The sequence below is a fragment of the Ovis aries genome, chromosome 22, assembly GCF_016772045.2.
Source record: "Ovis aries strain OAR_USU_Benz2616 breed Rambouillet chromosome 22, ARS-UI_Ramb_v3.0, whole genome shotgun sequence".
NCBI classification, from domain to species: Eukaryota; Metazoa; Chordata; class Mammalia; order Artiodactyla; family Bovidae; genus Ovis; species Ovis aries.
The window spans coordinates 1,144,811-1,216,899 of NC_056075.1; positions in this window are offsets into that span (position 1 = coordinate 1,144,811).

Sequence of the window (72,089 nt, forward strand, 5' to 3'; positions counted from 1 at the left end):
CAGTAAAGAGTAGCGTTGATAGTATATAAAAAGTAGTAAAAGCTAATTGAAGTAATACTATTTTTACTGAAATACTACATTTTTATATGAGCAAATAAAGATATTACATATGAAATACTATTTTGGAAAATGTTATAAGTTCTGAAGCCTGGGAGAACTGTGAATTCTGGAACTGTGAAGCTTCCATTTTTCTTCTAGAGAAAACTTCAAATGTCTATTCCCACTAGATTTTGTTATATCATGTACCACAGAATTCACATTGTAGTAAACCTTTAGCTATAAGCTCATTTCCCCTTTTGGATCATTTTTAGAAATAAAAGAAACAAAGATTATAGGAACTCTCTATTTGACTCTCTATTTTACACTCAAAGACTAAATATCTTTGATATAATGTTTATAGCATATTATAAAAAGTTTTTTTTTTTAAAACTAAGTGATATCCTTAGTTTTACCAGTCAGAATAAAGGATGAAGTGTAGTAAGTGTAGTAATTTCCTTATAGAGATCTTCAGGCTTTGCCTTGTTCTCAGCTCTATTATGAGTAGTTATTTTCAATGAGCAAAGAGTCTATATGTACTATGTGACATGTACTATCCTTTCAAGTTATCTTGTGAGATAGAATTTATTACCATTTATTTTGTTGAGCTGTGATTTAGTGAATTTAAATAACTTGATAAAACTCACACAACAAGGACATGAAGAAGTTGACATAAAATTATGGGTCTTTTTCCAAAGACTACTTTCTAACTAACCATTTTTCCAAAATATAATATTCAAATGATTTGTGATGGTTCTTAAAAAATTATCTATAGGGTCAGTTTGGGTGATGGCCCATAACCTACATTATTACAAAACAACTGTGGGGTCCATAGCATGCTTAATTTGAGAATCTTTATGATGACCATTAAAAATGGCCTTGTTTGCTCTGTTGCTGGATGCTTTGGTCCCCACATTTGATAATCTGCCTTCTTCTACTGTCTAAACCCAGCCTCTAGCAAAGACACAAGAAATTAAGAAGTATGGCCCTACAGTGATCAGCACTAAATCAGCTGAGTCTACCCTGATGTGTCTCTTTAGGTTAGAGTTACCATCTACTGTGGGTTGCAAAAAGTCTCTATGTATTTATTACATGATTTTGTGGACTGGTACTTTTTTATGTAAATTTCAGCGGAGTGTGAAACATTCCACATGCTTCATTCCAGGGAGCAGACTTATTTTCAGGGTTGTGCCAGTGACTAGATGAGCCGCACCCTGAACTATGTTCTATATTATTAAAATAAAAACAGGTAAAAACAAAACAAAACAATATTTCCTTTCTGCAACTTAATTTAAGAGGGAAAAATGGCTTGGAAACTATAATATTTTAACCATGAAATACAATGGAAAACTTTTAGCCTTATAAACTCCAGAATAAGCTTCTTTTTGATATTTATTTATTACTATCCTTAAAATAACCAAACATTCCATTAGTATTAATTGTCACCATTTTCTTTGTAATCCTTTTGCCATGTATTTTTTAAAAAATGTTTATTTATTTATTTGGAGGTTAATTACTTTACAATATTGTATTGGTTTTGACATACATCAACATGAATTTGCCACAGGTATACACGTGTTCCCCATCCTGAACCCCCCTCCCTCCTCCCTCCCCATACCATCCCACAAAAACTGGAAATAGAACTGCGTTATGACCCAGCAATCCCACTGCTGGGCATAAACACCGAGGAAACCAGAACTGAGAGAGACATGTGTACCCCAATGTTCATCATAGCACTGTTTATAATTGCCGTCTATTTTTTTGTACCATATATTCTGTTCCCTCTCACAGCCTTCTCCTATTATGTATGTCTCTTTTTTTTGTCTTCATTAACATCACCTCTCAGACTTGTCAATAGAATGAATAAAATTGGAGGAACCTCATAAGCCAGTTCAAGATTTTATTTCAGATAATCACTCAGGTTGAATTAATTAGTGTGCCTTTTGTGAATAATTTATAAACTAAGAATGAATAGAATCATTAACTGGGATGAGTTCCTGTAAGTTTGTAAATCATTATCTATGACTGATAGTTATATATTTTAAAAAGGGCTTTATACTTCACTGGTACATTATTACATAATTCTGCAGCAATGATTGAGAAAGAGTAATTGAGTGAATGACACTTTGGTACAGCAGCCTGTAATGAAGGAACTTTGGAGAAATGCATAGAAAGAAATGAATTTAATTGTCAGAATTTCTGAGGAAGTTTGTACTCTTCCCACTATTTCCTCATTCATGATATATCAAAAGACAGAGAACAATATGGGAAATTTGGGCATCCTAGATTCTTGATTAAGGAGTTATTGCCTCTTTTCTTCCTTCATCTTTTCCCATTGCCCCATGTATGAAACATTTCCTGGAAATCTGGTTAAGGTGAACAAAAAAATTAAAGTAGCTAATCTGCCTATGTTTATATCATCATTCTTATGCAGTAAAAGTCTTTGATTTAAAAGTCTTGCTGCTAATTAAAATGGGGCAGATTATTTTTACTGTAATAAGTTAACTTTAAGTGGTTTATCTGGATAGATGAAACTGCCCTAAAACTAACAAAAAATTAAATAATAGAATAATAGGCTAAATAGTGGTCTCATCAACAATGTCCACACAAAATCCGTAGAACCTGTGAATAGATTACATTGCATGGAAAAATGAACTTTCCAGAGATAATTATGGTTCAGTTCAGATAAGTTCAGTCACTCAGTCGTGTCCAACTCTTTGCGACCGCATGAATCGCAGCACGCCAGGCCTCCCAGTCCATCACCAACGCCTGGAGTTCACTCAGACTCATGTCCATCAAGTCAGTGATGCCATCCAGTCATTTCATCCTCTGTCGTCCCCTTCTCCTCTTCCCCCTAATTCCTCCCAGCATCAGAGTCTTTTCCAATGAGTCAACTCTTTCATGAGGTGGCCAAAGTACTGGAGCTTCAGCTTTAGCATCATTCCTTCCAATAAACACCCAGGACTGATCTCCTTTAGAATGGACTGGTTGGATGTCCTTGCAGTCCAAGGGACTCTCAAAAGTCTTCTCCAACACCACAGTTCAAAAGCATCAATTCATCAGTGCTCAGCTTTCTTCACAGTCCAACTCTCACATCCATACATGACTACTGGAAAAACCATAGCCATTAGTAGACGGACCTTTGTTGGCAAAGTAATGTCTATGCTTTTGAATATGCTCTCTAGGTTGGTCATAACTTTTCTTCCAGGGAGTAAGCGTCTTTTAATTTCATAGCTGCAGTCACCATCTGCAGTGATTTTGGAGCCCCCAAAAATAAAGTCTGACACTGTTTTCCCATCTATTTCCCATGAAGTGATGGGACCGGAAGCCATGATCTTTGTTTTCTGAATGTTGAGATTTAAGCCAACATTTTCACTCTCCACTTTCACTTTCATCAAGAGGCTCTCTAGCTCCTCATCACTTTCTGCCATAAGGATGGTGTCATCTGCATATCTGAGGTTATTGATATTTCTCCAGGCAATTTTGATTCCAGCTTGTGCTCCTTCCAGCCCAGCATTTCTCATGATGTACTCCGCTATAAGTTAAATAAGCAGGGTGACAATATACAGCCTTGACGTACTCCTTTTCCTATTTGGAACCAGTCTGTTGTTCTATGTCCAGTTCTAACTGTTGCTTCCTGACCAGCATGCAGATTTCTCAAGAGGCAGATCAGGTGGTCTGGTATTCCCATCTCTTTCTGAATTTTCCACAGTTTGTTGTTATCCACACAGTCAAAGTCTTTGGCATATTCAATAAAGCAGAAATAGACGTTTTTCTTTAACTCTCTTGGTTTTTTGACGATCCAGCAGATGTTGGCTATTTGATCTCTTGTTCCTCTGCCTTTTCTAAAATTATCTTGGACATCAGAAAGTTCACGGTTCACGTATTGCTGAAGCCTGGCTTGGAGAATTTTGCGCATTACTTTACTAGCGTATGAAATGAGCACAATTGTGTGGTAGTTTGGGCATTCTTTGTCACTGCCTTTTTTTGTGATTGGAAAGAAAACTGACCATTTCCAGTTGTGGCCACTGCTGAGTTTTCCAAATTTTCTGGCATATTGAGTGCAGCACTTTCACAGCACTTTCAGGATTTGAAATAGCTCAACTGAAATTCCATCTCTTCCACTAGCTTTGTACGTAGTGATGCTTTCTAAGGCCCACTTCAATTTCACATTCCAGGATGTCTGGCTCTAGGTGAGTGATCACACCATCGTGATTATCTTCATCATGAAGCTCTTTTATACACAGTTCTGTGTATTCTTGCCACCTCTTCTTAAAATCTTCTGCTTCTGTTAGGTCCATACCATTTCTGTTCGTTCTCAAGCTCATCTTTGCATGAAATGTTCCCTTGGTATCTCTAATTTTCTTGAAGAAATCTCTAGTCTTTCCCATTCTCTTGTTTTCCTCTATTTCTTTGCATTGATCGCTGAGGAAGGCTTTCTTATCTCTCCTAGCTATTCTTTGAAACACTGCATTCAGATGCTTATATCTTTCCTTTTCTCCTTTGCTTTTCAGTTCTCTTCTTTTCACAGCTATTTGTGAGGCCTCCCCAGAGAGCCATTTTGTTTTTTTGCATTTCCTTTCCATGGGGATGGTCTTGATCCCTGTCTCCTGTACAATGTTTTGAACCTCCGTCCATAGTTCATCAGGCACTCTGTCTATCAGATCTAGTCCCTTAAATCTATTTCTCACTTCCACTGTATACTCATAAGGGATTTAAGTCATACCTGAATGGTCTAGTGGTTTTCCCTACTTTCTTCAATTTAAGTCTGAACTTGGGAGTAAGGGGTTCATGACCTGAGCCACAGTCAGCTCCCAGTCTTGTTTTTACTGACTGTATAGTGCTTCTCCATCTTTTGCTGCAAAGAATATAATCAATCTGATTTTGGTGTTGACCATCTGGTGATGTCCATGTGTAGAGTCTTCTCTTGTGTTGTTGGAAGAAGGTGTTTGCTATGACTAGTGCGTTCTCCTGGCAACACTTTATTAGCCTTTGTCCTGCTTCATTCCACATTCCAAGGCCACATTTGCCTTTTACCCCAGGTGTTCTTGACTTCCTACTATGCATTCCAGGCCCCTATAATGAAAATGACATCTTTTGGGGGTGTTAATTCTTAAAGGGCTTGTAGGTCTTCATAGAATTGTCCAACTTCAGCTTCCTCAGCGTTACTGGTTAGGGCATAGACTTGGATTACTGTGATATTGAATGTTTTGCCTTGGAAACGAACTGAAATCATTCTGTCACTTTTGAGACTGTATCCAAGTACTGCATTTCAGACTCTTTTGTTGACCATGATGGCTACTCCTTTTCTTTTAAGGGATTCCTGCCCACAGTTGTAGATATATTGTTCCTTAAATAGGTGAGTTATTGTGCATTATCTAGGTGGACTCAATCTAATCTTGAGTATAGCACTTACTCAGGCTGGAATTGAGGAGTATGAAACTCCAAGCTTTCAAATAATTTGATTGTGTGTGTGCTTATTTGCTCAGTTCCACTCTTTGTAATCCCATAGCCTTCAGCTGTCCAAGGGATTCTCCAGGCAAGAATACTGGAGTAGGTTGCCATTTTCTCCTCCAGGGGAATCTTTCTGACTAAGAGACTGAACCCATGTCTCTTGCATCTCCTGCAGGTGGATTCATTAACTCTGAGCCACCTGGGAAGCCCTATGAAAGATTTGCAGAACATTTAATAGTTTGAAAGATAGGGGCCATATCTTTAGAAGTCTGGAGAGAGGCCTTTATGAACTCGTGGAAAGCGTGTAAAGGAGTGAAGACAGCCTTAAGAATAAAGACTAACTCCTAGCTGATATCTTTCATGAGCAAGGACCTCATTCCTGAAGTTGTAATGAACTGAATTAGGCTAACAGTTGGAATGGGCTTGGAATTTGATTCTTTCCCAGAGCTCCCAGTGAGGAATACAGTCCTGCCAACACTTAAATTTTAGCCCAGTGAGACCAGTATCAGATTTCTAACCTGCAGAACTATGAGATAATAAGCAAGTGTTGTTTTAAGCTGCAGTAATTTGTTATGGCAAAAATAAGAAACTAATCCAATCAGTAACTTAATGTAAATTTGTGGCTTGAGCAAGTTATTTACCTTCCCTGTGCCTCCAATTCTCCATTGGCAAAATAGGCTTAATAAGAGTATCTAACTCATTGGATTGTTTCCTATAGGACTGTTTGGTACATACACATCAGTACCATTTGTTATATAGAAATAGACATAATGCAAAAGTGGTTTCCAGCATACAATAAAATAAAATAAAGTAGGTAAAAAATACATGCTATGTAAAATATTCATATTTTCTTAAATTGAATTCAGATAAAAGAGGAAGCATGGATTTACAGATAGACAATAGTCACAGATTATATGAGATATGCATTCCTGACGGTCTCTTGATATTTGAAACTAAGTTTAAAAATGGACAGTTTAACCTAGCTGGGGTTGTGCCACAAGCTTGTGATTCAGTCATTCAGGATTCTTCCAAGGTATGCAATTACCCACTTTTTGGAGGTATTTAAAATATATAAAAATAATAGATAACGTAAATGTTAGTAATATTATTTCAGATTAATATAATTTGATTGACATTGAATGCAGCCACACTGCTCATGTTGTTTTCCCCAAATGCATTTGTACAGAGTCAGCTTAAGCATAGGCAGCATTTACTGACTGAAAGTAATATATGTCAAAGTAGTCCTAAGACTTTGTATATGGCCATTAAATCCAAGTAAATAATGGGATTTTTTATACTTAACGTAATTCTGGTTAATTAATGATATATGATTTATTGATTAGTTCTTCAACTCACATGAATTTGTTATGTAGAAGGCTTGATTAATAAAACCATGTAAAGAAGACCTAAGATGTTATCTTTAGGTAAAAGGGCTTAGTAGCTTTAAAAATCTCTAAATTCTATTAGTGTGTCATTTCCTACTTATATCTGCTGATAAGAATGGTAACTCAGAGTGTTGAATATATATCGATGTATACACAGACACAGATATACACGTACAGATATATATATATATATATATGTAACCTTAGGAATAGAAATCTGTTCTTAGGAATTGATTTACAAATTCTGTGATGTAACAAAATCATGAAGAAAGGAAAGCATCTAACACTAAATTACTAATGCTCTTTGATAGGCACTCACATAGTATTCTTTTTTTTAAATCAAGGATGTTCTCCTTTGCCCCCAAATCCATTTCTGATATTAATTATAAAAGGAGTGAGATTTTCACCATGATCCTAGTCAAAAAGTAACATGTGATGATGAACATGTCTTTTCTCCTGAAATTTCTCAGGATGATCCTTCTCTTGGGATTCAGTTCAATAAATACAGAAAAATAGCAAACTACGTATAAGGGAGAAAATGTTACTAATTTGTGGATGGAATATCTCAATTTGTGTTTACTTTAATCTTAGATGTAGGTTGGTTAGGATACCAGGAAGAGTAGAACAACTTGAAGAAATACTGCATTTGGGTGAGGTTAGGGTACAGTCTCACTGTAGAGGAACCAGGTAGTATGTTCAACTATTCCATCTAAACTCCAGAAAAACTTATGATAGTGCAAGTTACACTGCTTTAATGAATTCAGGTGAACTTGAGTGCAAGTTATGATGAAAGTTAATAAAATGTACTGAGGAGGAAGAAGAAGTTGAACAAATGGAATAACAAGTAGATAGGGAATATTAATGGGCTTCCCTGGTGACTCAGATGGCAAAGAATTTGCATGCAATGCAGGAGACCCAAGTTTGATCCCTCGGTCAGGAAGATCCCCTGAAGAAGGGAATGGCTACCCATTCCAGTAGTCTTGCCTGGAGAGTAACATGGACAGAGGAGCCTGGTAGGCTGCAGTACATGGGGTCACAAAGAGTCAGACATGACTAACACACAGGGAGTAGTAAACCATAGAATTGTCCTTTATGGTGAGATCTAAGTCAGCCAAAAATCAGTGACTAAACAGATGAGGAACATGGCTTTGATTTAGAAAGACAGTTCCACTCGTGTATTAGAAGTACAATGTATGTTGTTGTCAATAATGATAAAATAGCAACTGTCATTTACTGAGTGCCCAATATATATCAAACATTATCTCCAATCCAAATCAATCTTATGGAATAGCTGCTATTGTTTCCAGTGAGGGATAAGAAAAATTACACTTATAATGGACAGGCAACACACCTAATGCCGGATAACTAGAAAAATTCATTTTAATAATTGAAGCATGCTGAAAATATGAGATAAATATATTTATGTTTAGGATAATGGCTTGATGTTTTCAGATAGTTTATCTGACAGTAAACATAACCAAAGTCTGCCATAGTTCCTGATGATAAGTCCTGATACAATGAGGAAATTTAAAATAATATATTCTTTGTTATGTCTGCAGCTGAGTTTGAGGTGGCCTTAGTGATTAGGTTGATCAAAAGAATTAGGCAGAATTCTTGCTTTGTATACTTTCCATGGTTAAGTCACTAGAAGCCTCCCTGTTTCTTTCTGGCCACTTGGAATGCCTACTCTTGGGCAAGTCAACCTTCATGTTAGAAATCTCATTATCCTACAATATCAGGCTCTGAGGTACCCCAAGCTACCTATGTGGTGAGGCCATGGAGAGAGCAGAATGTCTGATCCAATGCAGCTGGTCTCAACATTCCAGGCCAGATATCAAGCATGTGAATGAAAAAAACATTATGGATAGACTAGACTGCAACAGACATAACCAAAGATGTGGAGAAGAACTGAGGGAACTAAACAACAGACAAACGCGCAGGTCTGAGACACAAAACATAAATTAAGCTGTCTCAGCAGTGTTCAGCCATTTTAGCCGCCCTAACTGAAACACCAGTCTTCATGGAACAGGAATGGACCATGTTTGCTGTGCTTAGCCTAAATTCTTGATCGATAAATTTGAGAGCATGTTGTTGGTTTTTAGTCACTAAGTTGTCCGGCTCTTGCGATCCATGAACTGTAGCCTGCCAGACTCCTCTGTCCATGGGATTCTCCAAGAAAGGATACTGGAGTTGGTTGCCATTTCCTTTTCCAGGGGATCTTCCTGACCCAGGAATCAAACCCAGTGTCCTGCATTGCAGGCAGATGTTTTACCAACTGAGCAATGAGGGAAACCCAAGAGCAGACTAAGGGGTTATTTTATGCTATGTAATCTCAATGTGCTCTGCTTCACAGCCATAGACAAGCAGAAAAGAAGGTATACATATAAATATACAGAGCCAATGAGGACCAGATGCCACAGTAGTAGACTTAAAAGGAAAATGAATACATCATCACATTCATCAAGTGGGCTGTAATTCATGGAAGAAGTTCTTCACCACTTGGGGAATCTGATTTCTTGATGCAAAAACTGAGGACATATCCAATTAGTAACTAAATAATAAAAAAATTAGACATAGTTTGTGAAACTATCATGTGTTTAGTAGTATGGCAAAACTTCTCACATTTGTAATCTCGGTTCTTCACAAATAACGTCTAGGTCACACAGCTGGTAATCATGTGAGCAAGGATTCAAATTTAGTTTACCTAGCTTTAAATACACTTTGTTTCCTTATGTCATATAATTTCAAGTGTAGCAAGTGATGTCATAGTAGATGAGAAACATTAGTTCTTGACCCGGTAGACACATTGAGATTCAGGTTTCTTCCTGAGTAGCTAAGAGACCATGCTGTGTGGCAGCTTCCTCACTTCTTAATAGGTTAAGTCCATAAAAATAATTGCTTTGCTACTCTAAATTGACTCAGGATCTGGTTTAAGAAAAAAATGTTTAAATGGAGAGTCTCAGTAACACCAGCCAGCTAGGGCTGTGGAGGGTAAATACTACTCAGAAGATGATGTATTACTTTAGGATGGTTGAATTCTTTATTTACAATGCAAATAGCTAAAACCTGGATTTGAACATAAATCTAAAAATGCTTCAGTCTCACATCTTTCACTTTCATTGTGTCACACACACACTGATTCTTCCTCAGCCAAGACTATAGGTGGTGAAACTGATCTAATGGGCAAGATTAATGGACTTAATTAAAGAGTAGTTTCTGGTTTGGTCACATCCATAATATGCTTTTTAAAAAAGATATTAATTTATTAACCTTATCTTTCAAGCGGATATAAGCATATATATCATAAATTAACACAGCCAACTAAGGTAAAACCCTGATATCATCATCATCATTTTATTTTCTTTCTTCTTTTTATTCCTGCTTACAGGATCATATTCCTTCCAAAGAAGAGAGCTCTATATCAGATTCCATTGATTGCTGTAATTATCCCTTGAATGTTAAAGTCCTTCTTAAAATATATTTTTATAGATCAAAAAAAGTCTCAGTTTTGAAGACAATACTTTACTGATCAGATGGTTTTAATTTTTGTTTTATTGATTTATTGAAAGAAACAATTAAAATAGCAACCACCTGTCACATAAGCAAAACTTTATTGATTAATTTTAACTAGTTACAACAAAATGTCATATAAGTCACGTAAAGAATAACATAAGCTTTGATGACCTCAAAAGAATATTATGATTTTTCTTAAATTCCGTATGTTCTCCCCAACATTGTCTAATCATTGATGATCTGTTACAGTAAGCATGGAAATAAACCAGTGCTCCAAAGATAAGGATCATAAAAATCTATAGTGTTTATATAAGTTTTGTGATTTCTGCACTCCTGGAAGGCTGCTATTCAAAATTACATCATATCACTTATTAGCTGGTCATTAAGAACATAGGATACAGTTTTACCTGTAATTGTTGGCAAATGAAGTCAGATCTTAAAGCTAGTTCTTAGAAGATGTCAGGTAGCAAGAAATGTTTGATATTAACACCAACATTATACTTTGTATTTATCATTAACAGGAACAATTTGTGTTAAAAATTAGGATTAAATTGTCATTTATGAACAGAGGGATCTAAAAGAATGATACATCCCTATTCTTAGTCACTTTTTAGTTTCTCATTATGTTGTTTTGGCCTGAGAAATAGGACTACATCTTGGTGAAATATACCAAATACTTACTCAGCAGACAGGGTAGATGTGCTATCCTAAGCGTTCACAATGACAAATGCCAAGGTCTTATTCATAAATTCCAATCTATGGAGTAAGCCTTTCCTACATGCCTGCAGATTGAAACAAAGAACCTTTGCTTTCCCTCTACTCTAGGTAGTCTCACATATGATTATGCCACACAGTTAATACATTGATTACACATTTTACAATACTAAACTACATATATTGAAAATAGCATAAGGTAGAACACATTATATGAGCAAATGTCAGCATGTTGATTTTGGTCCAGACTCTGTTCTAAGCACTTTACACACATTGTCTCTTTAATTTTGCATTCAACCTTAGTGTTTATGTGTAACTATATCTCCATTTTAGATAATGAAGCTGAGATTTAGATAATTAATTAATAAGTTCAAAATCATATAGCCAGTTAGTGTGTATGTCCTTCCATCCTTGTCTGTTTGGTTCCAAAATTTGTATTATTAACCACAATGCTATGTGGCTTTTAATCACTATGCTTAATAAGGAAGTAATAAAGTATTGCCAATTACTGTTGTTGTTCAGTAGCTCAATCATGTCTGACTCCTTGTGACCCCATGGGCTGCAGCATACCAAGCTTCTCCGTCCTTCACCATCTCCCAGAGCTTGCTCAAACTCATATGCATTGAGCTGGTGATGTCATCCAACCATCTTGTCCTCTGTCAACATCTTCTCCTCCTGCATTAAATCTTTCTAGCATCAGGGTCTTTTCCAATGAGTTGGCTCTTTGCTAGGCCATGAAACAAGTGTAATTTAAGAGGATAGAGAAGATATGAAGCATTTTATCCTACCACAATGGTGTGAAAGTAGAAAACAGTTACAGAATGAAGAAAGGGAAAAACACTCCACAGTGTGGAGGCTAAACAATATGCAATTAAAAAACCAATGAGTCAATGAAGATATTTTACACCACCACCACAAAGCTATGTTTGTGTTTGTGTATGCTCAGTCATGTCCAACTCTTTGTACATCCATTAAATAAAATTGTTAAATAAGACACATCTGAGGACAATCTTGCTATGAAAAGGAGATGAATTATTCAAATAAATGGCACTTGAAAACTGAGGGTAAGGACTGCATCGTGTGTTTAATTTGTTTCCTTATTCAGTGAATACATGTTCTGTAGAGTCCTATTTCGTGTCTAACGCCTTGAGAGCCTAATATACACCTGTCAATCTGGTTGTGTGACTTCAGACAGTGAGGATAAATAGGCTCGAAGGCATAAAGATCATTATTTTTTTTCTCTTTTTCTTTTTTCTTTTCCTTTAAAAAAAATGAGTCATACTTCATAAAACTGAGATTAACTCTCAATTCTCTCAATTTTCCATGCTCTAACATAATTTTTTTTTAAGGGTGAAACGATAACCAAGACTCAGCGCAGGTAAACAAATTTCCTTTTTTTCCTTCTTTTTTGCTATATGGTGACCATGGTTATTTATTTGAAAAGAATTATGAACTCTTATTAGGGCTTAACTTTTTAACACTTCTCAAAATCCACCCTACTTTTTTGCTAGTAAAGTTCTTTGCATTATAAAAGCTACTCTGTTGTCTTGTTGATCTGATATTTTATTAGACTGGTTAATAATTGCAATCATGCAAATGAATCTATATAATAAGATAATGCAGGCAAGAGCACAGTATCTTCCAGCATAAGGCTATGTTAAAATATTGAAACAGATTTTTAACGATGCATTTGTGAATCAAATTTGGCTTTTTCATTTGTTTTCTCTTTTTTTCTTTGTATAGCATCATGCAGTGTGCACTACAGCCAATTATGCAGAATATTTGAACACACTATATAGACTATGATAACCATAAAACAGAAGTATGGAATTTTCTTGCATAGCTTTGAAGCAACAGTTTTTCATCTTTACAACCTGATAACAGCACTAACAATTAAGTGGAATAAGTACAATGATTGCCTACAGGGATAAGAGGATGTTAGGATATAGGAATAATTTTTCAAACAAAATATAAACCACTACTTTCGGCACAAAACTCAAGGAGTAGTTTAATACCAATGGCAGACAATTTTCTCAACTTCATTAGATATCATTTATCCAGAATATGAAACGAGAAGGCATTTTACACAAGCGATATATATATTTGTTATATTCTAGCAGTGGCTATTACTCTTTATATCGATTGACCATAAGTCTGAAAATCTTTAAAGTGCTTTAAGAAACTTAAAAAGGACAGGAAAGAAAGTATGAAATAGATTTAGTTTCATTTCTGAGTTAAGTGCATTTATTGAATGCCAACTTCATGGTAAGTAGCGATTTCAGTATAGTGCTTAAACAGGAAACACATTGATTATCTTCTCTGAACAAAGAAGATTGCTAGGAGTTTTGGAGTCACAGAGTTAAACCAGATAATTTTACCTTCCAATTTGCCTTTATTATTTTAGAGAGATTAAATGAATATACAATTATTTCATATATTTTGCTTTATTAATTATTTGAAACAGTTTGAACTGTTTCAAAAGAAAATAAACTAAATAGTGATAAATTATTTTTTCTGATGATGAAAATGTCTTTAAGTGGTTTTCTTAAAGCAAACTTTAATCATGTCTCATAGTAATCAAAACATAAATGACTCTTTATCATTTTCAGAATTAAAGACTTAAAAATACATACTGAAGACATTTTATACCATGGTCACAAACTACTTATTTTCCACTAATATCTCTGGAGATGTCTTCTCTTCTATATTTCAGATAAAATAGAGTTTTACTAATACTTTTCTGTTCTCTGAGTATTTCCTTGTGTTGATGCCTTCACTTATTTTGTTTCCAGTTCCTGAGATGACCCTACCCACCAGTAAAATCCAGTCAATTTCAAGAGTAACTTTATGAAAGTTTTATGACCTCACTATATTTCCCTTATCAAAAGTCTTAATGCTTTTCTTGAAATCTGTCCTGGAGCACTTGTTTTGTAAAGTTAAAAAATAAGTGCTTTGTACTTATTTTTAAGTATACTTTATACTTTTTACTTGTTTGTTATTAATTACAGTCATTCTAGCAGGTGCAAAGTACATCTCATTGTGGTTTTGATTTATATTTCCCCAAAGATGATAAGTATGAGAGGGGGTCCCCTTTCCCTTCTTTTTAAAGTGTACAGCTTCTGGCTAAAGAGCTATGTGTGGTTTTTCAGGTCTGACCATAGACAATTACAAGGCATTGGCTGGATGATCTTATGGGGGAAAACTACCCCAGGCCTTGTACACAGCCATTCCATTACAATTTTGGAGAGAGTTACAGTAAAAAACTCAGACCCTTCGAGCCAGCCACGTTCTTACAAATATCTGTGTTTCTTGTCTAGGTACTTCCACTTGGAAGTCTCTTTAACTGGGACTTTCAGCAGATGCCTTTCATAAGTGCTTTTGCCAAGACTTCTTTTTGGTGTGAAAGAGGGGAGTGGTTAGAGGGATCCAGAAAATACTTTTCTTCCACTGAAACTCAATACTAAAAATTTTCCCACCGTTAGGCGCTCCATATCACCACATCCCAACTCCATCCTCTGGACGTCTGGTACATAGAATCACAGGCTTTTTTTCAGAGCTCCTTCACAGTCCTTTAGCGGTACTCTGTTCCAGGAGGAAATCCTTCCTACTTTCTCTGACTTCAGTCAGTTTAGTTCAGTCACTCAGTCGTGTCTGACTCTCTGGGACCCCATGGACTGCAGCATACCAGGCCTTCCCGTCCATCACCAACTCCTGGTGTTTGTTTAAACTCATGTTCATTGGGTTGGTGATGCCATCCAACCATCTCATCCTCTGTTGTCCCCTTCTCCTCCCGCCTTCAATCTTTCCCAGCATCAGGATCTTTTGCAATGAGTCATGCGTCTTGCTTATACAATTGTAATAAATAATTAAAGACTTGACTGTTTCTCATTTTGGCCTGTTATCTTAATAGGTTACTCCAGTATCTGGTATCTCAATACTCTCTAGCTCACTTTTTACCTTTCTTGAGACTTCAAATATTCAGTAAGTGGCCACTATGCATCAAGCATTTTGTTTAATTCTAAATGTCTTCAAGGAATTAAGGATTTAATACTATCAGAAACACTCTAAGTAATCAAATTTTGCAGCTGAGACGAATAAGACCTATGACTGACAACCCAATAGGAACAGGAGAAGAATCAAGTGAGTCAAATGAATGAACAAAAACAACATCCTGGCTACTAAAATTGAGATGTGAAGATTAAATAGGTCTTAGAAGACTTCTAGGAACAGTGAGTTTCAGACACAATAAATAACATAAACAAAGGTATAGAATCATGAAACAGCATCATGACTATCAAAAACATCAAATAGTTAGTTGCAATAGATTAAAATTGAGTGTTTTCAAGATGTGTGAAAATGAAGCTAGAGAGAATAGTAGAGAAGGTTATCATTATCCATTTTCAATAATCTATGAAAGTACTTTTTAGAAAATTTTTGATTAAAATTGAAATATAATTCACATAACATAAAATTAATCACTTTAACCATTTAAATAATTAAAACTCATTGAATTTCAGTGTATTCACCATGTTGTACAGCCATAAGACTATCTAATTTCATAATACCTCCATAATCTAAAGAGAATCTGCATATCTCCCAAATATTTCCTACTACATTCCCTAGAAACCATTAATCCGCTTTCTATAGGTATGGATTTTTTCATTCTGGACATTTGATATAAATATAATCATACAATTTGATGTCTCTCATGATTGGCTTCTTTCACTTAACACAGTGCTTTCAAGATTCATCTATATTGTGTATGCATTTGCATTAGACTGCATAATATTCCATTATATAGTTATCATGCATTTTGTTTATCCATTCATCAGCTGGCGAATACTTAAATTGTTTCCACTTTTTGATTATAGTTGATAATGCTACTATGAACATTTGGATACAGGTATTTGTGCAAATAGATATTTCAGTTCTCTTGGGAGTGGAAGTGCTGGGTAATATGGTAACTCTATGTTTAACTTATTTTAGAAACTGTTTAAATGTTTCCACAACATTTGTGGTGTCTACAAACAGGAAACCAGTGGTAACCTGAGAACTGAGGAGCTAGCTGATGATGTTAATCTTAGTTCCAGATCCAAGAAGTCCAGTATCCCAGTTCAGCAGTTCAGCAAGAAGGGAAGAGATGACCTTTCCTCTGCTTTTTGTTTGATTCAAACCATCAACAAAGTGAAAGTACCTAGTTATGTTGGGGAATGCAAGCTACTTTACTGAATCGATCAGTTCAAATGCTTATCTCATGTTGAAACATCTTCACAGACATATCCAGAATTAATGTTTAAATCTGGGCCTTCAGTGCTTGGTCAAGTTGGCACATAAAAATAACCATCACAAGGCCATCCCTTGTCAACTTGATACCCATATTGTTCTCTTTAAATCATACTTAATCTCCAAATGAAAGTAATAGCGAGATCTTAGTTCCATCAATATGATAAACCTATCCCCTATACAGCCAACAGCTATCCCAACAGAAGAAGTAAATCCTTGAGTGATGTTTATTCTTCCCCTTGATATCCTATAAGTGGCTCAAATCTGGGAATCGACTGAAGGATTAGGACTCTTTATTTTTATGATTTGAGTGAGACTTTTGTTCACTCATTCTAGAACTTTTCTGCTTCTACATATCAAGTAAGAATTTAGTGAACTTACTTGATTCACTTCTACTACGCCATGATTAACTATCCAAATTCTTATGACTGCTTGAGTCCGATTTTGATTACTGCTTTGGCTCTGCTGTCCAATAAGGTAACTGTGTCCACATTGCCTTTGGTGGTTGAGTACATCTACCTGGCCTCTGCCAACCTGGGATCATCTATTCCAATTGCATTTAGAGTTTTCAACTGAGTGGCTGTGGGTCCCACTGTAAGGTCAGCCTATAGAGAAGAATTACCACAGAGCTCTTCAAGGATGCTGGAGTTCCTGTCACAAACTTTCTTCTCAAAGTAAAGTGAAAGATATGTCTTCTGGATCCTTCTGTTGTGTATGATCAGGTCTTAAATAATAATTTCTCTCTAACATTCCAATATTCTTAAGTCTTTGAGTTTCTTTCTCTACCTTAAATCAAGGAAGATTGGGCATTTCTACTCACCATGGTGCCATCTTTTGATCCATATTTCCACCTACCAAACAAAATGTGTTAGAGCCCATTCTAACTGCCATAGTTGCATCGCAATACAAGCTCCAGGATTTCCCCTTGATGATCCCATATCAGTAGATATGGCCTGATCCATTTTTATGTTTCGTTCATCAGTATCCTGCATCATTAATATTCCTTTCCACACATGTTTCCCAGATTCCTGCTTGAGTAAATTAGAAAACTCAAGTACAGTACATGTTTTTCAGTGTAGATCACCTCCTTATGGGTCACACTCTGTACTTCACCTTAGGGAACTTGCTTGTTAAGTCTAGTTATAAGACTATAAGCAAAGAGGAATGGTGGGGATGGTTCGTGAGGAGAATCAGAATTGTATTGCAATACTATTGCCTCAAAGGAGGCCATTTCCTAATTGATGCAAGACAAAGATGAGCCCAGCATTGCAAATCTATCTGTTCTTATGCCAATAACACATTCTTTTAAACTAATGTAGCATTGTGGCAAGTTCAAAATCTGTAAGTGTGATTCCTCTAGTTGTTCTTTCTCAAGGTTACTTTGGATAGTTCAGAATCCCTTGCATTTTCATGTACAAATTAAATTTAGCTTACTCATTTCAGCAAAATAAGCAATTGGAATTTTGATAGGTATTCTTTAGGATCTATAGATCAATTTAGGGAGGATTATCTGCCTTCCAGTGCAGATGATGCAGGAGATGCAGATTTAATTCTTGGGCCAGGAAGATTCCCTGGAGAAGGAAATGGCAACCCACTCCAGTATTATTGTCTGGAAAATCCCATGGACAGAGGAATGTGGTGGGCTACAGTCATAGGGTCACAAGGAGTTGGATGCAACTGATCACACACAGCACACACCATTTTAATAATGTTAAATCTTCTAATCCATGAACACTGATGCGTTCCCATTTATTTAGGTCTTTAATTTATTTTAACAATGTTTGGTAGTTTTCAGTGTATAAGGCTTGCAAGTCCCTTATTAAACATTTTCTTTTCTAAATATTTTATAGTTAATTATTGAAAGTTTGCATTGAAAACATCTGTTATATAGAAAGTTTATTCTGGCAAAAGGATGGTATCTAATTTATGGGGCTAAAATTGGAAATAGGGTAATCACCTAGATGGTTACTGGAGAAACCTAAGCAAGAAATGGTGAAGACATGATTAGGTAGTGTGAATAGAGAGAATGCTAATGATACCATCTTCATTAAAGAAGTATAATCTCTATATTTGTTACTGGCTTGATGTAAAGGTGATTAGAATTAGAGAAAAAAAAATTATAAAAAGGATAATGGCTTGATTTGGAAATCTAGTCTCCTTACTCATGAACAAATGTGAAGAAGAAAAGTATGATTTTTAGCATGAGACATAGTTCCTTTAGAGTGCCTATAAATAGGAGTGTTTAGGAATAAGATAAATATACAAATCTAATTCTAGATTGCACCCTGAATAATATATTTTTATAAAGAGAGCAGTGAGAATGATAATTGAACCTGTGCTTATAGTGCTGAGCCATTCACTTTGGAAATGGGCTGTCTATACAACAGGAGGGAGAGGTATTTTCCTAATTTATCAATCTGCAGCTGGTATTGTTTGAAAGCTTATTTAATGTTCCTGTTATGTGGGAGTGGTAAGCAATGCTCAGTAGGAGGCCTATGGCCAGAGATAAATGTGGAAGAAGTATACCAGCAGCTGTCATTTTCATGGCAGAATCTTGGAACTGTGCTTACAGTCACATGCTTTAGAGCTGCACATTTCTGTGTTCACGCTGAAGCAGAACAACTTAATCCTTTTTAAACTTAGGCTGATAGTTTATAGCATAGAGATAATGAGCATTGAACACATATTGAACATAGTGGTGTTGTGAGAATGAAGAACACAGTGTATATAATATTCTTATCAAAGATCTTGGAGAATAATTGAAGTTCAATGAATAAAAATGTCATGATTAAATAATCTAGTTATTTAATCAAATATTAATTTAGGTGTTGCTGGGATGGTAATTTGTAGTTGTGATTACATGTACAGTCAGTTGACTTTTAGTAAAGAAGATTACTGATAATGTGTGTGTGTGTGCATGCGTGAGAGAGATCTAATTCGTGGAAAGCCTTGAAAAGCAAAAATTGAGGCCCCTCCCCCACCAGAAAAGGAAGAAATTCTGCTTCAAGACTGTAACATCAGCTATTACATGAACCTATTGAGGCTGAAATTCCAATACTTTGGCCACCTTATGCGAAGAATTGACTCACTGGAAAAGACCCTGATGTTGGGAAGGACTGGGGGCAGGAGGAGAAGGGGACGACAGAGGATGAGATGGTTGAATGGCATCACTGGCTCAATGGATATGAGTTTGGGTGAACTCCTGGAGATGGTGACGGATAGGGAGGCCTGGAGTGCTGCAGTTCAGGGAGAGTCAGACATGACTGAGCGACTGAACTAAGTTGAACTGAGCATTAGATCCCTCAGATTTGAGACTTGCCAGTTCTCACAACCTCATGAAGTGATTCTTTGAAATACATCTCTTTGTACACAGATTCAGTTCAGTTCAGTTGCTCAGTTGAGTCCAGCTCTTTGCGACTACAGGAATCACAGCATGCCAGGCCTCCCTGTCCATCACCAAATCCTGGAGTTCACTCAGACTCACGTCCATCGAGTCAGTGATGCCATCCAGCCATCTCATCCTCTGTCGCCCCCTTCTCCTCCTGCTCCCAATCCCTCCCAGCATCAGAGTCTTTTCCAATGAGTCAGCACTTCGCATGAGGTGGCCGAAGTACTGGAGTTTCAGCTTTAGTGTCATTCCTTCCAAAGAAATCCCAGGGCTGATCTCCTTCAGAATGCACTGGTTGGATCTCCTTGCAGTACAAGGGACCCTCAAGAGTCTTCTCCAACATCACAGTTCTAAAGCATCAATTCTTCAGCGCTCAGCCTTCTTCACAGTCCAACTCTCACATCCATACAGGACCACAGGAAAAACCATAGCCTTGACTAGACGGACCTTAGTTGGCAAAGTAATATCTCTGCTTTTGAATATGCTATCTAGGTTGGTCATAAGTTTTCTTCCAAGGAGCAAGCGTCTTTTAATTTCATGGCTGCAGTCACCATCTGCAGTGATTTTGAAGCCCCCAAAAATAAAGTCTGACACTGTTTCCACTGTTTCCCCATCTGTTTCCCCATCTATTTCCCATGAAGTGATGGGACCAGATTCAAGCCAACTTTTTCACTCTCTACTTTCACTTTCATCAAAAGGCTTTTTAGTTCCTCTTCACTTTCTGCCATAAGGGTGGTGTCATCTGCATATCTGAGGTTATTGATATGTGTATGTTATATATATATATATATCCCCTGCTGGTTTGTTTCTATGCAGAACTCTCACTAAAACAGTTGGGTCTCTTATTTTCTTGGATTTTGCGTGTGTGTGTGTGTGCACGTGCACACATGCACCTCACAATGGACATCTATTTCTATTGGTAATCTTTCCCTTATTTTTGTTCCCAGTTATAAATAATTGAGCATACCACATCAACTATATCCCATTCCCTAAAAATTATACAAGTTCTCCATATTATTTTTATTCTTTATGTGGTTATGAACTTATAATATTTTCCTTGGTGTATATTACTCAAATGATAACTTTAAGGCACTGGTAAAGAATTCTCCTGCCAATGCAATATATTCTAGAGATTCCAGCTCGATTCCCGAGTTAGGATGATCCCCTGGAGTTCTGTTGTTGTTGTGCAGTCATCCAGTTGTATCCAACTCTTTGCGACCCCATGGACAGAAGCACACCATGCCTCCCTGTCCTTCACTATCTTCCGATGATTGCCCAAATTCATGTCCATTCCTACTCCAGAGAAGTAGGAAACTCACTCCAATATTCTTGCTTGAAAAATTGTATGGACTGAGGAGCACTGGAGGGCTATATTCCATGGAGTTGCAAAGTGTCAGACTTAACTGTGTGACTGAGCACACATGCAAAGGCCCGTTTTTACCTCCTTCCTAGATTACAATTAAGAATTCCAAGAGATCTGGCAAAAATATTTCACATTCATCCGCATGTGTGTTTCTTCTTACTTCATTTCACAAATGATTTTTATTCTCAGTGATTGTTGTTGTTTAGCTGCTAAGTCATGTCCGGATTTTTCTGACCCATGGACTATAGCCCACCAGGCTCCTCTGTCCATGGGATTTCCCTGGTAAGAATACTGGAGTAGGTTGCCATTTCCTTCTCCAGGGGATCTTTCTGACCCAGAGATGAAACCCGTTTCTCTTGCATTCCCAAGCAGATTCTTTGCCAGAGTTCTTACCAATAAGCAACTGAACTGAACGGAAGATACCTAGATACCTCCTTACCTTTCTCCATTAATTTCATATTTAATCCTGAATTCTAAAGCCATGTCTTTGAGTTACTCATTTTTCTTGGGTGTCTCTGATGTATACATGAAATATAAATATTAATAATCTTGTTTGCTTTTCTTTTGTTAACCTGTCTTTTATTATAGGAGGTCTCAAGGAAATGACAATCCACTCCAGTATTCTTGCCTGGGGAACCCCATGGATGGAGAAGCCTAGTAGGTTACAGTCCACGGGGTCCAAAGAGTCGGTCACAATTGAGCGACTTCACCTCACCTCAGCAAAGAAGTCAGAAAGGAAAATTTTCCTTCTCTATAATATGTATATAATTATACATTAAATTTTATATTTATTTTGAAAAAAATCCTTCCAAACTGTGGATAGAATCATGTTCTATGAATGTCTGAAAATGTTTTAAGTTTTATGCCAAGTTGCCCTGATTAGAAAGATAAAGAGGAAAATTTACAAAGTTGACTTTCTGAATCAAGATTATAAGACCACATTACATTTATGTTTCTGGCCATAATTATGAGGTGGATTAAGGTCATAGTAGGACCCCAGCCAAGTTGAAAACTGTTCTGGTCAAAGACCAGACTGCATAAGCATCAGTTCTCAATGTTAGGTATACAGGGCTCTACCCACATGCTAATGATATTATCATGTGATAATTAACAGGTGGATCCATTTAGAAAATAGTAATTAGTAATTCATCTTCTTGTGACAGTTAACTCCACATGGACTGAAGATCTAGACCTGAATTTGAGGGGAATTTGTGAGGTAGACCAAGGAAGAGATCATAGTAAATGGACCTGAAAGTGAAAGTCGCTGTTATGTCAGACTCTTTGTGACCCCAAGCATTATAAAGTCCGTGGAATTCTCCAGGCCAGAATACTGGAGCAGATAAGCCAATCCCTTCTCCAGGGGGTCTTTCCAACCCAGGGATCAAACCTAGGTCTCCCATATTGCAGGTGGATTCTTTACCAGCTGAGCCATCAGGGAAGCCACTAGGTGAATGGACCTAGTGGTTAGCAAAAGAAATTATATTGAGCATCTGTGCATGATGAGAACTTCTTGGCTGAGATACAAATGTATTACTTCTTCTACTTATTTGAATAGTCTTTTCAAAGTAACCAGGCGATTTTATGTACTCTTTCAGCCTCACTTTGCCTGTCAACGATGTTACAGGAAAAGAAACCTGACCTGAGAAACCACAGAAATTACTCTCCTGATAGCATTTGTGAGTTGTCAGGGGACTGGAGCAAACATCATAGCCTATTGAATAGGGTGATTGCTCAGATCCTTCATTCTGGCAAAGAGGTTCAAGCCCACCTTCAGGAGAGTGAAGGACTAAAATGGGAAGTCAATAAAGCAGAATTACAATGAAAAGAGGAAGAAAAACCTGGAACAAATTTAGGAAAATTGGAGGATTGTACTCCAGACCATCAGATATCTTTGAAAAATCAATAGTACATTTGGGGCAACATTCTACTAAAAGGAATTCCTAAAATGTTTGTAAAATCCTGCACCTTCCAGTTGGGAGCTTTGACCTTAGGCCTTTATACATTGATATATGCATCGATTTCTTCCCCATTGCTCATTAGTGCTTTTTTATTTTTATTTTTTAAGATCACTACTTTATTGTGAAACAAACACCTTGTAGTTTGCATAGCTGGGAAGTTACTATGTTTTCTTATTACTTCATATCTCAGAGCAAGAAACAAAAGGAAAAGGGAAAAATTAAAAAAAAAAAAAAAAGGCTAGAGCAGTGTTTGCCCTGAGCTCTGTTCCTTTAACAGTTATATGTGAAAGTCACTCAGTGCTGTCTGACTCTTTGCCACCCCACAGACTGTAGCCCAATAGGCAACACTGTCCATGGGATTTCCTAGGCAAGAATACTGGAGTGGATTTCCATCTCTTTCTTCAAGATCTTTCTGACCCAGGGATCAAACCCCAGTCTCCTGCATTGCGGGCAGACTCTTTACTGTCTGAGCCACCAGGGAAGTCCAACAGTCATAACTGACATATTAACCAGTTTCATGATGGAATCATTTCTTATGGCTGTTCTCCGTAATCTTTTTAAAGAGATACAGTGTGGAGATTAAAAAAAAAAAAAAAAAGATTTAAAAACTTTATTTCTGCATGTGAAGAGTTAAGAAACCCTAGTTTTTTGTTTTATTGTTTGTTTGTTTGTTTGATTATTTTTCCACCTAAGGAGTCTGCTGAAGAATGAAGAATATCTATTCTGAGTCATTCAAATTTCTGCTTTAAAATAGTAATTTAAGCCACAATTTTAGAGGTAATCAAGACCTTAATGAGCATTTCTAATAAATGAAGTCACACATAAAATATATAAACTATCACATTCTGGTGCATGACTCTTTTTTTTTTTTTAAATGCAAACTAGTACAGCCACTATGGAGAACAGTGTGGAGATTCCTTAAAAAACTGGAATAGAGTTGCCATATGACCCAGCAATCCCACTGCTGGGCATACACACTGAGGAAACGAGAATTGAAAAAGACACGTGTACCCCAATGTTCATTGCAGCACTGTTTACAATAGCCAGGACATGGAAGCAACCTAGATGTCCATCAGCAGATGAATGGATAAGAAAGCTGTGGTACATATACACAATGGAGTATTACTCAGCCATTAAAAAGAATACATTTGAATCAGTTCTAATGAGGTGAATGAAACTGGAGCCGATTATACAGAGTGAAGTAAGCCAGAAAGAGAAACACCAATATAGTGTACTAACACATATATATGGAATTTAGAAAGATGGTAATGATAACCCTGTATGCGAGACAGCAAAAGAGACACAGATGTATAGAACAGACTTTTGGACTCTGTGGGAGAGGACGAGGTTGGGGTGATTTGGAAGAATGGCATTGAAACACGTATATTATCATATGTGAACCGAGTCACCAGTTCGATGTATGATACAGGATGCTCGGGGCTGGTGCACTGGGATGACCCAGAGGGATGATATGGGGAGGGAGGTAGGAGGGGTGTTCAGGATGGGGAACACGTGTACACCCATGGTGGATTCATGTCAATATATGGTAAAACCAATACAATATTGTAAAGTAATTAGCCTCCAATTAAAATAAACTTATATTAAAACAAAAAAATCTTGTTTTATTTGAACTTGGACTTAATGAAACTGAATTCTTTATTTGCAAAGGGTCAGATAAGAAATATTTTTAACTATGTTGGCTAGCCTTAAGTTCTTGATGTTAAAATCACTCAACTTTGTCCCTCCAGCGTGAGAGAAGTTACAAGTATATCATAAAAAAAAAAAAAGAGTGTGGCCATGTTCCAATAAAAATTTATTTATGAAATCAGGAAACTTTGTTTGGCCTGTGGACAGTAGTCTAGATGTGTCTTGTTGAAGGAATATGTTAACAGTATTTTATCACCCATTATCTTTGAAATAACAAAATTCTAGGAAAAAAAAAAAGGAAAAAATGTTTATTTTTCATGACCTTTTTACTAAAAAATAATGATTTTTTAAATGAATAGTTCCCAGATTTTTTGTGATCATGTACATGACAAAATGGTGGAATCATGTTGAATATACTTTTTCTTGTATTCTATTTTTGGGCTTCCCTGGTGGCTCAGACAGTAAAGAATCTGTCTGCAATGCTGGAGACTCAGGTTTGATCACTGTGTCAGGAAGATCCCCTGGAGAAAGGAATGGCCACCACATACCCCAGTATTCTAGCTGAAGAATTCCACCAATAGAGGAGTCTGACTTTTTATGTCAATAAAATAGTTTTGAAAACCTCATATTAGTTCAGTTCAGTTACTCAGTTGAGTTAGACTCTTTGCAATCCCATAGACTACAGCACACCAAGCTTCCCTGTCCATCACCAACTTCCGGAGTTTGCTCAAACTCATGTCCATGGAGTTAGTGATGCCATCCAAACATGTCATGCTCTGTCATCCCCATTGCCTCCCATCTTAAATCTTTCCCAGAATCAGGGTCTTTTCTAATGAGTCAGTTTTTTTTTTTGCATCAGGTGGCCAAAGTACTGGAGCTTCAGCTTCAGCATCAGTCCTCCCAGTGAATATTCAGGACTGTTTTCCTTTATGGGGATCCAGCGAAAGGACTGAGAAACCCCAGAGAATTTGACTTTGGAGGCCAGTGGGATTTGATTACAGTACTTTCACAGGATGGGGAAACAGATTCTTGGAGGGCACAGACAAAACCATGTGCACACAAGGAGCCAGGAGAAAGAAGCAATATCCCCACAAGAGATTGAGCCAGACTTGCATGTGTATGTCCAGGAGTCTCCAGAGAAGGCATGGATCAACAATATCCTGGTTTGGGGTCAGGGGCACTGAATACAACAGTGTAGGAAAAAGTCCTTTTGAAGGAGGTCATCATTACTGTCATTATCCTTATATAGTTTGGCCTCAGGCCAAACAACAGGGAGGGAACACAGCCTTGTCTATCAACAGAAAATTGGATTGAAGATTTACTGAGCATGTCCCTTCCCATTTCAAAAGACCCAGATTGCCCCACAGTCAGTAGCTCCCATCAGGAAACTTCTATAAGCCTCTTACCCTTATCCATCAGAAGGCAGACAGAATGAAAACTATAGTCACAGAAAACTAACCAAACTGACTACATGGATCACAGCCTTGTCTAACTCAATGAAACTATGAGCCATGCTGTGTAGGGCCACCCAAGATGGATGGGTCATAGTGGAGAGGTCTGTCAAAACATGGTCCACTGGAGAAGGAAATGGCTAGCCACTTCAGTATTGTCTTGAGAACCTCGTAAACAGTATGAAAAGGTGTGTTAGTTACAAAAAAAAAAATTAAACTTTAATAGGTATAAATAAAAATTTGCAATCTTTCATCATTGTAGTGATTTTACTATGCTTTCTAAGTTTCTGCAATATTGCAATCATCAAATATTTTACAAAGAATGCAATCACTTATATTTTTTAATTAGGGTGTATTTTAAAGTGGTAATTCTCAAAATGTATGAACTTATTTTTTAATATAGATATACAATGCCAAATTATTTTTTCTAAGTAGCGGACTTCCTATTTCATTGCACCTTCATTGATATTTATCAGTGGAATTGTGTAAAAGAAAATTTTCAACGCTTTGTTCTAAATTAAATCAGAGAGCAAACTAAGAAAATTATTCCCAACTTCTAATAAGAGTTAAATACATATACACATGCACACACAGGACTTGGTTGTTCTACTTATATCATGGCACAGATAATTTTTCAACTAATGACAAGGGATTGTAATAACTATGGGTCCGCTCATTCATTTACACAAGCAGGACAAGTTTCTGAAGTTTTCCAATCTCAGGGAAATATACTATTGCACAATTTACAGAGGTCATCAAAAAGAAATAAACTACATGAAATTTTGACAGGAATCGCGGCAGGCACCCAGTAAGATATGCTTGCTCAAGGATTTTTAGCAGTAAGTAGCTTACTCCTTGAAAGAAAACTTATGACCAACCTACATAGCATATTCAAAAGTAGAGACATGACTTTGCCGACTAAGGTCCGTCTAGTCAAGGCTATGGTTTTTCCTGTGGTCATGTATGGATGTGAGAGTTGGACTGTGAAGAAGGCTGAGTGCCGAAGAATTGATGCACTTGAACTGTGGTGTTGGACAAGACTCTTGAGAGCCCCTTGGACTCCAAGGAGATCCAACCAGTCCATTCTGAAGGAGATCAACCCTGGGATTTCTTTGGAAAGAATGATGCTAAAGCTGAAGCTCCAGTACTTTGGCCACCTCATGCTAAGTGTTGACTCATTGGAAAATATTCTGATGCTGGGAGGGATTGGGGGCAGGAGGAGAAGGGGACGACAGAGGATGAGATGGCTGGATGGCATCACTGACTCGATGGACATGAGTCTGAGTGATCTCCAGGAGTTGGTGACGGACACGAAGGCCTGGCGTGCTGCGATTCATGGGTCGCAAAGAGTCAGACACGACTGAGAGACTGAACTGAACTGAAGAGAAGGTTAGGAAAGTCCACAGCTGGATTTTTGGAGAGGCAAAATTTAGTGGTTAAATGTACTACAGAGTCAGTGAAAGCATGAACACTACATGATATAATTTTTAAAAATGAATACAAGATATACACAAAGATATTACTTCTTATAGTAACTCTAATAAGCCCAGGTATGAAAGGTACCTTGACCCAGAAGTAGACTTCTGGTAATATTTCCATATCCTATTCTGTTCAGTTCAGTTCAGACACTCAATCGTGTCAGACTCTTTGTGACCCATGAATCGCAGCATGCCAGGCCTCCCTGTCCATCACCATCTCCCGGAGTTCACTCAGATTCAGTTCCATCGAGTCGGTGATGCCATCCAGCCATCTCCTCCTGGGTCGTCCCCTTCTCCTCCTGCCCCCAATCCTTCCCATCATCAGAGTCTTTCCCAATGGGTCAACTCTTCACATGAGGTGTCCAAAGTACTGGAGCTTCAGCTTTAGCATTATTTCTTCCAAAGAAATCCCAGGGTTGATCTCTTTCAGAATGGACTGGTTGGATCTCCTTGCAGTTCAAGGGATTCTCAAGAGTCTTCTCCAACACCACAGTTCAAAAGCATCAATTCTTCTGTACTCAGCCTTCTTCACAGTCCAACTCTCACATCCATACATGACCACAGGAAAAAGCATAGCCTTGACTAGACGGACCTGAGTCGGCAAAGTAATGTCTCTGTTTTCTGAGAGACACATAAATCCAATGTTACTTCTATAAAAGTGATTTTCCTGAATAGAAACCTCTAAATCTTGCATTTCAGTACTATTACTTTTTCCATCTTTGAAACGTTTATCAATAAAATTGTCTTAATTTTTTGTCAAAGTTGATCCTCAGATCTTCAATATTTGAAGGGAATATCCTTAAACCTACATGAAATATATTATTTTGTATATCCTACTAAGATATTATAGAATGTAAGTGGTTTTTTTTTAATATTATCTTTTTAATGTTTAGTTTTGATAATTTTCTAGTAGAAAAATCTGAAGACATAATACTGTAAATATGCACGTATTTGTCTAAATTAAATAACATTTTCTTCATTTATCTACTTGGAAGCTATAAAGACTAGGTTTTATTTTTTGTTTGTTTTTCTCTGAATGAGTAGATTACACTGTAAATACATTATCCAAAACCATTCAGGTTCCATACATTAAAATCAGGACATTATGCTAAGTAAGCTCATCTCATTACTTTTTCTAAGAAAAAAATAATCCCCTAATATAAAACATCTAATGTATTTCCAAATTTCAAATATTTTCCCAAATGTGGCTGTTATACAGAATACTATTTTTCTTATTATTTTTTTAATCTAGGACAAGTCTCCTACCATTTATAGAAGAAAATATTAGCAAATTTTAAAATACTATAACACAAACTATCCAAAATGAAACTCATAAAAATACTGGCAAACAAAGCAATGGTGAGCAGGAAAATTTTATATGTCCCAACAAATGTATAAATGTAGTCCTTGAAAGCAGAGAAGGCAAAGGCAACCCACTCCAGTACTCTTGCCTGGAAAACCCCATGGACGGAGGAGCCTGGTAGGCTGCAGCCCATGGGTTCGCTAAGTCGGACACGACTGAGCAACTTCACTTTCACTTTTCACTTTCATGCATTGGAGGAGGAAATGGCAACCCACTCCAACGTTCTTGCCTGGAGAATCCCAGGGACAGGGCAGCCTGGTGGGCTGCCGTCTATGGGGTCGCAGAGTCGGACACGATTGAAGTGACTTAGCAGCAGCAGCAGCAGTCCTTGAAAGAAAGATAAAATGAAAAAAATAGTGGAAGGAATGATGCCAAAAGTTTCTAATTTTGTGAAAAATAAAAATAATAATAATTTAGACCAGGATGTTCAGCAAACAAAGCATACGAATCTAAGAGAGAAAAAAAAAAAAAAAAGTAGCCAAGGAAGACAATTTTCTTGTATCTCTCACATGTCTATTTTTTTCTGAGCAAAGATGCTGTAGGATTTTCTTATGAACTGGATTTTTAAGGATTTTTAAGTAAAAGAGAGGGATGGTGTGAGGAAGGAGGAGGGGCGAGCTTCAGGATGGGGGAACACATGTACACCCATGACTGATTCATGTCTAATGTATGGTAAAAACCACCACACTATCGTACCATACTTAGCCTACAATAAAAATGAATAATGTTTAATAAAAGAAAAAGAACCTTACAAGATAGAGATAATGTATCTGTCTGGAGCCAAGTTTAGGCATGCTTCTGTCAATTAACATTCAAATTTCCCTAGAATGCAATCCATTTCATGCACAGAGATCACAAAATTACCTTTATATCAAAATTTGAAATTAAGGTTTGGTGAACCAAGCAGGACAGTGCTAGTGCTAGAACAACATGATATATGTATTGGGGGAAAAAATGAAGCTCTGTTTTTATTTCACACACTACATAAAAATCAACTCAACATGGACTGTAAACCTAAACATAAACACTGAAATTATAAAATTCAAGAAGAAAATCTTACCGACCTTGGGATAAGCAAGGATTTCTTGGAACCATAAGATCAAATATAATGAACTGGGCTTCACCAGAATTTTAAAACTTTCAGGTCTTTGAAAAACACCATTAAGAAAATGAAAGGCATGTTACAGACTAGGAGAATTTATTTGCAAGTTTTACATATGGCAGAAGACCTATATCTATATAGAATATATAAATAATAATTATAGCTCATTAATAAGGCAGTAAAGAATCTGCATGCAATGCAGGAGACACAAGTTCAATCCCTGGGTTGGAAAGATCCCCTGGATGAGGGCATGGCAACCCACTTCAGTGTTCTTGCCTGGGAAATCCCATGAGCAGAGAAGCCTGTCAAGCTACAGTCCTCTGGGTTGCAAAGAGTCAGACATGACTGAGAAACTCACACTTTCACTTTCATTAATAAGATTTTTTTTAATGACAAAAGCATTAAAAATATTTTATAAAGTCAATTTTATATAATTGCTTTTAAACATACAAAAAATGCTCAACATATTTTAGTCAGGGAAATGAAAATTAACATTGATGAGATATCACTATGAATGTACTAAAAGTTTTAAAACTGACATAATTTGCAATACCTTTACAGAATACAATTCATCAATAAAAAGAATGAACTATGATACATTTGAATACATTACAAATAAATGGCTAAGAATAAGAGAATAATCCTTTATAATTCCATTTATATGAAATTTTAGAAATCTAAATACTAGTCTATAGTGAAAGAAGTAATTCAGTGGTTGCTTGGGGTCTGGATCTAGGAGCAGAGATTGATCTGAAAGGGAGAGGAAAATACTTTTTATAGTAATGAAAATATTCTATATTTTGATTATAATAGTGATAAGTACCTATATTTACCAAGGTCAACTGAACTATACAATTAAAATGAAAAATAATAATAAAGTTGATTAAGTGTAAAAATCAGTGAAATAAAGTATGATATTTTACTTAGCAGAGATTTATAAAGGCTTTTTAATATGGCAAATTAAGAGATTGATTTGGTTGTTAAGGATGTGAGAAGCAAGAGAGATTTATTACGATAAGGAAGGACATTCAGATTTAATCAGATGGGTCCAGGGCAACTTCACTGAGAGACTGTGGAGGAAATTATTCCACAATATTAGAAAGAAAAGGAAAGGAAATTTCTAATGGATTGCAGTAGATAATGCTTGCATCTCATCTAGTCATAAACTGCAATTTATTTGTAAGTAATCTTAAACTGTCTCTTGTTCACTGTGTTTATGAATAAGATTTGCTACTCATAATTCAATATCTTTAAAATTAAGTTCAATGTCTTATACTTCCTGCCGGGGTCCAGCCCCGGTGGATCCAGGGTAATTCGAAAGGGAGACAGAATCAGCGTCCTAGGAAAAACTTATTTAATTACAGATATATAGAGAGATATAGAGAGAGATTAGAAATGGATAGTGTAGTAGGAAATATTAGTGGAGAAAAAGAGGCTGAATAACTTGGTTTACATGGGATACCAATAAAATTCCAAGACAAGGAATTTGCACCATCTACAGTGGGCCACCGGTGCCACTTGAATATCAGAAGGTGCCCCTCCTTGGGCTCCTCTCGTGTGGAACTTAAAAGCCGGGGCAAGTAAGTAGATGTGGCAAGCACCCACTCTCCAGATGGGAATTCAGCCAGAAAAACGGGGAGCAAGAAAGAAACGACACGGGGGAATCAGTCTTTCCAGAAACTGATCCGATTTCTTTTATTTTTTAGGTTTGCTTTATATCTTTTGTTACACATAGAGACAAATGAAAATTTTAAAGTCACACGGGGGTCAGCAGTCCTGACCTTTATCAAAATCAGGTCCTTCACATAAATGTATAAAAAAAAGGTCTTAAGGGTTTTACATCATCTTCTGGCCATGAGGCCTGCTGACATTTTATGATCTTTCTTTCTGATAACCAAAAAACTTATTTTTCCAAGGGTGTTTTTTTCTTAAATCAGGCGCCACCCTCTGAAGGTACCAGATACAATTGCATTCCTATAGGGTGAGGGTTTAGTGGGTTACAACTAAGGAAGGAATTTATTTAACCTAAGGTTAACATGATTAATCTTAAAGGTTAATACTTATTTCTCCTATATGCTAGTTGTATTCATTATAAGGGCAGGGAATATGGAGATTTAGCAGCAAACATCAGACCAACAAATGAAAACCCTTCACCAATGTTTCCCTTAAGATCTAAAGTCTTAAGATAGTGATAAAGTAACATTTTTGCATAGCAAGGACACAGTGATTTATAACAAAGTACAGTGATCTATAACAAAAGAGAAAATTCATTAACTCAAAAGGTCTAGTATTGCTAACATCAAAACTACTATATTTCCTTTTCTATATTCCAAATACGTTAATATATTCCCAGGTGCCTAAGGATATGGAGGCCTGGCGGCAATCATTGACTCAACAATGAGAAAAGCCCTATGCTAATTAAGACTTTCAAGATACTCCAAACTCTCTGTGCTGTTTATGGTTGATAGGTTGTCACACAAGCTAGTCTGTCAGCAGAGAGGTTTGACCTGAGACACCCTTGTCACACCCAGGGCAGGGAACTAGCAGCAATTATTGACACAACAAATGAAAAACCCTTCACCAATATAATTCCTAACCAACCCACTATACCGATAATTTCTAACTTCCCCAAAGAATCTGCCTTTAGTAAGTCTAAAACATCTCATGCCTCTCATGATTGGGAGGCTGTAAACAATCACATGTGGCAGGACAAACCTGTACAGGCAGGCTAGATAACCTTCAGAGGAGTTTGTAAGTTGAAAAACTCTTGTCATGCCCAGGAATTTTTATTGACTTGGAGCTGTAAGTTAACTCCTTCTCAGAGAAAGGTAATGGGGGTCAGCCCCCGTAAAGTCAGAGGTATAGGTGAAAGCATAAAACAGTAAAGTAGGCAGACTCTGGTTTTGGTGGTAGATGCTCGGGAACAGGGGGTTTCCTGAGGCTCGATCCGCCTTTGAATATGCCGAAGCCTCCTTCGTCATGACTTTTGCCATGGGCAGAGTTCCTCATGCTGGCTCCCGGCAACTTCCATATTTCCAGAGTAAGATTTTAATGACCTGCAGTGCATTAATAATGAATAGTTAGTAGTTGATTAATTACTTTAAAATAAATTTCAAAGAACATGGCTGTTTTTCTCTTTCTTACCTATCCTCTTATCTTAATATTAAAGGAATATTTATCTATTAATTTATCCAGGTTTTAATTTAAAAACTTCATATTGCTACAGTTTATTTTTCCCAATATGTATTCAAATACTATCACAGTATCTTAAAAGTTAGAATTAAGGTTTTTAGCTAAGTATCATGCATTTAAGGTTACTGGGCTAAAATTTAAAAATTGGTGATAATAGGTATTTCTTTAAACATCTCTTTTATTATTTTATTTATTAATATTATTATTTTACTTTACAATATTGTATTGGTTTCGCCCCTCATCAACATGAGTCCACCACAGGTGCACACGTGCTCCCAATCCTGAACCCCCTCCCACCTCCCCTGCCACACCCTCCCTCCAGGTCATCCCAGTGCACCAGCCCAACCATCCTGCACCCGCATCAAACCTAGATCAGTGATTCGCCTCTCACATGATACCATACATGCTTTAATGCCGTTCTACCAAACCATCCCACCCTCTCCCCCCTCCCAGAGAGTCCAAAAGACTGCTCTACATATGCGCGTCACCTCCGCTGCCCCGCATACAGGGTTATCCTTACCATTTTTCTAAATTCCTTATATATGCATTAGTATACTGTATCGGTGTTTTTCTTTATGGCTTACTTCACTCTGCATAATTGGCTCCAGTTTCATCCACCTCATTAGAACTGATTCAAATGTATTCTTTTTAATGGCTGAGTAATACTCCATTGTGTATATGTACCACAGCTTTCTTATCCATTCATCTGCTGATGGACATCTAGGTTGTTTCCATGTCCTGGCTATTATAAACAGTGCTGTGATGAACATTGGGGTATGCATCCCTCTTTCATTTCTGGTTTCCTCGGTGTGTATGCCCAGCAGTGGGATTGCTGGGTCATAAGGCAGTTCTATTGGCATTTTTTAAGGAATCTCCACACTGTTCTCCATAGTGGCTGTACTAGTCTGCATTCCCACAAACAGTGGAAGAGGGTTCCCTTTTCTCCATACCCTCCCAGCATTTATTGCTTGTAGATTTTTGGATCTCAGCCATTCTGACTGGCATGAAATGGTACCTCATTGTTGGTTTGATTTGCATTTCTCTGATAATGAGTGATGTTGAGTATCTTTTCATGTGTTTGTTAGCCATCTGTATGTCTTCTTCGGAGAAATATCTGTTTAGTTCTTTGGCCTATTTTTTTGATTCGGTCGTTTATTTTTCTGGAATTGAGCTGTAGGAGTTGCCTGTATATATTTGAGATTAGTTGTTTGTCAGTTGCTTCATTTGCTATTAATTTCTCCCATTCAGAAGACTGTCTTTTCACCTTGCTTAGAGTTTCCTTTGTTGTGCAGAAGCTTTTAAGTTTAATTAGATCCCATTTGTTTATTTTTGCTTCTATTTCCAGTATTCTGGGAGGTGGCTCATAGAGGATCCTGCTGTGATTTATGTCAGAAAGCGTTTTGCCTATGTTCTCCTCTAGGAATTTTAAAGTTTCTGGTCTTGCGTTTAGATCTTTAATCCATTTTGAGGTTATTTTTGTATACGGTGTTAGAAAGTGATCTAGTTTCATTCTTTTACAAGTGGTTGACCAGTTTTCCCAGCACCACTTGTTAAAGAGATTGTCTTTACTCCATTGTATATTCTTGCCTCCTCTGTCAAAGATAAGTTGTCCATAGATGTGTGGATTTATCTCTGGGCTTTCTATTTTGTTCCATTGATCTATATTTCTGTCTTTGTGACAGTACCATGCTGTCCTGATGACTGTGGCTTTGTAGTAGAGCCTGAAGTCAGGCAAGTTGATTACTCCAGTTCCATTCTTCTTTCTCAAGATTGCTTTGGCTATTCGAGGTTTTTTGTATTTCCATACATATTGTGAAATTATTTGTTCAACCTCTGTGAAAAATACCGCTGGTAACTTGATAGGGATTGCATTGAATCTATAGATTTCTTTGGATAGTATACTCATTTTCATTATATTGATTCTTCCAATCCATGAACATGATATATTTCTCCATCTATTAGAGTCCTCTTTGATTTCTTTCACCAGTGTTTTATAGTTTTCTATATATAGGTTTTTAGTTTCTTTAGCATATCTTTTATTATTAAAGAATACTGATAATAGGGGATCTCCATGACTGAAAAGTGATACTACTGGTTTACATATGTAACACAGAATAGTAAACTTGTGCTATTTGCTGTTATATGAATTTAAAGACTATATTATCATTAAGAATACAATTGATCTTTATAATATTAATAATGTATGTCATGTCATAAAATAGATAAGACAGTTTCTATTTTATAGTGACAACTCAATTATCTCCACCCCCATGCTCCTGCTCTACTTCTCCCTCTCTAGTTGGTCTCATTTTCCTATCTTGCCTCTCATATTTTCTATTCCATAAAATTCGCAAACTCAAGTGTCATAAATCTTTGCAAATGTTGGACTTCATTAAAGTTTAAAATCATATTATCTCTGTCTTAACAATCTCTTAGATTTTCTTCTACTTATTTTCAAGTGTTCTTTAAGAAGGTAACTAGCATTAGAGAGCCTAGGAACTGAAAATCCTGTTTGATCATTTCTACCCTCCTACTATTCAAATATTCAGCTATCCACTATTAAAACCACATCCTATTGATTCTTTTGTAGCAAAATATTTACGCTTTCCCAGACAGAGTTCTGGCATTTAGCCTAAAATGCTGCTTCCATAAACTCTAAGCCCTCATAGTAGAAGTGTCATTATTTAGGGTGAATTCTCGCCATGCTAGAAATTCTAACACTGTGATTCATGGTGGGGTTTTGAGGTCATGTGGTGTCAGCTCAACCTACAAAGGGGCTACAGAAAGAGATTACCCACACCGACTGTCAGTCTACCTTTGTAATAGAGCCACCAGAGCTAACATGAGTTTCCTCACTTGGCAATATCCTTTATGTATTGATACACACTACTGCCAGCAGTTAATATTTTCATGACAACAAAGGGAGAGAACACCTAGAAGCTCCATGTTTGGAAATGCCTGTATTCTGTCTCATCAGTCTTTTTCCTTGGCCAATTTTACTCTAAACTCCTTTACTGTAATAATCATAACCATGAGTGTAGCCACCTTCAGTGAGTTTGAAGTTTTGAACTTAAGGGTTTCCTGAAACCTCAAACTTGCAAACGGTGTCATAAGTAAGGGCTTTCTTCTGGACTGTGACTCCTCTAAATTTTGCAGTCCTCTACAATATGGTTCTCAAATCTCTCTACTGTGTTCTGTCCTCAAGATTACTTGGTCCTATCATATTATGAATGCACACTTACTACAGATAAGCAACTATTCTCCTCCCCCAGAAATCAGTTTTTCCTTTTATTATTATTTTTAATACAAATTTCTTTATGTACACTTTGTCAACAGTGGGTTGCCCCTTAACATAACAGTTAACACCCTGGAAATATGATCCCATTTAACTTTGGAGGCTCGTATTTCTCATATCCTGCCCTCTACTACCCCCATGATTTTGTATTTCAGATTCTATCATGATTTTCTATTTAGCCCATGAAATTTCTTGCCTCTGCAATTTTTGCTTAAACATTGTTTATTTACTTGTCTACTCATCTTTCATTTGTTGAACTCATTAGATTTGTTGAACTCTAACTCTGCAGTGCTTTCTTTTGTGTTCCATGCAGAATTAATTTGTCTTTGTTCTGTATTATTTTAGTGTATTATTTTATTGTTTATGCTTAAAATATAAAATTCCATGTTTCTCTCATTAAACTGTAAATAGATGCAAGTCAGGTGATATATTCCTGAGGAGGGAGGAAGGAAGAAAAATTTTTCCAATGACTGAGAGTTTGATGATTGTGTACTAACTTCATTTCAAAAGCATAATTGTTTTTCCTTAAAAATGGTAATATCACCTATTTATCCTTTGAGGTGAGGTTCCTATCTCTAAAATGAAGGCTCAGATTTCAGCATCAAAATAGGAAGATCTGGATGTTTGATGTAGAGGGATGGAGAATTATTTCAAGTGGAGATTTAATAATGTGAGTTTGATTACTTAATATGCCTACTCTGTGCCAGGCATGCAGTAAACACTTTTCATGCACTGCGTTAATTAAGAAATGAAGAAATTAATAATAAAAAAAGAGTTTAAAAAATAAGCCATGATCTATTTCTTTCTTTTTTTTTTTAATTTTTATTTTTACTTTATTTTACTTTTACAATACTGTATTGGTTTTGCCATACATTGACATGAATCCACCATGGGTGTACATGCATTCCCAATCCTGACCCCCCCCTCCAACCTCCCACCCTGTATCATCTCTCTGGATCATCCCCATGCACCAGCCCCAAGCATCCTGTATCCTGTATTGAACATAGACTGGCGATTTGATTCTTACATGATAGTAAACATGTTTCAATGCCATTCTCCCAAACCATCCCACCTTCTCCCTCTCCCTCAGAGTACAAAAGTCCATTCTATACATCTGTGTCTCTTTTGCTGTCTCGCATAGAGGGTTATCGTTACCATCTTTCTAAATTCCATATATATGTGTTAGTATACTGTATTAGTGTTTTTCTTTCTCGCTTACTTCATCTGTATAATCAGCTCCAGTTTCATCCAGCTCATTAGACCTGATTCAAATGTATTCATTTTAATGGCTGAGTAATACTCCTTTGTGTATATGTACCACAACTTTCTTATCCATTCATCTGCTGATGGACATCTAGGTTTTTTCCATGTCCTGGCTACTATAAACAGTGCTGCAATGAACATTGGGGTACATTTGTCTCTTTCAATTCTGGTTTCCTCGGTGTGTATGCCCAGCAGTGGGCTTGCTGGGTCATAAGGCAGTTCTATTTGCAATTTTTAAGGAATCTCCACACTGTTCTCCATAGTGGTTGTACTAGTTTGCATTCCCACCAACAGTGGAAGAGGATTCCCTTTTTTTCCACACCCTCTCCAGCATTTATTGCTTGTAGACTTTTGGATTGAAGCCATTCTGACTGGTGTGAAATGGTACCTCTTTGTGGTCTTGATTTGCATTTCTCTGATAATGAGTGATGTTGAGCATCTTTTCATGTGTTTGTTAGCCAGCCATATGTCTTCTTTGGAGAAAGATCTATTTAGTTCTTTGGCCCATTTTTTTTTTTTTTCCATTGGGTCGTTTATTTTTCAGGAATTGAGCTGCAAGAGTTACTTGTATATTTTTGAGATTAGTTGTTTGTCAGTTGCTTCATTTGCTATTATTCTCTCCCATTCAGAAGGCTGTCTTTTCACCTTGCTTATTGTTTCCTTTGTTGTGCAGAAGCTTTTAATTTTAACTAGATCCCATTTGTTTATTTTTGCTTTTATTTCCAGTATTCTGGGAGGTGGCTCATAGAGGATCCTGCTGTGATTTATGTCGGAGAGTGTTTTGCCTATGTTCTTCTCTAGGAGTTTTATAGTTTCTGGTCTTACATTTAGATTTTATTTTATTTTTTTATTTAATTTATTATTATTATTATTATTATTTATTTTTATTTTTATTAATTTTATTTTTATTATTTTTATTTTTATTATTTTTATTTTTTTTTTTTTTTTTTTTTCCATTTTGAGTTTATTTTTGTGTGCGGTGTTAGAAAGTGATCTAGTTTCATTCTTTTACAAGTGGTTGACCAGTTTTCCCAGCACCACTTGTTAAAGAGATTGTCTTTACTCCATTGTATATTCTTGCCTCCTTTGTCGAAGATAAGGTGTCCATAGATGTGTGGATTTATCTCTGGGCATTCTATTTGTTCCATTATTCTATATTTCTGTCTTTGTGCCAGTACCATACTATCTTGATGACTCTGGGTTTGTAGTAGAGCCTGAAGTCAGGCAAGTTGATTACTCCAGTTCCATTCTTCTTTCTCAAGATTGTTTTGGCTATTCGAGGCTTTTTCATTTCCATACAAATCTAGAAATTATTTGTTCTAGTTCTGTGAAAAATACTGCTGGTAGCTTGTTAGGGATCACATTGAATCTATAGATTGCTTTGGGTAGTACACTCATTCTCACTATATTGATTCTTCCGATCCATGAACATAGTATATTTCTCCATCTACTAGTGTCCTCTTTGATTTCTTTCATCAGTGTTTTATAGTTTTCGATATATAGGTCTTTAGTTTCTTTAGGTAGATATATTCCTAAATATTTTATTCTTTTCGTTGCAATGGTGAATGGAATAGTTTCCTTAATTTCTTTTTCTACTTTCTCATTAGTAGTGTATAGGAATTCAAGGGATTTCTGTGTGTTGATTTTTATATCCTGCAACTTTACTATATTCATTGATTAGCTCTAGTAATTTTCTGGTGGAGTCTTTAGGGTTTCTATATAGTAGATCATGCCATCTGCAAACAGTGAGAGTTTTATTCTCTTTTCCAGTGTGGATTCCTTTTATTTCTTTTTCTGCTCTGATTGCTGTGACCAAAACTTCCAATACTATGTTGAATAGTAGTGGTGAAAGTGGGCACCCTTGTCTTGTTCCTGACTTTAGGGGAAATGCTTTCAATTTTTCCCCATTGAGGATAATGTTTGCTGTGGGTTTGTCGTATATAGCTTTTATTATGTTGAGGTATGTTCCTTCTATTCCTGCTTTCTGGAGAGTTTTTATCATAAATGGATGTTGAATTTTGTCAAAGGCCTTCTCTGCATCTATTGAGATAATCATATGGCTTTTATTTTTCAATTTGTTACTGTGGTAAATTAAATTGATTAATTTGTGGATATTGAAGAATCCTTGCATCCCTGGGATAAAGCCCACTTGGTCATGGTGTATGATCTTTTTCATGTGTTGTTGGATTCTGATTGGTAGAACTTTGCTGAGGATTTTTACATCTATGTTCATTAGTGATATTGGCCTGTAGTTTTCTTTTTTTTGTGGCATCTTTGTCAGGTTTTGGTATTAGGGTGATGGTGGCCTCATAGAATGAGTTTGGAAGTTTAGCTTCCTCTGCAATTTTCTGGAAGAGTTTGAGGAGGATAGGTGTTAGCTCTTCTCGAAATTTTTGGTAGAATTCAGCTGTGAAGCCGTCTGGACCTGGGCTTTTGTTTGCTGGAAGTTTTCTGATTACAGTTTCAATTTCTGTGATTGTGATGGGTCTGTTAAGATTTTCTGTTTCTTCCTGATTCATTTTTGGAAAGTTGTACCTTTCTAAGAATTTGCCCATTTCTCCCACGTTGTCCATTTTATTGGCATATAATTGCTGATAGTAGTCTCTTATGATCCTTTGTATTTCTGTGTTGTCTGTTGTGATGTCTCCACTTTCATTTCTAATTTTATGGATTTGATTTTTCTCTCTTTGTTTCTTGATGAGTCTGGCTAATGTTTGTCAATTTTATTTATCCTTTCAAAGAACCAGCTTTTGGCTTTGTTGATTTTTGCTATGGTCTCTTTTGTTTCTTTTGCATTTATTTCTGCCCTAATTTTTAAGATTTCTTTCTTTCTACTAACCCTGGGGTTCTCCAATTCTTCCTTTTCTAGTTTCTTTAGGTGTAGAGTTAGGTTATTTATTTGACTTTTTTCTTGTTTCTTAAGGTATGCCTGTATTGCTGTAAATCTTCCCCTTAGCACTGCTTTTATAGTGTCCCACAGGTTTTGGGTTGTTGTGTTTTCATTTTTTTTTCTTTTCTATGCATATTTTGATTTATTATTTTTTTTATTTCATCTGTGATTTGTTGGTTATTCAGAATCATGTTGTTCAGGATCCATATGTTGGAATTTTTAATAGTTTTTCTCCTATAATTGAGATCTAATCAATGCATTATGGTCAGAAAAGATGCTTGGAATGATTTCGATTATGTTTGAATTTATCAAGGTTAGATTTATGGCCCAGGATGTGATCTATCCTGGAGAAGGTTCCGTGAGCACTTGAGACAAAGGTGAAATTCATTGTTTTGGGGTGAAGTGTCCTATAGATATCAATTAGGTCTAACTGGTCTATTGTATCATTTAAAGTTTGTGTTTCTTTGTTAATTTTCTGTTTAGTTGATCTGTCCATAGGTGTGAGTGGGTCATTAAAGTCTCCCACTATTATTGTGTTTTTGTTACTTTCCCCTTTCATATTTGTTAGTATTTGTCTTACATATTGCGGTGCTCCTATGTTGCATGCATATATATTTATAATTATTATATCTTCTTCTTGGATTGATCCTTTGATCATTATGTAGTGGCCTTCTTTATCTCTTTTCACAGCCTTTGTTTTAAAGTCTATTTTATCAGATATGAGTATTGCCACTCTTTTTTTTTTTTTTTTGGTCTCCATTTGTGTGAAATATCTTTCTCCAGCCCTTCACTTTCAGTCTGTATGTGTCCCTTGTTTTGATGTGGGCCTCTTGTAGGCATCATATATAGGGATCTTGTTTTGTATCCATTCAGCCAGTCTTTGCCTTTTGGTTGAGGCATTCAACCATTTACATTTAAGGTAATTATTGATAAGTATGATCCCTTTGCCATTTACTTTATTGTTTTGTGTTCGAGTTTATACACCCTTTTTGTGTTTCCTGTCTAGAGAATATCCTTTAGCATTTGTTGGAAAGCTGGTTTGGTGGTGCTGAATTCTCTTTGCTTTTGTTTGTCTGTAAAGCTTTTGATTTCTCCTTCATATTTGAATGAGATCCTCGCTGGGTACAGTCATCTGGGCTCTAGGTTGTTTTCTTTCATCACTTGAAGTATGTCTTGCCATTCCCTCCTGGCCTGAAGAGTTTCTATTGGACGATCTGCAGTTATCCTTATGGGAATCCCCTTGTGTGTTATTTGTTGTTTTTCCCTTGCTGCTTTTAATATTTGTTCTTTGTATTTGATCTTTGTTAATTTGATTAATATGTGTCTTGGAGTGTTTTGCCTTGGGTTTATCCTGTTTGGAACTCTCTGGGTTTCTTGGACTTGGGTGATTATTTCCTTCCCCATTTTAGGGAAGTTTTCAACTATTATCTCCTCAAGTATTTTCTCATGGTCTTTCTTTTTGTCTTCTTCTTCTCGGACTCATAATTTGAGTGTTGGAGCATTTCATATTGTCTTGGAGGTCTCTGAGATTGTCCTCATTTCTTTTAATTTGTTTTTCTTTTTTCCTCTCTGATTCATTTATTTCTGCCATTCTATCTTCTATTTCACTAATCGTATCTTCTGCCTCCGTTATTCTACTATTTGTTGCCTCCACAGTGTTTCTGATCTCATTTATTGCATTATTCATTATATATTGACTCTTTTTTATTTCTTCAAAATCCTTGTTAAACCTTTCTTGCATCTTCTCAATCCTTGTCTCCAGGCTATTTATCTGTGAATCCATTTTGATTTCAAGATTTTTGATCATTTTCACTATCAACATTTAAAATTCTTTCGCAGTAGATTCTCTACCTCTTCCTCTTTTGTTTGGTTTGGTGGGCATTTCTCTTTTTCATTTACCTGCTGGGTATCCCTCTATCTTTTCATCTTGGTTATATTGCTGCATTTGGGGTGGCCTTTCTATTTTCAGGGAATTTGTGGAGTTCTATTTATTGTTGAGTTTCCTCACTGTGGCTGGGTTTGTATCAGTGGCTTGTCAAGGTTTCTTGGTCAGGGAGGCTTGTGTTGGAGTTCTGGTGGGTGGAGCTGGATATCTTCTCTCTGGAGTGCAATGAAGTGACCAGTAATGTGTTACAAGATGTCAGTTGTTTTGGAGTAACTGAGCTGCCTGTATATTGAAGCTTAGGGGTGTGTTCCTGTGGTTTTTAAGAATTTGCGTGGTATGTCTTGCTTTGAGACCTGTTGGCCCTTGGGTGGTGTGTTGTTTTAATATAGGTATGGAGGCATTTGATGAGCTCCTATCAATTAATGTTCCCTGGATTCAGGAGTTCTCTGATATTCTCAGGATTTGGACTTAAGCCTCCTGCTTCTGGTTTTCAGTTTTATTTTACAGTAGCCTCAAGACTTCTCCATCTATACAGCACCAATGATAAAACATCTAGGTTTAAGATGAAAAGTTTCTCACACCCAGAGAGGTTCACTGAGTTACATGGAGAAGAGAAGAAGGAGTGCGTAGTTAGAGGTGACTGGAATGAGATGAGATGGGATCAATAGAGGAAAGAGCAAGCTAGCTAGTAATCACTTCCTTATGTGCACTCCACATTCTGAACCGCTCAGAGGTGTTTATGGAGTTACACAGGGAAGAGGAGGGGGAGGAAGTAGACAGAGGTGGCCAGGAGGATAAAAGACGGAAATGAAAAGGAGAGAGACAGATCCAGCCAGTAACCAGTTCCCTAAGTGTTCTCCACCGTCTAGAACACACAGAGATTCACAAAGTTGGGTAGAGAAGACAAGGCGGAGGGAAGAGACAGAGGCCACCTGGCGGAGAAAAAGGAGAGTCCGAAGGAGGAGAGAGTGGTCAAGCCAGTAATCTCACTCTCAGGTAAAATTGGGTGCTGAAGATTGGGTTTTTAAATGTACAAAATTGACAACACCTACCAAAAAGTGAAGATTAAAAATCTAGAGTAGAGGTTGGATTTTCAAAATTACAATATCAAAGAAAAGAAGAAGAAATTTTTTTAAAAAGTCACAAGAATTATTAAAACAACAACTACACAACCACAAAAATACTATATACCGCATTTGCTTTAAAAATAGGGTCTTTTTTTTTAAAGCAATAATAGGTTATTAAAATAAAAATTAAAGGAGAAATAGAGCACTTAAAAATTTAAAAAAGTTAAGAGAAAGAAGAATAAAAAGAAAAGAAGACAAACAATCACACAACAACATCAACAACAACAACAAAAAAAGAATGATCATGAAAATAGTAAAGATATATCTGGCCCTTTATCTGGTGTTGTGGGCAGTGTGGGGTCACTTCCAAGGCGGTTCCCTCTGTTTAGCTTCTTCTGTTTGCTGGTCTCTTCAGTGTCTGATTTCCTCCCTGACACAGGGTGGGCGGAGGCGGTGGTGAACCTTTTTTTTTTTTTTTTTCCTTTAGGCTCACTTTTTCAGTCGCACTGTGGGGAGGGAGGGATGCTTCAAACAAGTAACACTGGCCTGTGCTCATAGTGTCTCAGCACCGCTGGGCCTGCCCCTGGTCCCGGTGCACACTGCTCAGGCTCTATTTGCTCTGCCAGGAACCGTCTGAGGATGGCCCTAAGCTGCATGCACCTCCTCGGTCTAAGCCGCTCAGACTTGGTGCTCAGGTAGCCCTCAGAGGTGCAGATTTGGTTAGGCCTCCCATGTCAGAGTAGCTCAGGTGTTTGGCAAGTGTGGTCGCTGCAACTATTGCCTTTCGCGTCTCTGCTGCACAGTTTTCTGGGTATACTGCTGGCGTCTCTTCTCAGGCGGATGATAACTGTCCAGAACCCCTAGAAGTCTTAGTTAGCAAAGAAGCCTGCTTGCATTTTGGTAGGTAATGTCTCTCTTGGGCTGTGATTGCCCCCTTTCAGCCCTTATGGCTCTGGCTGCCTGTCTCCAGAGGGGGATGGTCTGCAGCCAGCTATTTCTGTTCCATCCTTTGTTCTGTGCATGGTCCTGATGCTGTCTTATGTTCAAGCATTTCGCGTGGTAGCTATCACACAGTCTGGTTTGCTAGCCCAAGTTAGTTCACTCTGGTTACATGCAGGGCGTTCCAGCTCAATTGTTAAAAAGCACTGCAGTCCATGCCTCCCGCACCTCCCTGCCCAGCCCCCACTTGCCAGTGGTGGATGCAGACGTCTGCGCTGCTTCTCTGCTGGGGGAGTTACTGTTGGGCTCGTGATCTGTTGCTTTTAATTATTTATTTATTTTTCCTTCCTGTTATGTTGCCCTCTATGCTTTCAAGGCTCGCCACAGACTCAGCAGCGAGAGTGTTTCCTGGTGTTTGGAAACCTCTCTTCTTAAGATTCCCTTCCCGGGACGGGTCGTCCCTCCCAGGACAGAACTCCCTCCCTACCTCCTTCGTCTCTTTTTCGTCTTTTATATTTTTTTCCTACCTGCTTTTGAAGACAATAATCTGCTTTTCTGGGTCTCTGATGTCCTCTGCCAGCATTTAGAAGTTGTTTTGTGGAATTTACTCAGCACTGAAATGTTCTTTTGATGAATTTGTGAGGGAGAAAGTTGTCTCCCTGTCCTATTCCTCTGCCATTTTAGGACCGCCTGCCAAGCCATGATCTATTTCAAACCCAAAATTCTTAGGCCAGAATCTTATTTAGTTATTTCGTTTTAATTTTTTTTTGTTTCCATTATATGTCAGGTATAAAAATTAAGAATATATATGCATATGTATACATTTATTGGTATGTAAAGATAATTGGAATGGAGGTAATGTAATGTGATGTGCAGAAACATAGAAGACAGATTATTCCTGTCTAGGTACATTATTTTGAAAATATTCCCTGTTGAGGTAATATGTGAACTTGGACTCCAGGACAGTACTATTTTCCTCTATGATATGGACATGCTGGTCAAAAGGTAGAAGGATATGCAGAGGCACATGAGGTTTATATGACAGTTTAGCACAAAGGTAATTTTTACACTTACACCTGTCACATTCTTTTATTAAATTTACTAGAGATAGTAGCTTTGCCAAGACTTTGGGCTTCATTAAAATAGATAATAGATCTCTCAGCAAATAATATAATGAATCTCTGCTTCAACCATTACAAGTTTATACACAGCTTCTGAGTTTTTAGATTGTATTTTGTCATTTTTGCCATAATGTCATCAGTTACAGAAATAATGTATTTTTCAACTGTTTGATTATATGTCATGTAAAATTTAGCTTGACACTCTAAAAGGCACATATACTTCTCAGGATTCATGACCTTTTATCACAAGGAGGTTCTCCATCTTTAATGATTCAATTTGAATAAAAGAGGGTCTAGTGTGCTTCCCAGGTGGCTCAGATAATAAAGAATCCACCTGTAGTGCAGGAGACCGGCGTTCAATCCTGGGTGAAGAAGATTCCTTGAGAAAGGGAATGGCTACCCAAGTATTCTTGCCTGAAGAACTCCGTGGACAAAGGAGTCTGGTGGGCTACATACAGTCCATGGGGTCTAGTATAAACATTGTTCACTGGACTCCCCTCAAAATCATTCTTCCTGCTATCTTCAGTGCTATCTTAATATCCTCTAATTTTCTTCAACTGCTTGGGTTAACCTATAACAGTTTTTCTTTAGTATTTTGATTTGTGTTCTAACCTTTTGAGTCTTTGTTTGTGCCCCTCTACCCTAAATGTATTTATTTTCAATATAGGAATGCTGCTTATTTTGGTTCTTGTCTACAATGACGTGTACTTTTTTATAAAGATAATGACACAAGTAGGAAAGTGGAGGATATATATTTTAAGGATGATGTTGTTTTGTTGCACTGTAGAATGATGCAAACTGGGCATTTAATATTATTCACAAAACGATTCCCTAAAAGGCCAACTGAAGAAAACAGTACACCAATTATTTTACTTTTGTACAGTAACGGCTTCTTTCTTCTGTGAAGTGCCACACTACATTCACTCATCACTAACACCTGGACAACAGGTTCACAGAAGTATTGATGACCCTCTCCCAAATCATACAATGAATTTGGATCAAATTAGAATCATTACCTATTGAAAATAAAAATATGTGTAAAGTATACTTTCTGTCCTTTAATTTCAGCAAGATTGACACATTTAGAAGCAGCTCTATAAAGTTCAGTATGCAGAAGGTTAACAGCATTTCCCTTTCTATATTTAAAATGCTCAAATTTTATTTATCTTCAATTAATCAATATAAGCACAAATAGCAAGTCACATGAACACCCACTGCTTGATGACTTTTTACACAAATCTCAAAATCCAATTGACATTTTGTGCTATTTTCCCTTCTTATTTATACCTCATAATAACCTTTTGCTTTTCAGAATTTTTTTCTTTTTAGAACTTTGCTTACTTTACCGGATAGATCTAGTATGTATCATACATCAGTTCTAAAATGGTCAACAATGATAAAATGGCTGTGATATAACAAAAATCAAATTTATTTCAATAGCATCATTTAGAATGACTTTGATATTAAATTTAATGTCACATTGCTTAAGACTGGCATCTTTTTTTCCCTTTTTCTCAAAGCATCAAGAGATGAAATTGGAATATTCTACATTCAGTTCACTGTGTAACCAATTATATACATTTAACTTTGATATGGAATGGCATAAGGCAATGTCTTTCCTATGTATGATTTGTACACGTGTGTGTGTGTGTATATATATATATATATATATATATATATATATATATATATATATATATTTGCATATGCCCCCTGTATTTGGTTTCTCGATAAAAACTGTGAAAGTCAGTGTATATGAAGTACATAGGAAAGTATTTAGTTGTGAAATCTTCATGCTGGTATATATCTGTTTTGGGCAATTAATTTTAAGTGACTTGAATTTATAATTAATGTACCCTGACTTACAAGTGTGTGAAAAGCTATAGTGCAAATGTATTTGAAATATTTGTTATTACAAATCTTATTATATATTAATTAAAATAAAAATTCTCATTTTTTCAACATTCAACAGTCAATGTGCATGTGAGAGAGTCAATTCCTAGGCAGACTGATAAGAACTCCAGGGTCCCAGGAGGAGAAAAGGGGTCTGGGGCTCTTGAAATGGAAATTGGTCATCTGGAATTCTCAAGGAGTAGAAAAGGACAACTTTTTTTTCCCTCTACATTCCTTAGTTTTAGTCACTTACACAACTCAGTTTAAACTCTGTACTAGGGATTATACAGCAACAATGTATACAGCTGGAGGACAGTTTCTCCTTCTGGAAACCCTTCTGACTAATCCTGATATCTTCGAATGTATATTATGGGAGTGGGTCTGAAGGATCTTTCTACTGTTAAGTTCTAATCTTGTTATCCTAAAATGTAAATTGTGCAAGTGGGTCTGGTAAAGTTTTCACAAACTTGAGACATTCTTTTGATTCATTTTAATAACTAATTAAAAGGTATATAACTCCCCTGCTAACACAAGCAAGGGGGCACACTTTCTGCCCTCTTCTGGTGTCTATGTCAGAAGATTTATCTATCCTTTTTATACTTTAATAAAACTCTATTGCACAAAAGCACCGAGCAATCAAGCCTCGTCTCATCTCTTGCCCTGGATTGAATTCTCTTCCAGAGGCCAAGAATCCCAGTGTTTTTTCGTGGGTCAGCAATAACCTTTCACATGAATATTCCATATGATGCTTTTTATTTTATTTTTTTTATTTTATTTTTTTTTTTTAGTTTTTTATTTTTTAAATTTTAAAATCTTTAATTCTTACATGCATTCCCAAACATATGATGCTTTTTAACTTTAATTAACATTTGGGCTCCAAGATCACTGCAGATGGTGACTGAAGCCATGAAACTAAAAGACGCTTACTCCTTGGAAGAAAAGTTATGACCAACCTAGAAAGCATATTTAAAAGCAGAGACATTACTTTGCTGACTAAGGTCCAACTAGTCAAGACTTTGGTTTTTCCAGTAGTCATGTATGGATGTGAGAGTTGGACTGTGAAGAAAGCTGAGCACCAAAGCATTGATGCTTTTGAACTGTGGTTTTGGAGAAGACTCTTGAGAGTCCCTTGGAGTTCAAGGAGATCCAACCAGTCCATTCTGAAGGAGATCAGCCTTGGGATTTCTTTGGAAGGAATGATGCTGAAGCTGAAACTCCAGTATTTTGGCCACCTCATGCAAGCAGTTGACTCATTGGGAAAGACTCTGATGCTGGGAGGGATTGGGGGCAGGAGGAGAAGGGGACGACAGAGGATGAGATGGCTGGATGGTATCACTGACTCGATGGACGTGAGTCTGAGTGAACTCTGGGGGTTGGTGATGGACAGGGAGGCCTGGCGTGCTGCAATTCATGGGGTCACAAAGTGTTGAACAGGACTGAGTGACTGAACTGAACTGAATATGTATACTATATATTTTTTATTTACTGTTTTTATGCTCAACTCCTTTATTCATATTCTATACACTATGTGCTACATATTTAGAAATATATTCTAACACGATGTTACTGCATTTTAAATATGAGATGCCATTGTTGGCACACAAGAACATTTATTCATCTAATGCTTGATCAATACAATTTTTTTTTTCACTATCACAGTTCTGATATTTACGTATTAAGCTGAGAAAGTTAATTAGCCATTTGCAAATTCCCTAAGAGCTAAATGCCAATAATTCTTCTAGAGGAATTAAAAGCAAAACACATACTATCAAAACATAAGTAGATTATCTTAGTAAGCCTATACTGAAAATGCCTATCTGTAACTGTGTAGTTGCTCTATGTGCTTTAGTTAATAAACCAATCTACTTAGAACAATGCTTAAAAGCTTGGTAGTCATTAAATAAATACATGACTTTTGCTTAGCCTAAATGGATAATATAAAACCTGTAACACAAATGCAAAAGAAAATTTTTCAAACAAAAATGTTGAGACCACACGTCAAGGTACTATTAAATAACATTTAATTACAGGTTTTAGAAAAGGCAGAGGAACCAGAGATCAAATTGCGAACATCCGTTGGATCATGGCAAAAGCAAGAGAGTTCCAGAAAAACATCTATTTCTGCTTTATTGACTATGCCAAAGCCTTTGAGTGTGTGGATCACAATAAACTGTGGAAAATTCTGAGAGACGGGAACACCAGATCACCTGACCTGCCTCTTGAGAAATCTGTATTCAGGTCAGGAAGCAACAGTTAGAACTGGACATGGAACAACAGACTGGTTCCAAATAGGAAAAGGAGTACGTCAAGGCTGTATATTGTCACCCTGCTTATTTAACTTATATGCAGAGTACATTATAAGAAACGCTGGACTGGAAGAAATACAAGCTGGAATCAAGATTGCCGGGAGAAATATCAATAACTTCTGATATGCAGATGACCACCCTTATGGCAGAAAGTGAAGAGGAACTAAAAAGCCTCTTGAGGAAAGTGAAAGAGGAGAGTGAAAAAGTTGACTTAAAGCTCAACATTCAGAAAACAAAGATCATGGCATCCGGTTCCATCACTTCATGGGAAATAGATGGGGAAATAGTGGAAACAGTGTCAGCCTTTATTTTTTTGGAGTCCAAAGTCACTGCAGATGGTGACTGCAGCCATGAAACTAAAAGACACTTACTCCTTGGAAGAAAAGTTATGACCAACCTAGATAGCATATTCAAAAACAAAGACATTACTTTGCCGACTAAGGTCCATCTAGTCAAGGCTATGGTTTTTCCTGTGGTCCTGTATGGATGTGAGAGTTGGACAGTGAAGAAGGCTGAGCACTGAAGAATTGATGCTTTTGAACTGTGGTGTTGGACGAGACTCTTGAGAGTCCCTTGGACTTCAAGGAGATCCAACCAGTCCATTCTGAAGGAGATCAGCCCTGGGATTTCTTTGGAAGGAATGATGCTAAAGCTGAAACTCCAGTACTTTGGCCACCTCATGCGAAGTGTTGGCTCATTGGAAAAGTCTTTGATGCTGGGAGGGATTGGAGGCAGGAGGAGAGGGGATGACAGAAGACAAGATGGCTGGATGGCATCACTGACTCGCTGGATGTGAGTCTGAGTGAACTCCGGGAGTTGGTGGTGGACAAGGAGGCTTGGTGTGCTGCGATTCATGGGGTCGCAAAGAGTCGGACACAAGTGAGTGACTGAACTGAACTAAACTGTAAAGAGATTTCCAGATTTCCTCTAGGATGAGTAGTATCCTGCTCCTAAAAGCGATACAAATGTATACTGTGAGAAGTGACTTATGGGAGTAAAGTAGGAGACTGAACTTTTTACACAGTTGACAAAACTATCTTAAAATTGTGAGAAGTAATTTAATATAGAGTGGAGCACTATAATCTACTTTGTGTTTTAAGGTATTGTAATCATTCTGAAAGTGTTACATAAGAGATATGTATACTTATCATGGAGTTGATTGTGTCTTCCCCTAAATTCACATTTTGAACTCCCAAGCCCTAGCACCTCAGAATGTGACTATATTTGCAGATAAAAACTTTAAAGAAAGGATCTAGGACATCCCTTTAGCTAATGTTTATCTTTTAGTTAAATGTTAAGAAGGAAAAAGACAAGGACTTATAAAGGGTATTTTATGTGAAATCTGAGATATATAGAAGGATTGATTGGAATTTAGAACATTGTAATGGAAAATTCCCTGACAGTCTGAGAAAGCAGTCAAAATATTATCACTTACAAGAAAGGATAAAGCCATAGGTCTAGGGTATAAGAATTAGTGAACAATAAGGTCTACCAGAACACTGTATTTTCATTCTCTTTATTCCCCTGCACGGGAACTACTGAAAATAAATATATAAAGATGAATGAGTTAAACCTATTTAATATGTATAGATACATTTTACTTCTACTACAAAATAAAGAATATTATCATACCAAAATTGCTAGCACTGAAATATAATTACTATATCAATTTGTTTCAATTTTTAAAGAAATAACATCTTTAACCTTTCTATATTTAACAAAGTTAGTAACTTGCCAAGGAAGCCAAGGTAACAGATTACATGTATACTTTTTTAAGAAGGACGACTTTTAGTCTTCCATTAGTCTAACTACCAAACGCTTGTTAGCAATTTTCAAATGTAAAACATGAAAGAGTTAGTTCTCATGACTTAAGGGACAAAGGCTGTGACAGAAGTTGTAGAATTGGAACTTGAAGTAAGTCCTCTACCATTAGCTACCCTCCTTTAGGAATTTTGTGTTTTCAGGCCTCAGCTTTAGCAATAATAATCAGATTATGAATAAAATCTGAATTTGTGACATAATGCCACATAACAAATACACCAACATTCCATGCCCTAAGCGACCATTTTAATTTGCTCAAAATTTGATGGGTCATAAATTTGTGAGCCACCGTTCCTTGGACGTGGGGTTGGTCCTCCCGGCCGCCGTCCCTGGCCTCGGACGCAGGGTGGCTTCTATCGGCCATCACACCAGACCTCCGATGCGGGGTAGCTCCTCGCGGCCGCCACCCTGATCTCAGATGCAGGGCAGCTCCTCTCGGCCATTCCTGCGCCATCACAGCCTGGCACTGTTGGCTGCTGCCCCTGACCTCGGACGTGGGGTAGCTTAACTCAGCCGGGACTAGTGTGCTGGTTGCAGCCGCCTGCACCTAGGAAGGGCTACAGGAGCTATCCCACGTTGAAGGACAGGAAGGGTGGCGATGAGGAGATACCCTTCGTCCAAGGTAAGGAGCAGTGGCTGTGCTTTGCTGGAGCAGCCATGAAGAGATACCCCACACCCAAGGTAAGAGAAACCCAAGTAAGGTGGTAGGGGTTGCAAGAGGGCATCAGAGGGCAGACACACTGAAACCATACTCACAGAAAACTAGTCAATCTAATCACACAAGGACCACAGCCTTATCTAACTCAATGAAACTAAGCCATGCCTACAGGGCAAACCAAGACGGGCAGATCATGGTGGAGAGGTCTCACAGAATGTGGTCCACTGGAGAAAGGAATGGAAAACCACTTCAGTATTCTGGCCTTGAGAACACCATGAACAATATGAAAAGACAAAATGATAGGATACTGAAAGATGGACTCCCCAGGTTAGTAGGTGCCCAACATGCTAGTGGAGATCAGTGGAGAAATAACTCCAGAAAGAATGAAGGGATGGAGGCAAAGCAAAAACTATACACAGCTGTAGATGTGACTGGTGATAGAAGCAAGGTCTGATGCTGTAAAGAGTAATATTGCATAGGAACCTGGAATGTCAGGTCCATGATTCAAGGCAAATTGGAAGTGGTCAAACAAGAGATGGCAAGAGTGAATGTCGACATTCTAGGAATCAGCAAACTAAAAGGAACTGGAATGAGTGAATTGAACTCATGACCAGTATATCTACTACTGCAGGCAGGAATCCCTCAGAAGAAATGGAGTAACCATCATGGTCAGCAAAAGAGTCTGAAATGCACTACTTTGATGCAATCTCAAAAACGACAGAATGATCTCTGTTTGTTTCCAAGGCAAACCATTCAATATCACAGTAATCCAAGTCTATACCCCAACCAGTAATGCTGAAGAAGCTGAACTTGAATGGTTTTATGAAGATCTACAAGACCTTTTAGAACTAATACCCAAAAAAGATGTCCTTTGCATTACAGGGAACTGGAATGCAAAAGTAGGAAGTCAAGAAACACGTGGAGTAACATGCAAATTTGGCCTTGAAATGCAAAATGAAGCAGGACAAAGACTAATAGAGTTTTGCCAAGAAAATACACTGGTCATAGCAAACACCCTGTCCAACAACACAAGAGAAGACTCTACACATGGACATCACCAGATGGTCAACACCGAAATCAGATTGATTCTATTCTCTGCAGCAAAAGATGGAGAAGCTCTATACAGTTAACAAAATCAAGACCAGGAAATGACTGTGACTCAGATCATGCACTCTTTATTACCAAATTCAGACTTAAATTGAAGAAAGTAGGGAAAACCACTAGACCATTCAGGTATGACCTAAATCAAATATCTTATGATTATACAGTGGAAGTGAGAAATAGATTTAAGGGACTAGATCTGATAGATAGAGTGCCTGATGAACTATGGAATGAGGTTCATGACATTTTACAGGAGACAGGGATCAAGATCATCCCCATGGAAAAGAAATGCAAAAAAGCAAAATGGCTGTCTGAGGAGGCCTTACAATAGATGTAAAAAAGAAGAGAAGTGAAAAGCAAAAGAGAAAAGGAAAGATATAAGCATCTGAATGCAGAGTTCAAAAGAATAGCAAGAAGAGGTAAGAAAGCCTTCTTCAGCAATGAATGCAAAGACATAGAAGAAAAGAACAGAATGGGGAAGACTAGAGATCTCTTCAAGAAAATTAGAGATACCAAGGGAACATTTCATGCAAAGATGGGCTCAATAAAGGACAGAAATGGTATGGACATAATAGAAGCAGAAGATGTAAAGAAGAGATGGCAAGGAAACACAGAAGAACTATACAAAAAAAGATCTTCATGACCTGGATAATCACGATGATTAGATGTGATCACTCATCTAGAGCCAAACATCTTGGAATGTGAAGTCAAGTGGGCTTTAGAAAGCATAACTATGAAAAAGCTAGTGGAGGTGATGGAATTCCAATGGAACTATATCAAATCCTGACAGAAGATGCTGTTAAAGTGCTGCACTCAATATGCCAGAAAATATGGAAAACTCAGCAGTGGCCACAGGACAGGAAAATGACAGTTTCCATTCCAATCCCAAAGAAAGGCAATGCCAAAGAATTCTCAAACTACTGCACAATTTCACTCATCTCACATGCTAGTGAAGTAATGTTCAATATTCTCCAAGCCAGGCTTCAGCAATATGTGAGCCGTGAACTTCCTGATGTTCAAGCTGGTTTTAGAAAAGGCAGAGGAACGAGAGATCAAATTGCCAACATCTGCTGGATCATGGAAAAAGCAAGAGAGTTCCAGAAAAAAACATCTATTTCTGCTTTATTGACTCTGCCAAAGCCTTTGACTGTGTGGATCACAATAAACTGTGGAAAATTCTGAAAGAGATGGCAATACCAGACTGTCTGATCTGCCTTTTGAGAAATCTCTATGCAGGTCAGGAAGCAACAGTTAGAACTGTACATGGAACAACAGACTGATTCCAAATAGGAAAAGAAATACATCAAAGCTGTATATTGTCACCCTGCTTATTTAACTTCTATGCAGAGTACATCATGAGAAACGCTGGGCTGGAAGAAACACAAGCTGGAATCAAGATTGCTGGGAGAAATATCAATAACCTCCGATATGCAGATGACACCACCCTTATGGCAGAAAGTGAAGAGGAACTAAAAAGCTTCTTGATGAAAGTGAAAGAGGAGAGTGAAAAAGTTGGCTTAAAGCTCAACATTAGAAAATGTAGATCATGGCATCGGTCCCATCACTTCATGGGAAGTAGATGGGGAAACAGTGGAAACAGTCTCAGACTTTATTTTGGGGGGGCTCCAAAATCACTGTAGATGGTGACTGCAGCCATGAAATTAAAAGACATTTACTCCTTGGAAGGAAAGTTACGACCAAACTAGATAGCATATTCAAAAGCAGAGACATTACTTTGCTGACTAAGGCCCGTCTAGTCATGGTTATGGTTTTTCCTGTGGTCCTGTATGGATGTGAGAGTTGGACTGTGAAGAAGGCTGAGCACCGAAGAATTGATGCTTTTGAACTGTGGTGTTGGAGAAGACTCTTGAGGATCCCTTGGACTGCAAGGAGATCCAACCAGATCATTCTGAAGGAGATCAGCCCTGGGATTTCTTTGGAAGGAATGATGCTAAAGCTGAAACTCCAGTACTTTTTCCACCTCATGGGAAGAGTTGACTCATTGGAAAAGAGTTTGATGCTGGGAGGGATTGGGGGCAGGAAGAGAAGGGGACCACAGAGGATGAGATGGATGGATGACATCACTGACTAGATGGACGTGAGTCTCAGTGAACTCCAGGAGTTGGTGATGGAGAGGGAGGCCTGGTGTGCTGCAGATCATGGGGTTGCAAAGAGCCGGACACTACTGAGCGACTGAACTGAACTGAACTAACACTGTTTCCACTGTTTCCCCATATATTTCCCATGAAGTGATGGGACCAGATGCCATGATCTTCGTTTTCTGATTGTTGAGTTTAAGCCAACTTTTTCACTCTCCTCTTTCACTTTCATCAAGAGGCTTTTTAAGTCCTCTTCACTTTCTGCCATAAGGGTGGTGTCATCTGCATATCAGAGGTTATTGATATTTCTCCCGGCAGTCTTGATTCCAGCTTGTGTTTCTTTCAGCCCAGCGTTTTTCATGATGTACTCTGCATAGAAGTTAAATAAGCAGGGTGACAATATATAGCATTCATGCAATCCTTTTCCTATTTGAAACCAGTCTGCTGTTCCATGTCCAGTTCTAAATGTTGCTTCCTGACCTGCATACAGATTTCTCAAGAGGCAGGTCAGGTGGTCTGGTATTCCCATCTTCTTCAGAATTTTCCATAGTTTATTGTGATCCACACAGTCAAAGGCTTTGGCATAGTCAATAAAGCAGAAATACAAGTGTGGTTTTTTTTTTTTTCTGGAACTTTCTTGCTTTTTCCATGATCCAGCGGATGTTGGCAATTTGATCTCTGGTTCCTCTGCCTTTTCTAAAACCAGCTTGAACATGAGGAAGTTCATGGTTCATGTATTGCTGAAGCCTGGCTTGGAGAATTTTGAGCATTACTTCACTAGCATCTGAGATGAGTGCAATTGTGTGGTAGTTTGAGAATTCTTTTGCATTGCCTTCCTTTGGGATTGGAATGAAACTGACCTTTTCCCATCCTGTGGCCACTGCTGAGTTTTCCAAATTTGCTGGCATATTGAGTGCAGCACTTTAACAGCATCATCTTTCAGGATTTGAAATAGCTCAACTGAAGTAGCATCACCTCCACTAAATTTGTTCGTAGTGATGCTTTCTAAGGCCCACTTGACTTCACATTCCAGGATGTCTGGCTGTAAATGATTGATGACACCGTCCTGATTATTTGCTTCATAAAGATCTTTTTTTGTTCAGTTCTTCTGTGTATTCTTGCCACCTTTTCTTAATATCTTCTATTAGGTCTATACCATTTCTGTCCTTTATCGAGCCCATCTTTGCATAAAATGTTCCCTTGGTATCTCTAATTTTCTTGAAGAGATCTCTGTCTTTCCCATTCTGTTCTTTTTCTCTATTTCTTTGCCTTGATCGCTGAAGAAGGCTTTCTTATCTCTTCTTGCTATTCTTCGGAACTCTGTATTCAGATGCAGATATCTTTCCTTTTCTCCTTTTTTTTTTTTTTTTTTACCTCTCTTCTTTCCACAGCTCTTTGTAAGGCCTCCCCAGACAGCCATTTTGCTTTTTTGCATTTCGTGTCCATGGGGATGGTCTTGGTTCCTGTCTCCTGTAAATGCCAGGAACCTCATTCCATAGTTCATCAGGCACTCTGTCTATCAGATCTAGTCCCTTAAGTCTATTTCTCATTACCACTGTATAATCATAAGGTATTTGATTTAGGTCATACCTGAATGGTCTAGTGGTTTTCCCTACTTTCTTCAATTTAAGTCTATTTTGGTAATAAGTAGTTCATGATCTGAGTCAAAGTCAGCTCCTGGTTTGTTTTCATTGACTGTATAGAGCTTTTCCATCTTTGGCTGCAAAGAATATAATCAATATGATTTTGGTGTTGACCATCTGGTGATGTCCATGTGTAGAGTCTTCTCTTGTGTTGTTGGAAGAGGGTGTTTGCTATGACCAGTGCATTTTCTTGGCAAAACTCTATTAGTCTTTGCCCTGCTTCATTCTGCATTTCAAGGCCAAATTTGCCTGTTACTCCACGTGTTTTTTGACTTCCTACTTTTGTATTCCAGTCCCCTATAATGAAAAGGACATCTTTTTTGGGTGTTAGTTCTAAAAGGTCTTGTAGGTCTTCATAAAACCATTCAAGTTCAGCTTCTTCAGCACTACTGGTTGGGACATAGACTTGAATAACTGTGCTATTGAATGGTTTGCCTTGGAAACGGACAGAGATCATTCTGTCGTTTTTGAGATTGCATCCAAGTAGTGCATTTTAGACTCTTTTGCTGACCATGATGGCTACTCCATTTCTCCGAGGGATTCCTACCCGCAGTAGTAGATATAATGGTCATCTGAGTTAAATTCACCCATTCCAGTTCCTTTTAGTAGAATTTCGATGTTCACCTTTGCCATCTCTTGTTTGACCACTTCCAATTTGCCTTGAATCATGGACCTGACATTCCAGGTTCCTATGCAATATTGCTCTCTACAGCATCGGACCTTGCTTCTATCACCAGTCACATCCACAGCTGGGTATTGTTTTTGTTGTGGCTCCATCCCTTCATTCTTTGTGATGTTATTTCTCCACTGATCTCCAGTAGCATATTGGTCACCTACTGACCTGGGGAGTTCCTCTTTCAGTATCCTATCATTTTGTCTGTTCATACTGTTCATGGTGTTCTCAAGGCAACAATACTCAGGTGGTTTGCCATTCCCTTCTGCAGTGGACCACATTCTGTCAGACCTCTCCACCATGATCTGCCTGTCTTGGGTTGCCCGGCAGGCATGGCTTAGTTTCATTGAGTTAGACAAGGCTGTGATCCTAGTGTGATTAGATTGACTAGTTTTCTGTGAGTATGGTTTCAGTGTGTCTGCCCTCTGATGCCCTCTTGCAATACGTACCATCTTACTTGGGTTTCTCTTACCTTGGGTGTGGGGTATCTCTTCATGGCTGCTCCAGCAAAGCACAGCCACTGTTCCTTACCTTGGACGAAGTGTATCTCCTCACCGCTGCCCTTCCTGACCTGAACGTGGGATAGATCCTCTACGCCCTCCTGCGCCTGTGCAGCCACCACTCCTTGGACACGGAGTTGTTCCTCCCGGCTGCCGCCCCTGACCTCCAACACAAGTTAGCTCCTCTTGGCCGCTGCCCCTGGCTGTGGACATGGGGTAGCTCCTGTTGGAAACTGCCCCTTGGGCCTGGGGTCCTCCTGGCTTCTGCCCCTGACCTCGGATGTGGGGTAGCTCCTCATGTCTCTTAGGGAAGATTAAATGGCTTTTAGGAAAGATGAATGGACTTTAAAATATATGGGAAGTGTCATAATTTGTGACAAAGTGGTTTGGGCGTGGTATTCACCTACACACTCTTCTCTCAGATTACAAATTAATACCTCTGAGATTTCCTCTGTGTGCAATATAGTATAATCAATAACTCTTCAGTCTGGTTTTCATTCTCTATACCATTGTTGTTAGTTATTGGCAAATGAATAAAATCAATTTGCTATTCACTTTCCTGTATCTGAGCATAATAGAACGATTTATTTGAAACTACTCAAGTCAAAGAAAAGGGGTTGCTTAAACCGTCTTTGAGATAGGCATGCAGATGGGCCTGAACCATTTATTAATCTAGCTAAACTGTAGAAGAAATGGCTAACTGTTGTGATGTGTCCTCTCTTACATTATTTATTACTACTATTAATTGCTTATATGGAGCTGTATATAGACTATAAAATTTCTGTTTGGAACCTAGAATGTTAGATCCAAAAAGGACTTTGTAATAAGTTTTAGTTCAACCCTTTTCCCTTATTAATGAAAGAAAAGAGACCCAGAATGAAGACATGAGTTGGTTAAATTTATAGATAATAAAAGGCAGAGTTATATGCCGTGGCCCGGTTACTTGGATCTGAAAACTATGTTCTAATGTATTACCTTCCAAATTTAGTTCTTTTTTTTTTCCTTAAACATTTTTAAGTAAAATATCAGAAACCAAACTACATTATCATTGCTGCCTATTGTATTATATAAAGTTAGGTTAATCCCTGCACAAGATCTAAATCTACTTCTGAAAACTAACTGTAATTTAATATATAATTAGTTCATTTAGGTGCATCATGGCTATATTTCTAGAAAAAAAATCTCACATATTATAAATAAAGATCATGTTTATTTTACACATATTCCCATTGAGTCCTTTGAGATAAACTCTTCTGGTGTTTGACAGAATCCAATTATGTCAGTTAGTTAATGGGTTTTCTTGGTCTATGTGATGAGAACAAAGGAAAGCTAACTGAAGTAGTTTTGCTTTGCTTGATGGAAGTAGATAAAAGTGATAAAATATGGCCAGGATTGTTGAAATTCTCAGTTCTTGTGATTTCAGTGCTAGTTTAAAAGGCCCATAAAGGAAGATATGTTCCTCTCTAATTTATCATCATAGTACCTGGTCAAGTTCCTAGCACAGAGTGGAGAGTGATCAATTTTGTTTAAAAATAATTAGTTAGCCCTAACATATGTTAATTTAGGCCTGGATGCAAGTACCATTCAAGAGAATGTTTGAGGAATGGCCAAGATAGTGGAGTAGAAAGACCCTGAGCTCCCCTTCTCCCCTCAGCACCCCAAATTCGAACTATTTACAGAGCAATTATCAATGAGATTGACCTGAAAGCTAGTTGGAAAAAGTCTCCTAGAGGTATAAAGAATAAACCACAAAACGTTTTGAACGAGTGAATATATGGTATAGTCAAGACATATACTTCAAGTAAGCAACCCACTGACAGGAAAATAATTATAGTTCAGAGATTCTCCCCAAGAAGCAAGGGTTTCAAGCCTCACAGTGGGCTCTCCAAGCAAGGTATCCTACTTTGGGAAGGTAAGCCCCTAGAATATTTGGTTTTAAAGGCCAGTAGGGCTTACTTGGAAGGAGAGGCAGAGGGACATTAGACCAGAGATCCACTCTTAAATGGTATACACAAAATCTCACATGCTCTGAGACCCAGTGAAGTAGCAGAAATTTGAAAGGAACCAGGATCAGACCCATTTGATGATATTGGAGAACCTCCAGAGAGGCAGGTTGTAACTGGGGCTTTTCATGGAGACATAAATGCTGCCAGAAGCCATTCTGGTAAACTAATTTTAACACAAGGACACTGGTTTTGGCAAGCCTCACTTTGGAATCCTCTCTCTAGCTTATTAGTGGTAGGAGCTGGTTCTAATCATACACTGGTCAAGTGAGGACATAGCCTATTCTCTAGCAGACCTGCTGCCATAGGAACTTTTGAGCTCTTAACCTCACCCACCAGAAGACAAGCTGAGAACTTGGGACAATCTGGGCCTTGGCTCCACTCACCAGCAGGTTGACAACTGCTTTTGACCCCCTAGGCACTGTAGCAAGAGACCCAAGGACCTGGCTCCACACATTAGAAGGCTGTCAATAATATTGGGACAGTGCCTTACCCACCAGTGTGTGAACATCAACCCTGGCCCTCCATCAGTGGGTTGACACCAGCTCAGGACACCAGTTGCAGGCAACTGTCAGAAAGCTGTCATACCCACCATCAGGCTGATACTAGCTCTGGGATCCACAGCACCATTGACATCTACCCTTAGAACCAGCTCTCAGGGTAGAGCAACCAGAACCAACAGCAGGACTCGGGTCATTCAGCCAGTATGCCAAGACTCATCTTTGTTCACCAGCGACCTTTGCACTAGGCAAGTCCTGGCAACCAACTGAACTAGGGGCCAGCCACACTTACAAGTGTGCCCACATTAGCCAACTCACCACAAAAGATGAGCTCACAGCCTATATAGAGAGAATCCCTAGAGCATATGGCTCTGGTGACCAGAGGGAAGTGTTCTACTGGGCCTGATAAAGCGTCTTCCATGTGAAGCTGTTTCTCCAAGATAAGGAAAATTAACCAACCAACCATATATGTAAAAATAAAAATACAGAAAGATAAAATGAAGCAGCAAATGAATGTGTTCCAAAGAAAGAAATAATATAGAATCTCAGAAGAATTAATTAAGGTGAGGAAAGCAATTTATCAGATAAAGAACTCAAAATAATGATCATACTGGAGTTTCAGCTTCAGCGTCAGCCCTTCCAAATGAGGATTCAGGGTTGATTTCCCTTAAGATTGACTGATTTGATCTCCTTGCTATCCCAGTGACAATGAGGAGGCTTCTCCAGTACCATAGTTCTAGGGCATCAATTATCTGGCGCTCTGTTTTCTTTATGATCCAGTTCTCACAACCATACGTGACCACAGGGGAGACCATTGCCTTAACTATATGGACCTTTGTTGGCAGTCATGTGTCTGCTCTTCAACATACTGTCTAGATTTGTCATAGCTTTTCTGCCAAGAAGCAATTTTCTTCTGACTTCATGGCTGCAGTCATTATCCACAGTGATTTTAGAGTCCAAGAAGAGGAAATCTGTCACTACTTCTACCTTTTCCCCTTCTATTTGCCATGGAGTAATGGGGCTGGATGCCATGATCTTAGTTTTTTAAATGTTTAGTTTTAACTGGCTTTTCACTATATCCACTATTGTGTATATAATCTATATCTACAATAAGTAGTTAAGGTATACATAAATCAAAATAAAGTAAAATATGAAGTCAAAAGCATTAAATTTGGCAGGATTGGTAAAAATTCAGGGTTTAAATACATTTGAACTTAAGAGATCAGCAACTTAAAATAATCAGAAAGTAGGTGTTTATGTTTATATATATATATATATATAATGTATATTATATATTGGTTAATATATATGTGAATATATATATATATATATATATATATATATATATATATATAATTCTATTTGGTTAATATAGACTATCCAAAAATCTATAATAGGTATACATAAGGGAAAAGGGAATCTAAACATAACACTAGTAATAGTCATCAAATCACAAAGGAATAAAGAAAAAGATAAAATGAATAAATCAATCAACATAACAAAGCAGGAACAGACTCACAGATACAGAGAAGTATAGGTGGTTGCCAGAGGGCTTGATACTGGGAGAAGAGAGAAGTAAGTAAGAAACATTAAGGTGTACAAACTTCCAGTTATAAAATAAATCAGTTCAGTTCAGTCGCTCAGACCTGTCCGACTCTTTGCCACCCCATGAATCACAGCACACCAGGCCTCCCTGTCCATCACCATCTCCCAGAGTTCACTCAGACTCACGTCCAGCATGTCCGTGATGCCATCCAGCCATCTCATCCTCTGTCGTCCCCTTCTTCTCCTGCCCCCAATCCCTCCCAGCGTCAGAGTCTTTTCCAATGAGTCAACTCTCCACATGAGGTGGCCAAAGTACTGGAGCTTCAGCTTTAGCATCATTCCTTCCAAAGAAATCCCAGGGTTCATCTTCAGAAGGGACTGGTTGGATGTCCTTGCAGTCCAAGGGACTCTCAAGAGTCTTCTCCAACACCACAGTTCAAAAGCATCAATTCTTCTGTGCTCAGCCTTCTTCACAGTCCAACTCTCACATCCATATGTGACCACAGGAAAAACCATAGCCTTGACTAGATGAACCTTAGTTGGCAAAGTAATGTCTCTGCTTTTGAATATGCTATCTAGGCTGGTCATAAATTTTCTTCCAAGGAGTAAACGTCTTTTAATTTCATGGCTGCAGTCACCATTTGCAGTGATTTTGGAAAAATAAAGGCCGACACTGTTTCCAGTGTTTCCCAATCTATTTCCCATGAAATGATGGGACCGAATGCCATGATTATCATTTTCTGAATGTTGACCTTTATGCTATCATTTTCGCTCTCCTCTTTCATTTTCATCAAGAGGCTTTTTAGCTCCTCTTCACTTTCTGCCATAAGGGTGGTGTCATCTGCATATCTGAGGTTAGTGATATTTCTCCCGGCAACCTTGATTCCAGCTTGTGTTTCTTCCAGCCCAGCGTTTCTCATGATGTACTCTGCATAGAAGTTAAATAAGCAGGGTGACAATATACATCCTTGACGCACTCCTTTTTCTATTTGGAACCCGTCTGTTGTTCCATGTCCAGTGCTAACTGTTGTTTCCTGACCTGCATACAGATTTCTCAAGAGGCAGGTCAGGTGGTCTGATATTCCCATCTTCTTCAGAATTTTGCACAGTTTATTGTGATCTACACAGTCAAATGCTTTGGCATAGTCAATAAAGCAGAAAAAGATGTTGTTCTGGAGCTCTCTTGCTTTTTCCATGATCCAACAGATGTTGGCAATTTGATCTCTGGTTCCTCTGCCTTTTCTAAAACCAGCTTGAACATCAGGAAGTTCACGGTTCATGTACTGCTGAAGCCAGGCTTGGAGAATTTTGAGCATTATTTCACTAGCATCTGAGATGAGTGCAATTGTGTGGTAGTTTGAGCATTCTTTTGCATTGCCTTTCTTTGGAATTGGAATGAAAACTGACCTTTTCCAGTCCTGTGGCCATTGCTGAGTTTTCCAAATTTGCTAGCATATTAAGTGCAGTACTTTCACAGCATCATCTTTCAGGATTTGAAATAGCTCAACTGGAATTCCATCACCTCCACTAGCTTTGTTTGTAGTGATACTTTCTAAGGCCCACTTGACTTCACATTCCAAGATGTCTGGCTCTAGATTAGTGATCACATAATCATGATTATTTGGGTATTGAAGATCTTTTTTTGGTACAGTTCTTCCATGTATTCTTGCCACCTCTTCTTAACATCTTCTGCTTCTGTTAGGTCCATACCATTTCTGTCCTTTATTGAGCCCATCTTTGCATGAAATGTTCTCTTGGTATCTTTAATTTTCTTGAAGAGATCTCTGGTCTTTCCCATTCTGTTGTTTTCCTCTATTTCTTTGCCTTGATCGCTGAAGAAGGCTTTCTTATCTCTTCTTGCTAGTCTTTGGAACTCTGCATTCAGATGCTTATATCTTTTCTTTTCTCCTTTAGTATTTGCCTGTCTTCTTTTCACAGCTATTTGTAAGGCCTCCCAAGACAGCCATTTTGCTTTTTTGCATTTCTTTTCCATGGGGATGGTCTTGATCCCTGTCTCCTGCAGAATGTCATGAACCTCATTCCATAGTTCATCAGAAACTCTATCTGTCAGATCTAGGCTCTTAAATCTATTTCTCACTTCCACTGTATAATCATAAGGGATTTGATTTAAGTCATACCTGAATGCTCTAGTGGTTTTCCCTATTTTCTTCAATTTGAGTCTGAATTTGGTAGTAAAGAGTTCATGATCTGAGCCACAGTCAGCTTCCTTGTCTTGTTTTTGTTGACTGTATAGGGCTTCTCCATCTTTGGCTGCAAAGAATATAATCAGTCTGATTTCCGTGTTGACCATCTGGTGATGTCCATGTGTAGAGTCTTCTCTTGTGTTGTTGGAAGAGGGTGTTTGCTATGACTAGTGTGTTCTTTTGGCAAAACTCTGTTAGTCTTTGCCCTGCTTCATTCCACATTCCAAGGCCAAATTTGCCTGTTATTCCAGGTGTTTCTTGACATCCTACTTTTGCATTCCAGTCCCCTATAATGAAAAGGACATCTTTTTTGGGGCGTTAGTTCTAAAAGGTCTTGTAGGTATTCATAAAACCGTTCAACTTCAATTTCTTCAACCTTACTGGTTGGGACATATACTTGGATAACTGTGATATTGAATGGTTTGCCTTGGAAACGAACAGAGATCATTCTGTCATTTTTGAGATTGCCTCCAAGGAGTGCATTTCAGACTCTTTTGTTGACCATGATGGCTACTCCATTTCTTCTGAGGGATTCCTGCCTGCAGTAGTAGATATAATGATCACCTGGGTTCATTTCACCCATTCCAGTCCATTTTAGTTTGCTGATTCCTAAAATGTCGACGTTCACCCTTGCCATCTCCTGTTTGACCAGTTCCAATTTGCCTTGAATCATGGACCTGACATTCCAGGATCCTATGCAATATTGCTCTTTACAGCATTGGATCTTGCTTCTATCACCAGTCACTTCCACAACTGGGTATTGTTTTTTCTTTGGCTCCATCCCTTCATTTTTTCTGGAGTTATTTCTCCACTGATCTCCAGTAGTATATTGGGCACCTAATGACCTGGGGAGTTCCTCTTTCAGTATCCTATCATTTTGCCTTTTCATACTGTTCATGGTTGTTCTCAAGGCAAGAATACTGATGTGGCTTGCTATTCCCTTCTCCAGTGGACCACATTTTGTCATATCTCTCCACCATGACCTACCCGTCTCCTTGACCTTTCTAAGTGCAGGCAGTGGCGGCGGGCCAGCACACTATGCACCGGCGGCGGCGGTGGGCTGACACACTAAGCGCGACCAAGAGCTACCCCCTGTCCAAAGTCAGGGACAGCAGCCCAGAGTGCCAGGCTGCGATGGTGCAGGAACGGCCGGGAGGAGCCACCCTGCCTCTGAGGTCAGGGGCGGTGGCCTAGAGGAGCTATCCCACGTCTGAGTTTGTGGCAGCTGGGAGGAGACACCAAGCGTCCAAGGTCAGGGCGGTGGCCAGGAGGAGCTACCTGGTATCCAAGGTCAGTGGCGGCCAGGAGGAGACACCCCACGTTTGAGGTCAGGGGTGGCTGAGAGAAGCCGTCTCGCACGCGAGGCCAGGAGCGGTGACCCTGAGGAGTCACCGTGAGCCCTTGGCCAGGGGCAGAAGCTGGGAGAAGCCACCCACACCCGGGGCCAGGGCTGGTGGCAGGGAGGAGCAACCTGAGGAGAGGTGGCTGAGCAGGCACAGGAGTGTCTAGAGGAGCTATCCCACATTGAAGGTCAGGAAGGGCGGCAATAAAGAGATACCCCTCATCCAAGGTAAGGAGCAGAGGCTGTGCTTTGCTGGAGCAGCTGTGAAGAGATACCCCATGCCCAAGGTAAGAGAAACCCAAGTAAGATGGTAGGTGTTGCAAGAGGGCATCAGAGGGCAGACACACTGAAACCATACTCACAGAAAACTAGTCAATCTAATCACACTAGGACCACAGCCTTATCTAACTCAATGAAACCAAGCCACGCCTGCAGGGCAACCCAAAATAAATGCCATGTGTATAAAATGTACACTGTGGGGAAATAGTTAATAAATATGCAATATCTTTGTATAGTGGCAGATGGTAACAAGAATCATCACAATTGATCATATTGAGATATATATATATATACATATATATATATGTATATATATATATATATATATATATATATAAAAGTATCAAACTTCTGTATGTGTTATAGGAACTAACAAATCACTGTGGTCAATTATACTTCAAAACGGAGAAGGCAATGGCACCCCACTCCAATACTCTTGCCTGGAAAATCCATGGACAGAGGAGCCTGGTGGGCTGCAGTCCATGGGGTCACTAAAAGTTGGACACGACTGAGTGACTTCACTTTCACTTTTCTCTTTCATGCATTGGAGAAGGAAATGGCAAGCCACTCCAGTATTCATGCCTGGAGAATCCCAGGGACAGAGGAGCCTAGTGGGCTTCCATCTATGGGGTCACACAGGGTCAGACACGACTGAAGCGACTTTGCAAGCAACAGCAACATACTTCAAAAACAAACACTCAGAAAAAGAGAACAGATTTGTGGTTACCAGAGTCAGGGGACGGTGGGAGAGAGAACTGGATTTAGGTAGTTAAAAGGAACAAACTTCCAATTATAAAAGACATGGGTACTAAGAATGTAATTTACAACATGAAAAATATAATTAATACTGCTATATGCTATATATGAAAAATATTATGAGGGTAAATCTTAAGAGTTCTCATCACAAGGAATTTTTTTTGTTTGTTTCTTTAATTTTGTATCTATATGAGACGATTTATGTTCACTAAACTTACTGGGGTCATCATTTCAATATATATACCTGTCAAATAATTATGCTGTACACCTTAAGCTGATACACTGCTGTGCATCAATTATATTTCAATAAAACTGGAAGAAAATAAACAAAATGTTCTATCTACTATACATATATTCTATTTTCTTATTCAAATTTCATAACTACTTGAGATACATTTGATTAATTTTTATTGAGGGTTCTTCTTCTCTTTCCCCTTCTCCTTTTTCTTGATGATGAAGCTTTGAGATTTTCTATGAAGATAATCATTTGCTCTGTGAATAACATATTTCACCTTTTCATTTTCAGTCTGTGCATCTTTTATTTCTTGTCTTACTGTGCTAGCTAGGACTTTGAAAATGATTTTGAATAGGATATGTGAGACAGAATATCCTTGGCCTTTTTCTCATGGGAAGTATGTGAGTTGAAAGTTTTTGTAGATGTTCTTTTATCAAGTTGAGAAACTTGTACTTTGTTTCTAATTTGTTAAATAAGTTTTTATTCAGAGAGGGTGTTTAATTTTATGAAATGTTTTGCAGTGTCAATTTATATTACCACATGATTCTCTTTTGTAGCCTTTTACGTGGTGGGTTATGTTAGTTGATTTATGGATATCAACTCTGTCTTGCATATCTGGAATAAATCCCACTAGATTCAGGTGCATATTGTTTTCATGCACTGGATGTGACTTAGTCATTCTTCTTCTAAGATTTTTGCATCTCTCTTCATGAAAGACATAAGCTTCAAATTCCTCTCATGTCTTCTTTTTTGTTTTTAATTAATTTATTTTTTAATGGAGCGGTAAATGCTTTACAGAATTGTTATTTTCTATCAAACCTCAACATAAATCAGCCATAGGTATACATATATCCCCTCTAGTCTCTGTTGATTTCAGGCTTCCCTAAGTATTCCTCCTTAGAGACTATATTGGACAGCTATTTTAGTTGTAACCACTAATTTTTATAATCCTGTTTCGCAGACATAGGGTATTGGAGAAGGGAAACTTTATATAATTTTATGATTAAATGTAGAGTTATGGAATGTGATATTTACCTGTATTACTCTTATGGTTTAGCTCGTTTGTATTCTTTTTAAGCAAAATAAGAAGAATTGATGATTCTGGATTGATAAGAATGAGATTCTCCACTTGAGATATCCCCTGGTAAAGCCTTTTCCCTGGAATGACAGACTTTTATGGAGAGAATATTCTGGGCATATTTCACAATGAATACTGTTTCTGTACACCTGCTACAGCTATAGGATGGTCTTTCTTAGATCTTTATAGTGATAACCTAGTGGGTTTCCTGGAGGCAAAGCTTGTAATATAATAGGGAATTTCCTAAAACTGCACTCCCTAGGAGTTTCTCTCTCTCACACTAGTCTGCATTCAGCCTCCAGCAATTCATTAAAATTGCCATTTAAGTGTATTTACCAATTTACGTCTCTAGTGACTTCTCTTTTAGGAAAGGAGATCTTAGCTCAGTTTCTCTAGGTTCATCTGTCTTTCCAGGTTTTAGCGTGTCAGTTTACACTGCTACTTTAGTTTGTCAATGGATCCAGGAATAGTTGTGAGATGTATAAAATAAAAGAGATGGACTTAAGGTAACTTTAGGCTTGGATTTTGAGAAGCTAGATAAAACTTGCTGGAATGAGAAAAACTGGGACTGACAATCAGCATGGAGGGAATTCCAGGGGTGTGCTGCTGACATGTTAATTTGAGATGTCTGTTATAGACCCATATGAAGATGTTGTGTATGCAGTTGAGTATATAAGTCTGAAATTCAGGGAAGAGGACAAACTGGAAATATTAATTTAATAACCGTAAATTTAGAGATAGCATCAGAAAAAATCCATGGATGAATTCTTTTTATTAAATATTAATATTTAAATGTTATTAAATAATAGTTTTATTAGATATTAAAATAAATTGCACCTTTCCCTTGAATGAAAAATAAAGAATTTCATCAAGGTAACAGAAAACATTTCATATGTGGGATTCTATAGTGTAAAAACAAAAAAAACAAACAAACAAAAAAAACACAGGAAATTGTAAACCTCAAAGTATAGCTCAATGCTGGGTGAAAGGTTTTAGGAAGAATTTTCTTCCCTTTAGTGAGTATATGTTATCTATCTTCTTCCACAAAGAACATATTCCATAGGACATCATTTCCACTCAATTATATTAGAATAGAAGAAAGGGCAAAAAGGGAATTGAAATGCATGCACTTTAGAAAAGACACATAAAGCAGAACAATATTTAACTTTAAAAGAGCAATTCTCATCTGTGGCACTAATGTTTATCCAATAATTTCCATTTTTACCACCTGCAAGACTGAGGTCACCTTATTTAAAAAGATTAGAGAATAAAGGCTAACACAATATCAACAGACTAAGTATATCTGTTGAAACCAGAAGAGGAAACACAGGGAAATGCAAAAAAGAACCTTAGAAGTCATTTTATTTCCATGCAGGTATTCTTTTTTTTTTTTTTTTTTTTCCAATAGGATTCTTTCTTTACAAGCGTCCTTTGGTTTAGCTTGTATATATGAATACTGTGTAAAGCAATTCTAAATTCTAGGAAGTTCAAGTTGCCATAATTTCTTACTTGGTTCTTTGATTTTTCTGCCATGTCTGGAATCATTTTGATGCTCTGGACCAGCTCTTTTCTTGTTTGTGTAATTGCACTATTATTGACAGTGGGTCTAGGTTGATTTTAGTGAGTTTAAGAACTGGGAAAAGATTCTTTCTATGAAGAGCAGTCATAGGAGATGACATGTCCAGGATTTGAGGTCTATGATGAATAAAGAGCCAATGATCTGAAGAATTGTATAATAATAATAGGAAAGTTCAATTTTATGGGTACATTCCCTTGTGCTCCCAGCACTGGAATCTTAAGTTACACAAACCGAATCAATCTTGGATATTCACCAACCCCCCATCATTTCACTCACATTTCTGAAAAATCTATATAGAGTACATATACAGTCAGAAGAAACAAAGAAGAAATTGCAAAGATATGCACTTAGTTTACCTCTCTTCTGTCTAACTGGTTGTCTGTGAGAATAATTTTGGGGAATAATTATAATAGATTTATAGGATACCTAGTGCTGTGGTTCTTAAGAAGGCAATGGCACCCCACTCCAGTACTCTCGCCTGGAAAGTCCCATGGATGGAGGAGCCCGGTAGGCTGCAGTCCCTGGTGTCACTAAGAGTTGGCACGACTGAGCAGCTTTTCACTTTCATAAATTGGAGAAGGAAATGGCAATCCACTCCAGTGTTCTTGCCTGGAGAATCCAAGGGACGAGGGAGCCTGATGAGCTGCCATCTATGGGGTGGCCCAGAGTCGGACACGACTGTAGCGACGCAGCAGCAGCAGCAGCAGCAGCAGCAGCATCAGTACTATAGTTCAGAGCCATGCTCTATATAGACCCAAAATCTGTTTTATTCATAATTTTATGTGTTGTGAATTTTTTGTCATTAGAAGCTTCTCTTTTACTTATAGGTTGGTGGTGATAAATTTTTAATTGATTTTACTATTATTGTTTTTTTCAGGCAATAGAATGTCATAGTCTGCAGTTTTATATTACTCTGTCATGTCTACTCTTTTTTTTTTTTTTCCTTCCAATTTTCTGTGAAAATAGTCGTTGCTGTAAAACTGACATTAGAAAAGAAAAATCCTTAAAACTGCAATACTGGAAAGTAAGGTCCTTTCAAAGACAGCATAGTGGCTTTAGATTCAGCCAGGTTTGAATCTCAGATTTTTCTAAATAATGACTGTGTTACTTTGGCAAATAGCTGAAACTTCCTGAGCCCAAAATTCTTCAAAAAGTTTATAAAACAACCAAATGAACTGTGTATGCTATCTAACACAATGATCAAGACATTGTGTGCATGTGTCCCAAGTCGCTTCAGTTCTGTCCAACTTTGTACAACCCTATGGAGTGTAGCTTGCCAGGCCCCTCTGTCCATGGAATTCTTCAGGCAATAATCCTGAAGTAGACTGCCATGCCCTCCTCTATCAAGGCATTAATTTTAAGAAAATAATATATCATTACTATGTAAACACATTATAATTAGTTTTGCCATCATTCCATCATTATTTTACCGTGTGGATAATGAGATGGGATATTCAACTTGCTTTTAAGGTTTTAAAAGAACTTCGAACTAATACCAAACTGGAAATTGACATCTATTTTGATAACAATTAGCTTTCTATTCTATATGAGATACTTTTGCTACACTTCCTCACATCAGCTCAACTTCATCCATAATTACAGCAGCAGCTGCAGAGGACAAGTCTATCTAGGTTTTGCTATTATAGTAACTATGACAGTTGATGCATAGTTACCAATCAGTAGAATACTTTCTCTTCAATCTCCACTATTCAGGAAAATTAATCTAATCCCTTTTTACATGAACAGGACAACAGCAAACAGTTACTGTCTTGCCCCATGTCATGTGAAGTGTTATGATTTTGGTCACAATATGGTCTATAAGATGATACCCTTATGTTAATCCATGCTAGTGATCTGGCAGTCTCCTATAGGATAGACATATGACCAAACTTGGGAGAAAAATGCTACAGTAATATTTAAAGTCCTGATTCATCAAAAATATTTAGAAATTTGAATGTTTTGAAGTATTATCGATAAAGGACATGCTTAAAGGTAAACAGCAAATGTTGCATATTGACCCTTTGCAAAGAAAGCATAATGCCTAGTAGGTTTCTTTGGATTTGGGAGATATTAAATACTGTACTTGG